At 44.6% G+C, this 72,089-nt stretch overlaps 1 protein-coding gene across 1 annotated transcript; it reads left to right on the top strand.

Annotated features, from left to right (window-relative positions):
- Nucleotides 1–34,528: 34,528 nt before the first annotated feature.
- Nucleotides 34,529–68,330, top strand: APCDD1 (APC down-regulated 1). Its single transcript, XM_024236025.3, has 5 exons — nt 34,529–34,934; nt 48,156–48,339; nt 51,210–51,741; nt 65,146–65,467; nt 67,261–68,330. Exons 1-5 carry the CDS (start codon nt 34,877–34,879, stop codon nt 67,707–67,709), a joined length of 1,545 nt encoding a protein of 514 aa, XP_024091793.1. The 5' UTR covers nt 34,529–34,876; the 3' UTR covers nt 67,710–68,330.
- Nucleotides 68,331–72,089: the final 3,759 nt, after the last annotated feature.

Raw genomic sequence — 72,089 nt, 5'->3', positions numbered from 1 at the left:
TGGTCTAAAAAGGGTTAGAAGTCGAGAGCTGCATAATTGCCCCATGGGTTCTTCTTGCCTGCTGCACAGACAAAACCAGTTCACTGAGACTATGGTATTGCAGTGAAGAAAGTTAATTGCTGCCAGGCTAGCCATCCAGAAGGCCGAGTTTTCACTCAAATCAGTCTCTCTGGAGGCTTGGAGGTTAGGGTTTTTCAAGGAAAGTTTGGCAGGCAGGGAATGGGGAATGTTGATTGGTTGGGGATGAAATCATAGGGGTGTGGAAAACAGTCCTTGTGGGCTGAGTCAATCTCTGGTAGGAGCCACAGGAACAGTTGAGTCATGAGTTGTTGGTCCGGATGGAGTCAGCCAATCATCAGAAATGCAAAAGTCTCAAAAAACATCTCAAAAGACCAATCATAGTATCTACAATAGTGACGTTATCTACAGGAGTAATTGGGGAAGTCTGTGACCTCCTCAACAATAGCTGGTTATTGTTTAACTATGCCTACTTCTTAGCAGAATTTAGGCCCCTGTCATAATCCTAAGCTTGTGGACTTTCGTTAGTTTTACAAAGGCAGTTTGGTGTTGAGAAGGGGTATTATCATCCTTTCTTGAAGTTTAAACTCTAAACTAAATTCCTCCCAAAGTTAGCTTGGCCTACACCCAGGAGTGACTAAGGACAGCTTGGAGGTTAGAAGCATGATGGAGTCAACTATGTCGAATTTATCTACTGTCATAGATGGAGTCAACTATGTTGGATTTATCTAACTGTCATAATCTTTGCAGAGGTAGTTTCAGTCCCAATCCCACAGGATTGGGAAAGCCCACAGGGTGCTTGGGAAATGAGATGCTGTATTTCTCTCCTATTGCGACTGTAATAAACCATCTGTTGGCTATTGCTAGTTTGATAGCAGATACTGTACTATTTGTTGTCTATTGCAGCTCTCACAGATTACCACCAATTTCCAGCCAATCAGAATGGCCACCACCAATTTCGTGACTTAAAACAACACAATTTTATTATCTTACAGGTCTGGAGGTCAGAAGTCCAAAAAATGGGTCTCACTGAGCTACAATCAAGGTGTCAACAGGCTGTGTCCTTTCCTGGAGGCTCTAGGAGAGAATCGGTATCCTTGCTCTTTTCCCACTTGGAGAGGCTGCCACATTACTTGGCTTGTGGCTCCTTCCTCCGTCTTCAATGGCAGCGACAGATGGTGAGTGGAGTCCTTTCACATGGCTCGCTCTGCCCTTGATCCTGCTGTCACATCCCCCCTTCTCTGTCTGACTTTTCTGTCCTCTTCCCCCACTCTTGCCATTACCTTGGGCCCATCTGAAAATCCTGGATCATCCCCCTAATTAAAGTCAGTGGACTAGCAACTTTAATTCCATCTGCAACCTTAGTTCCCTTCTGCCATGTAGCCTAACCTCATCACGAGTGTCAGGGATTTGCACGTGGACATCCTCGGGAACACTGTCATGAGTGATTGGGGGGATGTGGCCAGAAAGAAGGCAGTGGCAGAATGCCCAAGAACTCTGCAGCTGCGCTGAGGCATCTGAGAGCCAAGGAGGAAATCTTCTTTGTGGTTAAGTAAGAATGAACTAATATTCATCTGGCATTTGGCATTTTACACTACACTTTTTGTACATTTATCTCATTGGATCTTAAAAACAACTCATTGTGAGATGTGTTAATATTATTCTTATTTTAAGGTGGGGAAACCAAAATCAAACAATGTAGGTGACTTTTTTCAAGATCACCCAGTGAATGATTCAGGACTTGGCCCAGATTTTCTGGTCTACGCTCACAGCCTTTCCTTCACCCACAGAGGCAAGATCTAGCAATTAAATTAGGTTGCCTGTATACCAACCTTTGTAACTTCCTATTGCTGGCTTATTTTCCTTATGGTTTTGGAAATGAATCTTTCAAAACAAGTCAATTTTATTACCTAAAAGTTACTTTGCTTTTAAAAACTGTTCCTTGAATTAATCCACATATTGTGTCTTCCTCAGAAGATAAGCATAAAGGTAGTTACATTTCGTTCTCATCCTTACACCGAAACACGGGGAATTAACAACACCCCCTCTCTGCCCTCAGGTGTATGTGCAGGTTAGGGAGCATCTTGAGAGTTTGGTCCCACCAGCTTCCAGAGCCTGCAGTCTGGCTTCCCATGTGGCTTGAGGCTCCCAGTGCAGGCAGCCCTCAGTGTCTAGGTGCTGGGCTTCCTTCTCACAGTCCCTGGCCAGCTTCCCTCAACACATCCCTCTACTGACCCCGGGGCCTCACCCAATCTTTTCTCCTGACATATCGGGAAGTGAGGGGCAGCAAGGCCCTTTGGCCCAGAAAGGCCCCCTGCCCAGGGCTCCCCTCTTGAAGGGGCCTGTGCTTTGGCCCCATGCACTGACCCACTCCTCGCAGGTGCCCAGAGCAGCTGAGGGACCTGTGCCTGTGGAGTCATGTGGGTCGTGGGTGGGCTCTGGCTCCAGGGGGCAGCCCAGCATGGCCATCACTGCCACTCACTGCCACAGGAGATCATTTGGGATCTGGCCATCAGAGTGGTGCTGACAGCCTGGTTAAGGTGACCATGGTCCTTGAGTCTCAGCCTGTGTGCAATTCCACGCATGGGCTCCTCCCCTCTGTGTTCTGGCTGTGATGCCCTCTAGCTCATAGCACCGGATGGTGCTGTAGGTGCCAACATGTGTCCCTCATGGTGCACAGCACCCACTGACCAGCCGCCCTCCACAGGCTCTGCACATGTGTCTTGCCATCTTTTGGAGGTAGTCAAATCCATTTCCCCTGATGAAACTTCCCATCAATGTGGCCACACTGCTCTGTTGGGTCATTCTGAAGCCATGACTAGCAGGGACAGGCCATTTTGTATGGATGGGCTCCCTGTCCTTGTTCTGCTGCAGCCCTCTCACCTGGCCTCCTGCTGGTGCGGCGTGGAAGGCAGATGCTGTCCATGGGGAAAGAGATCCCATTCATTATAGGCATGCCGTGATGTCAGCCTAAAGAAGTTAAGGGATGGCTGGGTGCAGTGGCTCATGCCCGTAATCCCAGGGCCCAATGCCTGTAAGCACTTTGGGAGGCTGAGGTGGGTGGATCACGAGGTTAGGAGTTCGAGACCAGCCTGACCAACATGGTGAAACACTGTCTCTACTAAAAATAAAAATTAGCTGGGCATGGTGGCACACACCTTTAATCCCAGCTACTCATGAGGCCAAGGCAGGAGAATCGCTTGAACCCAGGAGGTGGAGGTTGCATTGAGCCAAGATCGCGCCACTGCACTCCAGCCTGGGCGACAGAGGGAGACTCCATCTCAAAGAAAAAAAAAAGGAGTCAAGGGATGATGCCGTGGATGATGGGTTATTCTACATTCATGCTACATAACTCAAAATACCACATGACCAGAAAATGAATCTTCATTTGCATGTTCCTGAATCATCTGGGTAATCCTGGCTTTGGTGGTCCATGTCAGCAAAGCACATAAACCACTTTGAGAGTCAGCAGAAGCCATGCCTGGTCGTGGTAGACACTGCAGCCTCACTGGTGATGCGACCAGTGATGCATGAACGGTCCCAGGTCTACATTGTTTCAGTACAAACAGGTCCCTGAGAGCCATGGCAGTGAGTGATGACAGCGTTGCTACCTTTTCTTCCTAGAGATATGACCTTGACCAGGAATGCTGCCCTTGACAATAAAGAAAAAGAAGAGATGGTGCCCAGACACCACGAACATCACGTGCACTGGCTGGATGATAGAAAAATACAGAGGTTCCTCTTCTCCACCCACTATCGCAAATCCCCATTGATAAATCACTATACCCCACATGGACCCATGAATTTTGTAACATATTTTACAATCAAATTGTGTAGACAGGAGCCTTACAAAAAATATTTGCCCACAGCCCTGCAAACCCTAAAACCTGCCCTGGTGAGGAGAATGGTCACCTGATATTGTTTTAAATCCTCTTTGGTGTCCTCCTTCAAATTATGCCTATTGTGCCAGCTTAGTGCCCAACATAGTCAATCTCTAATAAATATTTCCTGGGGGAGAGAGAGAGAAGAAGTTGGTGACACTAGTCATGCCCCTAGTGTTTTATTCTCGCTCTTCTAAAAAGCAGTGCATAAGAAAGTTACCATACGCAGTGAAATAAAAATGCTGAATTTACGTCTTTTGCTTCCAGAAGGAGGTGAATGTGAAGGTCAGATTTTAGGCAGACTTCAAATTGAAGCTCAGTTTTAGATAAAACATTCTCAGTGCAGAGGCTCAGAGATGACGCAGTGGGGCGGAGGGTGCCGGAGGGAGGGAGGGAGGCAGGAAAACTCAAGCCCTCTCTCTGATCTCCATGGATGACCAGATTAGGAAATGCGCGTGCAACCACAGGAAGAGCCACGGGGGCCAGAAGCGACATGCTCTTGAGTGGTAAACCCACAAATGAACATGCAAGTTCAGAATTCATAAATGTCCCAGAGAAGACAGCAAGCTTTAGAAGCAGCATGCATTTCATTACTAAGCAAATTTACTGATTTGTTTCAGTTTTATGTCTTTGGACAAATATAGATTGGCAGGATTTTCATATTCAGCTCACTTCACGCTGCTACTTTTGATTTTTTCCTTCCTTAGTTGTGACCTCTTCCAGAATTCCTGACACTGAGCTACGATGTTCTCAAGCATGTTGCAATGTCAAGTTCAGGCACTTAAGAATCATTAAATCCAAAATTTCTCTCATCTCTGTTGTTTTTGGAATTGGGATTGAAAATGGGGTTTGAGGGCAAGTATTCTTTCTAAGCAGAGACCTAGCAAGCACTGGCTTAAAATGCTGAAATGGTTGTTCTGTCTAAAAATCTACATTTATAAACATGTGTGGTAAAATAAATAAATAATTAAGAGCCACAGCCACACACCCCCTTGCAGTGCAACTGCATTCCTGATGATGCCATCTCCCCCTTCTCTCAAACCCTGGGAAGTCCTTAGTTTCTCAAAACTAAAGGATTGAATATCTCTTATTAGAGACAATTTCTTCCCCAGTTAGGAACATGGCAATGCAGGCAATTGGATTTTCCAGGTGAGGAAACTGCAACAGAAAACCCTCCTGGTACCTGCTGGCCCCACGCCTGCAGCCCCCACTGGCCCCTGTGCATTGAGACCTCAAATATTCATTGCTTCAAACCTGCTGGCAGACACCATTTGGGGCATCTTTGCTCATGGCGACCACTGTAGTCCGCAGTCATCTATCTCTGAGCATTTCCCTTTACTATGACTACAGCGGTGAGCTGATGGATATAATCATTATCCTTTGCTGCTTTCATTTGTATATTCATTCATCCAACATTTTTTGGATGAACAAAAAATGTTGGATGAATGAATAAAAAATGTTGGCTGCACAAATACACAAAGGAAGGCAGCAATGGATAAAGCTATGTCCCTCTAGGGGCAGCCTTATGAACATTTATCATTATACAACATGCTGGGTTACTCAGAAGACAATAGAAGGTGAGGTGGGAAAGAAAGCCACAGAGGAAGACCAAAATGCAGCTGCCTTCATCAGGCCCTACTTCCAGAGATGCACGGGCGGACGGAGCTTTTCCCTCTGACCCAGTCCTTCAACTGCATGTGATGCCTTTGGGACCCACGTGTTCCATCCTTTCTGCCCTGTCCTTCTCCTGGATGTCATACATTGGGATCCAGGTGTTCAGTTCTCTCTGCCTTGTTCTTGCTCTGCATGTGATGATTTAGGGACCCAGGTGTCCAGTCCTCTCTGCCCCATCCTTCTCGTGTACGTGATACCTTTGGTAATTCGGGTAACCAGTCTCCATTTCCATTTCCATTTCCACAAGTGGCAGCCAGATGCTCTTTTCAATCAGGGATGTCAGGGATGTTTCCCAAAAAATGATTCACCCCCTGGTGTAGAAACCTGGTAACTAGACAAGAGGCAATCACAGCACCACAAGTTTTCCAAATGGGTGAAAAAGGAGAGGTCCGTTTGTGGCCCAGTACCATTTCAGCTTTGCCTGGAGACTGTGGTCTTATAAAAGCAAAAGAATCACAGACTCTGAACTGGAAGAGTTTTGTGGATCATCTAGTCCAATATTCAGTTGACTCAGGAATTCTCTCTACAAGACAGCTGGCAGGATCTGCTTTTCAAGCATGAGGACTCTCCAGCTGAAGATGTGTATAGGGCAATGCCACACAGAGCTTTTGCAAATGCAGTCTGGCACACCCCTTGCTGCTCCTACTCACTTAGGACACATCATGTGCTATGCATCACGCTAAGTGCTGTGAGTTCATATTCAGTCCTCATTACAATGTTAATAGATAGGAACTATTAATACCCCCTTTTTACAGATGGGGAACCTGAGGGTTAGACATGCTAAATAACTTGTCCTTGGTAATTCAACCAATGACTGACACAGCCAGGATTCAAAGTCAGGTTCTTCTGACTTCACAGCTAATTAGACAGCAGAAACCCTACATCTACTGTGGCCTTGGAGGCCATGTAACACAAGGTCAACTTAAGAGATGCTTCCAAAGGCTTGGAGAGCAAGGATACACTTCCTTTTGAGATGTTTCAGAATGCCAAGAAACCTCCCCAAATAGGACACTCAAAATTCCCCATTCTTCCACATCTATGCCACACTGTGGAACCATTACATCTCTTCTTTAAGAAATACTTGTAACCTAACTCATTAGTAATCCGCTGTAGAGTTTTGCCATCAACTTCTCTCCCCTGTTTTGGAAGGTGAGGTCATATTTTCACATTTCCAAACTTTTGGCACTTCCCATCTGTTTTTGTGGAACATTACCAGCGATGATGTCAAAATTCTATCTTCAATTCTTAGGTCTTAAGAACAGTGTTATTAGAATCATGAAAAATGGTGGATTTTCTTCCCCCCTCAGACGTTTATGATGACATTTCTAGTAGATTTTTAACAAACTTCCCATCATGTCAATAAATAAAGGCAGGTAAATTGCATGAACCATTCCTTTTCAGTTAAATATTTTTAAACATATTTTAATAAAAATCCTACTCAGGAAATGTATCACAGACCAATTTCATTTCTGTCAACTTGGTTTTGCCAGCATCTTAGAATGCATTTGCAGTTTCAGGAGACCATGACAATGACTCACACTTTTTATCCAAGGTCAATCCCTCCATCTATGCAGGTCTGCCTACCTCTTGTCTACAGTATAGTGCAGAATGGCTGATATTTGGAGGTCATTATTAATTCTCAGGTGTCAGGACTTACTTACAATTCATGCTCCAAGTAGGCCATCAGTGAACATCCGTTATAATTAACTGAGCCACCAAAACTAGATGAAAAAAGTTTCCTCTGATGAATAGGTGAAGCACAGAACATTTTACAGCAGAGAGAGATCTATTCTGTATGACACTGTAATGGCGGACACTTGGCATACATTTCTCCAAGCCCACAGAACCTACACCACAAGAGTGAACCCTAGTGTAAAAGATGGATTTAGTTAATAATAATGTATCAATACTGGTTCATCAATGTAACAAATGTAGCATACTAATGCAAGATGTTAAAAATAGGAGATATTGGTGGAGGGGCGGATTGTGAGGGGGTGTATGAGAACTCTGTACTTTCTGCTCAATTTTTTTAATAAACTTTAAACTGCTCAAAAATGCAAAATACATTTTTCTTAATTTTTATTTTTTGAGACACAGTCTCGCTCTGTCACCCAGGCTGGAGTGCAGTGGTGTGATCTCAGCTCATTGCAACTTCCACCTCTCAGATTCAAGTAATTCTCCTGCCTCAGCCTCCCAAGTAGCTGGGACTATAGACATGTGCCACTATGCCCGGCTAATTTTTTTTTTTTTTTTGTAGTTTTAGTAGAGACAGGGTTTCACTATGTTGGCCAGGCTGGTCTCGAACTCCTGGCCTCAAGTGATCCACCTGCCTCAGCCTCCCAAAGTGCTGGGATTACAGGGCGTAAGCCACCATGCGTGGCCAGGAAAATACATTTTTTTAATTAAGAAAAAAAAACCCTTCTCTTGGCTGGTATGCAAATCTGCAACAACAAAATTATGAGAAGAAAAAAAAGAAAGAACTGAAAAGAAAAGAGAAGAAAGAGAAAGAAAGGAAGCAAGAAGCATTACATGACGACAAGGAACCCAATTAAGAAGACGTAACTTAGGACATGGAAGAAATTTGAATACAACTTGAGAAAAAGAAGATGATCCCTAAGTGTTTTAGACTATAGAATTTTGAAAACACATGTTAATAAATGACCATAATGGGGCTGAGATTTAATCAAGAGAAGTGTAAAATAATGCCAAGTCCAACAAGGCAGTCAGGAGGTTAATTGACTCTATCATGTCACAAAATAAATTGGCAGCAGCAGGAGCAGGGCACAGGATTCCATCTCTCCCAGTCGGGATTAACTCCTGCTGCAGAGCAGGACTGGAAACACAAACACTGAGCATATGATGCACTAGCCTGTGAAATGAAATCTCCCTAAAAGTGAGGGTTGGGGCTTTTCTGCTGCCCTAAAAGCCAACACTGATTATCAGAGAGGTTCAGCACATTCATCCATGGCTTGGAGTCACCATTAGCACTTGACCACTATAAGGAGTTCTTGTACAAATTAGAAACAGGCACAGCTCTAGGAGAGTATGCTGATGAATAAAAAGATGCTATTCTGGCTGTACCAGTTAGAAAAAGGCAACCCCTCTGGGCAGAGCAGCTCGTATGAGTATCCTTTTTCCAGTTGTGTCTTGGCAAAAGTGCAGGCTGGATTTTAGTTCCCACAATGCCCTCTTGCAGATATCACTGTGTAAGGCACAATCTGCACAACTGCTCCTGACATCTTCACTCGGGTGGAATAATTCTGCAAGAGTGTAGCCTCTGGTTCCTGAATCCTTGGCTCAGATCCCTGGTTGATAAGCAACTGCACTGATGCCTGGAATTTTTGGCCCAAGAAACCTTTGTCAAGTTGAGAAGGTAAAATTACTCCTCTTTGTTGGATGTGGAAATGTATAAGAACGCAGAATTTGAAAAAATGAATATGGAGGCAAAATAATTCAAACATAAGATTATTTGTATCAAATTCGTATTTGTAAAACAGTGAGAGTTGTGGGTTAAACCTGAACTCTTAAAATTAGATTTTAAGATTTGTGGCTGGGCACGATGGATCCCAGCACTTTCGGTGGCCAAAGCGGGTGGGTCACCTGAGGTCAAGAGTTTGAGACCAGCCTGGCCAACATCGTGAAACTCCGTCTCTACTAAAAAATACAAAAAAAAAAAAAAAAAAAATTAGCCGGGCAGGGTCGCGGGCGCCTGTAGTCCCAGCTACTCAGGAGGCTGAGGTGGAGAATCGCTTGAACCCAGGAGGCGGAGGTTGCAGTGAGCCAAGATTGCACCACTGCACTCCAGCCTGGGCAACAGAGTGAGACTCTGTCTAAAAAAAAAAAAAAAAAAAAGAAAAGATTTATAAGTTAATCAGGTAAACTTAAATTAAGCCAAATAAGCCATAAATAATCCTTTCTGCACATAAAATCACCGATCTAATGTTAACAAGAACTCCGTAAAACAAGAGGCAAAATAGTATCTGGGAAAAACACAGATTGAGGTGAATTGTAGAGCTGAGGAAATAAATTGAGCATTGAAATAATACCATTACAGAACCAGTAAATAGATTGGAAACAGCAAGAAACAAAATATATAGTTAAGGTTAGAAATCAATTATTGGCTGGGCATGGTGGCTCATGCCTGTAATCCCAGCACTTTGGGAGGCCTAGGCGGGCAGATCACTTGAGGTCAGCAGTTCGAGACCAGCCTGGCCAACATGGTGAAACTCATCTCTACTAAACATACAAAAATTAGCTAGGTGCGGTGGCACATGCCTATAATCCTAGCTACTCGAGAGGCTGACAGAAGAATCGCTTAAACCAAGGAGGCAGAGGTTACAGTGAACCGAAATCATGCCACTGCACTCCAGCCTGGGCAACAGTGAGACTCCGTCACAAAAAAAAAAAAAAAAAAAAAAGAAAAAGAAAGTCAAGTACTAACACAAAAGAATAACAAAATAATCAGAGTAAATACAAAGGAAAAAGATTAATTCCTTATAACAAAGAGAACATAATAGATATAAAGCTAGTGTCCTTAAAAAAAAAAAAAAAAAAAAAAAAAAAAAAAAAAAAAAGCCAGCAAATGAAAACCTGAAAGTATACAAAGACATATCAGGAAAGACATTTTTCTGAAATTAAGGAAGAAGGAGACTTCCAGATCATAGAGGTGCATTTTCCAGAAAACAGATTTTAAAGTGATGGCTCCAAAGACTTATCCTGGTTGTTATTAACCTTCAGGGGAAAAATCAAGAATTCTTCAGTCGTCCAAATAGAGAAACTCCTGGGGCCTAGTTGGCTGGCCTTAGACTTGTCCATAACAATCTTCACAGCCAAAATACATTGGAGCAACGTTATAAGGGAAAGAAACTCTGATCTAAGCATGTCACATCCAACCAAGATGTCATTCAAGTACAAAGACAAAAGGTCAAAGGTCCTGAACATGAAAGAACTCAGGAAATATAGCACCCTTGAGTCCTTTCTGCAAAACTACATATTGATGACATGATGCTCACCAGGGGCTACATGGAGAAACTGAGGACTAACATTTCATGCCAGAAGATAGGCCAGCAAAGTTTACAAGGTTCTAAGGGAAAGTGATCCGGGAATTTGAGATCCAGCCAAGTTTTCCTTTCAAGCATTTAAGAATGAAATCCAGCCAACCAAGTGATAAATCAAAAGAAAGAAATAAAGAATAGAACAGCCACAGTGAAAGAATAAATGGTAGGGCATCACTTACAAGTAGAGCTAAGGCTAAACAACCTGTGGTTATAAACGAAATAAATGTGTTGTGAAACTTATTAGGAAAAATCATAATAAAGCATAAGAGAAGTGTCAGGAAGAATAGAAGTACTCAAATGTCCCACTGTTCATGATAGGAGTGAATCTAGCCTATCTAATACTGAAACGTATTGTGAAACAGCCAATGATTTCTGCCACTTATTGTTTTCCCAGTCATTTTTATTAACCATAGAAGGATATCTAGGCCGGGCACAGTGGCTCATGCCTGTAATCCTAGCACTTTGGGGGGCTGAGGTGGGCAGATCACCTGAGGTCAAGAATTGTATTTTCCTTTCTTCTTTTGATTTTCTGCATTGCTTAAATTTTCATAATAATTATGAATTGTTTCTTCAAAAATAATGAAGTAGTTATTAATAAAGGAAAATAAGCTTGGTCCCAGGTAGTGAACAGTTGGATGGGGTGGGAGAAAGCTGTACACCCCAATAGTCAGTTTAAACAGCTCTCCTACAGACACAGAGCTAATCTGAACGGCAGAGAAGCCACTTCCTGACTTTGTGTGATTTGAAGGCACAAGAATGTATCAGTTCATCCAAAATGATCATTCCTTTAAATGATTAACTATGAGCACATCAAGGTGAACTCATTGATCAAATCCCCTTCCAACCTGTTAGTGGCTGAAAGACTGCAAAGAATGCAAACAGGGGCCAGGCAAACTGTTTACCTTTTGGCTAGGGCAGACCAGTTTACAACTGAGAAGCAGGTGAGGGTCTTTGCTGGGTGTGCAGAGTGACCAGCGTGGATAGATCCCCTCACCCTGATCTGTAGAACCCTCACTTTTGATCTATAGGAGGCTGGCCTCTTGCCACTTGAACATACCTTTCGCATCGGTTCTTCCACACCTTTGCCTTGGCTTATTACAAAGGGTGTGTCCTACAGTTTCAACAGGGGCAAGACCAGCTGGATATGGAGGAAAGTGTGAAGATGTCAGGTTGACTTTGGGGGCTCACCTATCACCCATCTCTTCACACACACTTTTCAAGGCTATGCTTTGCCCTCTCCCAGTGAAGACTCAGATATTGCCTGCTACTCCCAGGCTACAACTGGGACTCCATCGGAGTTAGCCCACTTAGATCATGCCTGATATTTAATGTTGTCATTGCACCCTTCAGGCACCAAAATTGGAGAGTTGAGCCTATAATGTGAGCCAGGGTCCTCCCAAAGAAGAAGCTGGCAAACAACTCTTGCCCAGGAAACTCTCTTAAAGGAGCCCATCTGAACCTTTATTCTTCCACCTTATCTTCCCTTGGCTCTTAATTGACTTTGGTTCTCAGACTGACCTCTGTGCTGTATGCAGTCTTTGGCTCTCTGAGTTGCTGTTTCTTGGCCATTTTTTCTTCTGCCTACTATCTTGGCTTGCTTCCATCCCCATCCTCCCTGTGCCACAGGCCTCTGGCCATCTGCTGACCCTGGGATTGCTTTTCCTAACTCAGTCAGTGTACCGATCACAGCTGTCATGGATCAGGATGAGGAAATCTATCCATGCTGGTCACTCTGCACACCCAGCAAAGACCCTCACCTGCTTCTCAATTGTAAACTGGTCTGCCCTAGCCAAAAGGCAAACAGTTTGCCTAGCCCCTGTTTGCACAGCAGTAGAATGGAAATTGCACTGAGTCCTGTGAAGCTGGCTGACTCACGCTGAAACTCAAGATTTATTTCCAATTAGTGCGATGTGTAGTAGAAGGTGCTCCTCAAGCAGCCTTGAAACACTCCCACTGTGTCAACAGAGTTCTCAAAGATTGTGTTTGGCAGCACCATGACACAGTGGGCCAAAAAGGGAGAAGGGATTAATATCAAGCAATAGAAATTCATTTAAAAACTAATATTAGTCACTCAAGTGTACATCCAAAGACTACAAAAGCCAAGTATGCATACTGCTTCACTACAGTGAAACTTGGAACAAAGATGAGAAAAACCAGGCATGCACAGGGTCAGACTAGGAATAAAGAGCCACCTGTGAAATGTAATAAGTGGTGGTCTCCTTCTGAAAAAGAGGCACGATGCTTCCATTAAAGGAAGTCAAGGATTAAAGAGATGCTCTGAGCACAGCTTCTCATCACCACTTATAAAGACCACCGGACAAACACTGTGCCAACCTACCTGACAGGTGTATGTAGAAAGCACCATGGAGATATGATTAGCACATGGAAGAGAGCAAGTAGTGTGGCAGGAGTGTTCTGAGCATGGATGTGCAGTCACACACAGCTCCTCCACTCACAGATGCTGTGGCCTTGGCCAATCACACAAACTCTCAGGGTCTCAGTGTTTGTCTGTAAAACGCGTGTTTGGTCAGCACCATTCACTTGGCCCCAGGCCACAGGCCTTGGAGTCCTCCTACATTCTTCCATGGGTCACTAAGTCCAGTGCACTCAGGCTTCCAGCATAGTTTGCCTCTTTTCCTCCTCATCCATGTGCTGCCCCCAAACACCTGCCTCAGGTCATAGCGTCTCCCACCCAGGTCACCTCAGGAGCTTCCTCCTCCCTGCCTGAGTCTCACCCACTTCTAATCAGTCATCCACACGACTTTCAAAGTGATTTTTTAAAAACAAAAACTTTGTGCGGGGTGCAGTGGCTCACGCCTGTAATCCCAGCACTTCGTGAGGCTAAGGCTGGCGGATTGCCTGAGCTCAGGAGTACGAGACCAGCCTGGGCAACAGGGTGAAATCCCGTCTCTACTAAAATATAAAAAATTAGCTGAGCGTGGTGGTGGGTGCCTGTAATCTCAGCTACTCGGGAGGCTGAGGCAGGAGAATTGCTTGAATCCAAGAGGCGGAGGTTGCAGTGAGCCGAGATCATGCCACTGCTCTCCAACCTGGGTGACAGAGCAAGACTCTGTCTCCTCACCGCCACCACCCCCAACCACAGCAAAAAAAAAAAAAAAAAAAAAAAAACCTTGTGGTTCTCCCCTGTTTACCGCCCTTTTTATGGCTCCCAGTGGCTTTCCAGTTAAAGCCCCTTGACCTGGCCCAGGACAATCAGGGTGTGAATTATGCCCACCTGTCTGGTCTCATCCTCTTGCTGTTCCCAGGTGGCCAACTGTCCAAGTTTGCCCAGGACTGTCCTGGTTTTTGTCCTGCATCCTGGGGAACCTCTCAGCCCCTGGCAAGCCAGGAAAATTGGTCTCCTCACCTGGGCCCTTCCCTACAGCCCTAACACTTCCCCAAAGGCTTCCTACCTGGGGCTTCCCCCTTGGCATTTATAAAAGTATGACTAGGATGGTCCTCTCCTTTTATTCCTCTTGCAAAACCTACCCAGCATCTCCTCCTCTAGGACAGTGATTCTCGAAGGGTAGGCTCCCAACCACCAACAGCAGCAGCCCCTGGGGGACTTTCTAGGAATACAAATCCTTGGGCCTCACCCCAGATCTATTGAATCAAACTGTAAGAGTGGGGCCCAGCAATCCTCCAGGGGGTTCTAGGGCACGCTGAAGTATGAGAACCACTGCTCCCTAACACCTTCCCCAAGCAGTGACCTACTTCCCAAAGCAGACTTGCCTAGTCCCCTCCAAACATTACCATGGGCCTGGTTCCTATTTTTATTATTGTACCCATCCCACTAAATTGCAATTATCTGCTAACATGTCTATCTCCCCAATCCAACTACAATTTCTTTGCAGTGTTGCCACTTTCTGTTGCTTTCCAGGTAATATCAGTCTATGTTTATATACCCTTGGCAGTTTTATTAGCTCTTTTTTTAAGAGAACATGCTTCTTAAGTTATATTTAGTCTCCTAAGTCAAACCATGTCGGAGAGAAATATGTAATCCTAGTGAGAGGATTGTCAGAAAATGAAGAGGAGCAGGTGCTTATATGCTTCCTTGAAGTATCTGTATGGGTAAATGTTGCCCTAATTCTCAATAAAAGTCACAGATCTTGGATACTGTCATTTAATACCAGAACAATAGACAGCTTTTCTCCTGCTCTAAGGATTGCCACCACTTTTCAAACTATCTTACCCCTTGAACTCTAAGGCTGAACTTATCATCTGCTTTAAGCTAGATTTCTTTATTTTGAAGCCAGGCAACACATTTATTTAGGTGGTTATGCTAAAGCTATATGTTATTTTTCTTCCTTCCCTTGCCTGTTTGACCTGATGTTGACTCTGATTTTTGTCCCTCTAAGGAGTGAAAGCGATGGCCCATTTTTGTATTTCAATTACAGAAACTATTTTTCTTCCTACTGAAAAGAGAACAGAATGAATATTCAATAAAATAAGCACTCTTGTGAAGTTAACTAAAAAAATAAAAAAATAAATAAATAAAATAAATAAATAAATAAATAAATAAATAAATAAATAAATAAATAAAAAACAAAACAAAGCCTCTGACTTCTCCCAATCACTCCTGAGCATTTCACAGTCTGAGTTTGCACTGTCTTTGTACTAGGAAGAACCCTCACTTTTGATCTCAATTAAAAACACTACCACATGTCTGCTATTAATAATGACAGCAATTTACTTCTGTTGAAATTGAAAGGCTTCAATTCACTTTGAAAATCCTAAATGCATTTCACATGGTTTACAATCATATTTCAAAGCTTTCTTCTCCTTTATAGGTTTTTCTTTCCTTTGTGTTTTTTAAATAGGCTTAACCTTCAAAGTTTATGGTGGCCATTTGGTGTCTGAAGATGTAGATCTAGACATACACATATGTATGCATATGTGTGTATGTTTATATTGATTTTATATTGATGTTGATATTTATATGTTGTGGTCAAACAAACAGTTCTGCCTTCTGGGGCAGCTTGTTATTGTTCATGTGAATATAATTTAACTGGTTTTGTTTCCAGAATTTTTACTTGACATGTTGAAAGTCAGTGAATCTAATGAAAAAGAAAAAGAAGGAAAAAAACCTTGCGATGAGGAAACATAATTGTTTTCAGCAAACCACATGTGACATTTCAGATGTATGTTTTATATGGTATTGTCTTGAAGGAGCATACAATTGGCATGATTTTTAAAAGTAAATCATTAGGAGAAAACCTAAAACAACTAATTAACATTCATCAAATACACAAGAAGAAATGTGATTTCGACCACATCAAATGGCCAATCTTCATGCGCTGAACATTCAAAAAACAGATCCTGATTCAAAAGGATTTTTCCTCCCCCAAACAAGTGCTAATGTTCTGGAAGGGCTAGATGGGTCCGGAAAGGACACCTGGAAGCAGTTAGGGCAAGACTTCCCAATATTCAGTAGGAAGCAAATCCTATGCCAGGGCCTTGGCTTTCCGAAGGACTCAGAAAACAGGGTCAAAACTAGGTAAATTGTTTGTAAGGTCATAACTTGGAAGATTCACTTTTAAAGTTATCTTAAAGCCATTAACAACAAAGTTTGGGTTTTTGACTGGAATTCATTCAATCGAGTAGCTTAGCTGTCCCATTTTTGCTGAATGGACACAAAATAAGCCCACATGCAATCATGCAATTAACTACAATATAGTTAATCCAGGAAATGTTCTATCTTTATGATGGAACAGCTGAGCATTTTAATTTATTCATTAATTTATGTGTTCATTACTGAAACAGTGATTGGGTCCATTAGATGCTCCACAGATTAAATCTTTTTGTAACTGTTCAACTATTGTGAATTCCTAACAGATAGTATATTTTATTATATCGCCTTTTTAACTTAAGTTTGTGCCCAAGAGTTGAACAGACCAAATATTTTAGGATTATATATTCACGGAGCCATAAAGTGAAAGGCGTAGATAGATGTTGGGGTGGTGATTAATGAGAAACTAGATGGAAGTGACAACATATTGGTGAATCAAAAGTAGGCAGGTAAACAAACTGAAAATTCAAATGCTGCTGTATTATTATCGCCACAGGAGTATGCAATTAAAATCAACTAAATATTAATCATAAAGAGCTCAGTTAAAATAACCAGATTTCAGTGAACATACAGAATATGCAAATCTTTGCAATGAAGTTAACATGGCATACACTATCCTGAACAGACTAATGCAGGAAAAGAAAACCAAACACTGCATGTTCTCACTAATAAGTGGGAACTAAACATTGAGTACACAGGGACACAAAGAGGGGAACAGCAGACAGTGAGGCCTACTTAAGAGTGGAGGGTGGGAGGATCAAAAAACTACCTGTTGGGAACTATGCGTATTACCTGGGTGTTGAAATAATCTGTACACCAAACCCCCAAGACATGCAATTTACCTATATAACAAACCTGCACATGTATTCCTAAACTTAAAATCAAAGGTTTTTTGTTTAAAGTTACTGTGGCATAAACATTCACCAAAATTCCACTTTAGAGCATATCATTTATATGAGCCCTTTAAAAAAAAACTGGTATTATTTAGTAAACCAATTATTTAAAATGTATCAAAATTAGAGGCTGGAAATAAGCCTTTTAAGACAAATGCAATTAAATTAAACAGGTTACTATATTCAAGTGGTCAACAATTTCTGTATGATTTTTCATGTACTGCTATCAGCTATTTTTGACCCTTGCTTATTAATGTAATGTTAAAAATCTCATAGTCAATATGTTTATAAATAGTTAAACATTTAAAATTATACATACTTTCTCAGGTTAATACTCTTTGTCCTTCACTTCTTATTTGAGACATGAAATTAGCAAATTTCAGTAATCTCCTTGAAGTTTTAAATTTAGCTTTAAATTTTATATGGTGCAATTAAAGCACCTTCTAACTTTAGAAGAAAGTTCAGTGGAGAAGAGATCATCTTCCATTTGCCTCGCCTGAAGGAAAGAAATCAAATTTCTCCAAATTTATAAAACAGTTAGAGCTGAAGTCTCTCATCACTATTTTTTTTTACCACATTAGTCCTATTGATTAAAGAAAAAAAAAGTGTCACACTGCTATTTCCTTAAGGAGACATATAGGAAGACTAAGATTTTTTAAATGATGAGATGAAGGTAAACCAAGCAATATTTTAAAGGTTATCAATGATACATAAATCTTGTTCCTTCATGGTTGACTATGCTTCTTTGAAAATCTTGCCTTAGCACTTTGTGATAAAGTGATTTAAATATCTGGCTCTCAGCTCATTTATCTGATTCTTTGCTATAGTGGCGGCAAGACTCACATTACATAGCTACAAATGGAAGAAACTCTATTGGCTGGGCATCCTAAATCACAACACTTATTTTTCAATCCCATTCACCAATTTTATCAGTGTTTAAGAAATTTACATAAAAAGTTTTCATTTCCTTATCTCAATCAAGATTTTGCAGTGTTCTGTTTCTTTGCAAACTAATCAGAAAGTTTTGCACTTTAATTGTTGGGCATTAAATTGGACATTTTAGAGAATTTTCTTTCCAACTGTTTGAAAAGAGTTTGGAAGAGTAGAGATATGAAGGTTTTTGTATTATTTTAGTAACAAAATCATATAATGATTGAAATAATCACAAACATCTATTTTCATCTTTTTCTACAGCAAGTGTTTCTTTTGAAACCTTTCCTTCCTTCCTCCCCGCCTCTCTCCCTCCCTTCCCTCCTTCCTTCTTTCTTTAAGTCGCTTTTAAGTCACTTTTACTGTTATTTATTTTTGAGGCTTGCTTCTCTAGGAGATAGCTTCCCACTGACCACCCAACAAAAACCCTGCTAGGTAGCTCTCCACTGACATGGAATGAATTTTTGTTATAGAAAAGGTCAGAATTTCTAAAACATGTTGCCTTTTATTAATAAGAAATAATGCACTACTTATTTGTATATTAGACAACTTTTCTAAGAACTTTACCATAAAATAGCAGTAAACTTCAGTGTGGTACAAAAGATTTTCATGTTAACTCAGAATCTCGTTACAAAATATTGTAAGTATTTCCACTTAAAATTCTTAGTGAGGCCAGGCATGGTAGCTCATGCCTATAATCCCAGCACTTTTGGAGGCTAAGGCAGGTGGATCACTTGAGGTCGGGAGATCGAGACAAGCCAGGCCAACACGGTGAAACCCCGTCTCTACTAAAAATACAAAAATTAGCTGGGCATGATGGTGTATGCCTGTAGTCCCAGCTACTTGGGAGGCTGAGGCAGGAGAATCGCTTGAACCTGAGAGGCAGAAGTTGCAATGAGCCGAGATCACACCATTGCACTCCAGCTTGGCCAACAGACAGAGACTCCATCTAAAAAAAAAAAAAAAAAAAAAAGATTATTAGTGAATATTAGTGAAAGAGTCAGTGGCTGACACCCTAGGCAGATGACACGCCACCTGTCATGGACTGGAAGGGAACAGGGAGAAAAGAAAGGTGCCTCCTTCTGTGTGGGGGTCCCCATGGGCACACAACATTTGATGTGTGATTCGAGACTTCCTGACATACAGACCAACTGAGGATCATGGGCCAGCCTATGAATTAAAAATTAGGGAATCTTCAGTATTTTTTATTTTTAACATAAGAATAATAATAAGGCGAAGTACTACTATTTCCTTCCTGTCCTGACTAAGGCAGGAGGCACACGCCCACCACTTTGGAAACCTCCTCCCTGGCTTTCCCAGTCATGCCCTGTGGTTCTATCCTCCAGTCTCCAACCTACTTTCCGCCCGGGAAGAGGCAAAGCTATAGATGCATTGAATGATGTAACATCAACACATGCCAGTGATACCCTAAAAAGCTCTAGCTAAGTCTATGTTCTCCCTAGAAAACCTCTACCTACTTGGGGTTAGGGAAAGCTTTGATGATGTTCCATGAACTTTGCTGGCAGGGCTTACCTGGGAGAAAAAGCTCTCTGAGCACAGGGAGGGGCATGGGGAGTTTCTTCAACCTCTCTCAGTACACAGGGTTGGGACTCCAATAGCCCAGGCCTGAGCCTGTGACAATGAATATGACACGCTGAGCTCACCTCCCGGCAACCCAGGCATCCCCGACTTCTCAGAACCACAGTCCCAGGTGCCGGAGATTTGAGTCAGCTCTCCTTTCTGACCTCTCGTCTCAATGTCCAGCGTTGTCTTCCATCTTCACATCTCAACACGTTACTTTCTATTCCCAATTTGTTTTCCCTGGCTTCATCTCCTAGATACCTTCTATAAGGAGGCCTGCCAGTTTCCTCCTTCTGAGCTTTAGAGAAGATAGAGGGCGTTTCAGGTGGGTTGAGTCAAAGGAAAACACGTGGGCCTGCAGAGCCCAGGATCAGCCAGTCCTCAAACCTGGCTTCCTCTTGACACAGTCGCGGGGGCTGGAATCCACTCGGGAGCTCCAGTGCAGAATCAGGCAGCCCCATGGGGCAGCCACGCAGAAAGCCTGAGTAACTTCAAGGGGCCCCAAGGCAGAAAGCCCCCAGGAACACAAAGGGAGTCCTCCTATGCCTAATGCAGTTAGTAAGAAAGGAACTCTCATTTCTGTGTCTTGTGAGGTGGTTGCACAGACCCAGCCCCTGCCTAAGCCCCATTGCCTCTCGGTTCGTGTCCCCATGCCTGGACTCTATGCCTTCTCTGTCTTTTCCTCCTATCTTTGACCTCTTTCCTGGTTCAGGACACAGCTTTTCTCATGATCAAAGAACACTTGGATTCTGTTGGAGACAGGAAGCCCAAACCCAGAGCATGAGGCTCCCATAAAGGATTTATTCTTCAAGCGTGCTAAGAAGTACAAGAAGATGCCATGGGAGAGGAATCTTAAGGACCCTCCAACAACACAGGCATGATTCTAACCATCATCTCTGCAGGTAATCAAAGCTCAAGGACCAAACCATCTGAGGGCACTGAATGCCAACTATGTCCCAGGGACTGTCGTAAACATCATGTAATTTATTCTTACAGTTCCCTTAGATAGTTATGATGATGATGCTCATTTTTCAGATACAGCAACTAGCATCCAGAGATCTGCTGTAACGACCCCATAAAGCTAGTAATCTCACAAAGCTAGTAAGTGATAGCCTGGGTTGCACCAGGCCTCCTGACTCTGTCCAGTCCTCTTTCCGCCATCCACGCTCTGTCTCAACTGTCAGATATGTAGAAGGTCTTTAAACATGCGAGCTCACTTCCCACTTCTGAGGCTGTGAGGAAATGGTACTCCCTTCACATTGGGCATAAAAGCAATGAACATAATCCAGGATATGAGAGAAAATTTTCTGCCTTGTCAAATACTCCAAATATCAGTCTATCATTGGCCTCTAGGGAATCAGTTCATTATTACGAGCTGAGTGTGCAGACAGTAAGTAGACAATTACAGGAAACTCTAGGGACATCTGCCAGGGTCCTTGTAGTAGTCATTTGTCATTTTTTCTGGCCTCCCATCTCATGAACTCCATGGACGTGATTAGTGGAGGAGCCCACCTCCCACAGAAAAGCTAAAAATGCCTGCCCCTTCACAGGTAGGGGGTTCAGGCATGAGATCTAGGTATTGCCGAACAGCCCATCCACCCTAAGTTTGGATCATAAGCTTGTGGTGATAAGACAGGTTCTCTAGGAATCCTTTCTGCTATGGGTGGGGGCAGCAGGGGCAGCCAGCCACCATGTCAGAGGGGACAAGGCCATAGTTCTAGTGGCTATTCCCAGAGCCCAATGTCAGTGGTGTCTGTGAGACAATCTGCACTGTCTGGTCTGACGGTGCAGTGACTATGTCTTTACAAGGCCAGCTCTATGCTTTGTGATTAAATTAACCAAACTTAGCCTCTGCTGCTCTACAACTGAGGGCCCTCCTAGCTTGTGCAATCTGATAAGTGGATCCAAGGCTGTCTGGAGTACTGCAGTCTGCTCTCATAATTGGCTGTGGACATGGGCCCAGGCAAAGGCCAGCACTGGGAGGAGCTCACCTGCTCAGCTTCTCTCTGGGCTGCTCACCCATCACCACGATTGAACTTTCTATGGTCATCTCATCGAATCTTCACAGCAGCCCTCAGAGATCAGCTCTGCTGCTGCTACCACTTTACAAAGGAGAAAGTGGGTGTTCAAGAGATCCAGCGACAGTGCTGGGCGCGGTGGCTCATGCTTGTAATTTCAGCACTTTGGGAGGCTGAGGTGGGCAGATCTCTTGGGATCAGGAGTTCGAGACCAGACTGGCCAACATGGTGAAACCCTGTCTCCACTAAAAATATGAAAACTAGCCAGGCGTGGTGGCGCGCACCTGTAGTCTCGGCTGCTCAGGAGGCTAAAGCAGAAGAATCGCTTGAACCCAGGAGGTGGAGGTTGTAATCACCTGAGATTGTACCACTGCACTCCAGCCTGGGAGACAGAGGGAAAGTCCATCTCAAAAAATAAAATAAAATAAAAAAATAGAGAGAGAGATCCAGCGATGCATCAGAGTCACACCGATACAGTGAAAACTTCATTGCAGCGCATCAGACGCTAACATCCGCACTTCTACCTGCATCAGCATTCCAGTCTCACCAGCCATTCCTCCCAGACTCAGAGCTATTTATTACTACACAGATCAGCAACTAGTTGCTAACCCTGACAGAGGTCTCACCTTTGATCCAGCATGAACTGATTTTAAAATGGGGAACAGGTTTCAACCTAGACATTCAGACCTCTGCTGCCAACAGCAGAAGTTTGAGACACACCTCAAACAGCCAGTTCAAGTCATGTCAAATGCAGCTGTGACCTTCAATGTGACTGAAAAAAAGTTTGCCTAAAAAACTGTTGAGTACTTAGCCTTAAGGAACAGAATAGAAAGTGCTCTTCCACCATTAGGCAGTCTGTGGCACTCTCTCCTGGGAGCCTGCTGCAATGTCCTGCCTTAGAGGCCAAACACCCTATCACTGATAACGCAGTCTAGTGGTTTTACATTGCCAGACCGTGAAACACTATCAGAATCCTCCCTGTGCCTCTGATCAGCTGCCTCTCTGCCTTGGCCCTGTGGGTCCTAACTACCGTGGTGCTACATCATTAAAAATCTCTTTTGTCATCTGTGTTGAGGCTGGGCAAGGCCATCATGGAGTTGGGACAATAGAAAATCAGTGCTCTGAATGCTCATTCAATGCAGATACAAGGCCTAATAATGCCTCCCTGTGCATGGGTCTTTTTGAACAGATGGTTTGTTTTAGTGTTACAAAGCCATGTTGTCTAATCTAGTGACACGTCTCCACTTTATGTAAAGGAGTGGGTTCTGGGCTTTATGGTTTTAATATTGTCCTTTTTTGTATGAATGTTCATGTTAAAATGCTCAAAGAAGATTGTAAACTGGCTGGCAGTATTAACTTTGTCCAATTCTGCTTTGTTTTTCTCCAACTTATTCAGTTTATTCATATTACCATGTGTATTTTGTAAATGTATGAAGCGGGCACCACACACACGTGCACACACACACAAAGCTTGATTGTTTAACAGCTGCCTGAAGATGGCTTCATTCGGGTAATAATATACAATGTCATTTAATACCATTTTTTCTGTGTAAATTCAGGCTGTATTTTAGTCATTCTGCATATTTTACGAACTTTAAATTAAATTGCACCCCAAAAAGAAAATGAAAGCTAAACCATCCCATTTCTGCTTTTGTAACAGAAGTTTTGTAAAAACTTCGTAAGAACTTGTATCTCCACTTGAAATGAAATTAATTTAATGGGTTGAAGACACCACATCTTCATAGTGCTAGAAAAAGTTGTTCTACTTCGAAAGAAGAAAATAAACAAAGGGGAAATTTCAAATAAACATGCACAATACATCTCTCAGTAGGACTAAAAGAAACTTCTCTTTGCATTTCCCATGTCTTTTAAAGAGTCATGAGGCTTACTGCAGTCCAGAGAAATGTTTTTAGGTTTTTTGTTTGTTTTTGTCTTTTTGTTTCTATCTATTTTAACTTCAAAGAGTTTTGTATCTAAATGGAATAGAAAGTGCAAAAAATTGCATGGGAAGTCTGGTAAAAACATATCTTTGCTTTCATCTGCAAGACTGGCAAACCTCTAGCAATCCTCCGGTGTCTGTCAAGGTCTGTACCACTTATTTATTTAAGCCAGGTACACTAATTTTCATAATGAGCTATAAATAAGCTTGTTATGGCAGACATTTATGAGATCAAGGTCCCAAATGTAAAGATAGACTATTTATCTTTTCCTTAGATAATAGTGAAATTCCAGAGTAATTTGTTTGGGTATTGGGCCAGCCATCACTCACTCCACCCAGCCCCAGGCCACTATCACCAATTTTGGGGCCCTTGACACATCTTGAGATCCATCTAGAGCCTGCAAAATCCATCCTGACACAGCCTGCTACTTGCAAGTATCCTCAGCCTTTTCCATCTCACAGTGTTCTTGGACAACAAGGAGGATCATCACCGTATTCAATGCCAGCTCTTGCCAGGTGTGGAATGCATCAACTGCTCATCTATTGGAGAGGACCTCAGGAGTGGGGCCACAGGCCAGCAGGGACAAGCACTAGAAATCACAGATCCCCAGCTTGCTAGTGATGGAGAAATCACCACTAGGAAATGGAAGAGGGTGATCAAGGCAAAGCGTGGAATAAAAAGTTGGTAGTCTTTGGTTACTGCCCTGCATGTGAAGTCTTTCTCAGTAACACTTTATATCCCCTCTCTCCCAGGGGAGAGTGAGGAGAAGGAGGGAAAGGAAGGGGAAAGAAAGGGAGAGTGAGGGAGGGAACTGTATGTGAGAAGCAGACAATCCTAAAAATCCAACTAACAGGTGTGGTGGCAATCTGTAGACAAGTCCCACTCTTCCTTTTTGCTTTCACGTGGGAAAGAGAAAGGTTTTGCAACCTGATTAATGGCTCAGATAATTGAGATCCTGGATCTATATTACATAAAGTGGAAAACAGAATAGAACTAGATAACATTTACAAGTTAGAACAGAACCAAAAGACAACACTCAGTGACGTTACCAAATTCCCCACCCCCGGCTAAAATCAATAAATAAAACGACCACAGCTATAATGTAAATGAAAGAGAAATCTGGCTGGCCCAGGGCTCAAGATAAACACAGCAAAGCCAAGTCTCCACCACTCCCTCCAAACTCACACCCCAAGAGGGGGAGGGCGGTCTCTGAAACACAGGTCAGTGGTTCACCGGTGGTAAAGGTGACAGTGACACATCGTGAGTGCCATGGAATTCCACCTTTCCAGGTCTCTTCTGGCTCAGGGCTTCATTTGCAGTTTAAATGCAAAAATCTAGATAAAGGCTAATGCTTTTGGACTTACAAATTATTTATATTTTAGCATGAATGCATTTATAAGATCAATTCTTATTCTGTTAAGAAAGAAAGACAGAGGACGTAAGAATACTCTGGTATCTTTTGGGAGGATGAGGGCAGAAAAAAGAAGCCCAAAGAGATGAATGTTGAGCCCTGCAAAGCAGAGCACAGCGCAGGGGACCTGGGAGTGAGAGAAGCTGGGAAGTATTTCTCACTGAGAGTCTTTCATCTAGTCTGGATGCTCTTATGTGCCTTCCTAATAAAAGTAGTGGTGCACTTAAGTACATGGTGTCTGAAATACAGTGGATGCTAAGTAAATATTCATTGAATGTATGAGTGACTCAAAGTAGACATGGAAAGCACATGTCCACGTCCCAAGCAATAGTCATAATAGGTGGCATAGAATGTGGGAGGACTTAAACGGAGGCAATCAGAGCTGCAGCCCCTTGGGCCACCCCACTTGACCATGGATGAAGAACATTCAGGAATCAGGCAGTGCATTAAGTACTTTCCATCATCCGCTTCCCTAACCCACCATCGACTCTAAGCAGCAACTCACATCGCTCTTAGGACCACTGGCTTGCACAAGGAGTCACAGGTGGCAAGTGATAGAATCAGAATTTTCATCCTGTTCTGACAAACCCCAAAGCCTATACTCTTAACCACAGGTGATGCTGCCTCCCTTCTTGTGGAAAAAGTGAAAATATATTATGATTCTTTCAACTCTTATCACCAGTGTTTGGCAAGACCTTAGATATAACTCAGTAGATTCTCTTGGGAAATTCTGGAAAACCACTGGTTTTCAAATGAAGAGTGTATCTGCCAGCAGTAGTTCCCACGCACATGTGACTAGACTCGTCACTGTAGAGATCTTAATTTTCAAAAACATACATGTGTAAGAGGAAGAAGAAGATTTGGTTCTCAGTAAAGCTTTGTGGAACAAAAAAAGGTCTGACATGCTTCTCTCTTTACTGCTTGGCTCTCTGTATACAGCATTCTTCAAGGATTGTGCTGCAATATTTCTTTTCCTCATTCTTCTTTATTCTCAGATCTACCTATTCTCTGGTTGGTTGGAGAGAGATAATTTTGTTTTCAAATTATTTTGGTAATAGATGGTTTCAGTTTTTGCTTGTCTGGAAGTCTCTGGCCACAGCCGTGCTTAACCAGCCACCTATCTCTTGGAGCTAACCTGGCCAGCAGCAGATAGAATAGAGCATATTTGTCAGCATCACTTATTATCCAAGGTGAGGATTTAGGTCTTGGAGCTGGACAACACATACGTGGATGTGTCCTCTGGTGGTAGTTGTAGTAACTCCTGACTGGAAGCACTTTATAGTTCTTCCATTCCAGCATCTTCTACACCCCAGGGGTCAGACTTGCATGAATGAATGCTTGGGTTCCATGGCAGGGATTTCTTTCTGGCAGAGTGGGAGGTGAATGTGTGGGAGGGGATAGGGGAGGGTCTTTAAAGCAAAGTTTTGTGCAGGTGATTGGTCAAGATTTAAAACCCAAGCTATTGAATTCAGTACAATAGGCTGGGTCAGCCGTCTTCAGATGGCTTTATAACAAGACGACCCACCTTGAAGAGTGTTTGCTTTCATGAGGTCTGTCTGCCACAGTGGCTTCCATGGAATTGGTGACAATGTGCACCAAGTTAATTTCAGCTTGGGGTGGGAATGGCTTCGTCTCTTTTCCATAAAGCATGAACAACTGCTGCCCTTATCATCCCCTCCCTGTATTCTTGGAGGGCCACTAGTCTTAGCATACTCTGCACATCCAGCTATGCAGTGGCAAAGAACGTTTTCTGTACTTTATTCTGCATTAAAATACAGGAAAGACAGTTTGAGGACCTACAAAGTATGGCAGATTGCACACGGGAATGTGGTTTCTGATGTCTCTGCTTGTCTATCACTCTCCCAGACAATCCAGGCCTGCTCTGCAACAAGAATAGATTCTTCTGGAATGTTTTCCCCATGGCTCACCCTCATGGAAGCACATCCCACAGAGGGGCACAAAGGAAACAGCTACCACGAGCAAGGCCAACACAACACAAAACAACACCCAGAAGTACCGCAGGTAAGACTGACATTGCTTAGTTTACTGTGTTAAAAGACTGTATAATGGTTAGAAACCAGGGGCTTGTGGTGAAGTAGAAAATACTTGAATACCAGAACAGGAAAGCCTAATGTATCTTTAGAAGCAGCAAAGGTGGAATTGATGCAATGAAGAAAGGAATTTGTGATGTGGTATACACATTTAACAGGAATCTGGCATTCAATTAATTGAATACACATAATGTTTCATAAGGCCCTTGCTTTCCAAGTTTTTAACCATTATGAGAGATAAAATATGACCCTGAAGCACAGGAAGTGGAAGTGGAGGTGGAAGAGGCCCTAAAATGAGATGAGGAGACCTGGAATCTAAATAAGAGCTCATACTCAGGAGAAGGTCTGACTTCAAGGGGTCTCAGTTTCCTTGTAGCCCTAAACCCTCCGCTGAGACTCAAGGCTCCCTTCCACCCATCACGGGTGGACATCACCTCCGCAAGATGAAGAGTTCCACCTAAGTGCTGCTTGCATCTACTTCTACTGATGATTTTGGAGTTGCTCAACCCTTCTTGAGTTCCAAGAGAAAAGCACAAAAGTCTGGTCTAAATGCCAGCAGTGCAGCTTTACAGTTTACCACCTGCTGCATCTCTGGGGCACCCTGTGGACACCACATCTGATGGAGACTGTGCTCATCCAGCTATCTCACAGGGGGAGATGTTTTGTGCCCACCGCTGTATGGCCATCCCCACTGACATAAGATCAGCCAACTGATTGACCTCTTATGCCCAGAGACTCCTGCCTAAACCTGCTGTCTGTAGCTCATTCTGGATGAGCTCATAGCCATGTTGATCTTTTGTTCTATAAATTCTCCAGAGTTTGGTTGGTGTCCTTGACCCTGCTTCAAGAAATTTTCCTTGCCACTGCAGAGCAACGTGTGCTGAGTATGCAGACTTAGAGGCTCTCCAAGAACACAGGGATTGGGAGTAGAAGCAGCAGATAGTTCATGCTTTGCACAAGTAAGGCTAAGCCATTCCCAGACCTAGCTGAACTTAACATGGTGCACATTATGATGCTAGTCTCTTCTCCAGTATGATTTGCCACCATATTTGCTGCTGTTCATCTAACTCAAATGGGTCTGCTGGAGTAAAACATTTGGTTTCATCTAATCAATCAAGAGTCTATGAAGAGTTACTAATTTAGGCACTGGGCTAAAGCCTATGAAAAATCTAGAGACACATTGTAAGACAATATGTAAGACAAGCATGTAAGGTTTTCTTAGGTTTATAGGGTTAATTTATTTTTGACTCTGCGGCATTTTTTTTTTTTTTTTTTTAGAGACAAGATCTCTGTCTGTCGCCCAGGCTGGAGTGCAGTGGTGCAATCGTAGCTCACTGCAGCCTTGACCTCCTGGGCTCAAGCGATCCTCCCACCTCAGCCTCTCAAGTTGCTGGGACTAGAGGCATGTGCCACCATGCCTGGCTGATTAAAAAAAAAATTGTAGAAACAGGGTCTTGCAGTGTTTCCCACGGTGGTCTCGAACTCCTGATCTCAAGCAATCCTCCAGCCTTGGGTTTGTGTCTGTTTATAGAAGTTTTCTCTTTTTCTGAGGACAGAAGCATCAAAGTCACCAAGTTCTGTATGTGAAAATAAAACACATTCTAAGTTAGTGCCTGGTATGTTCTCGCAGAACAGAAGGTACATACTCTCAGCACCTGTAGAGGCATCTCAAAACTCTCTGAACTTCAAGTTTGCATCTCCACATTAAACAGCCTTGGCTGTCCTCTGACCCTCAAAAAAATGGCATGGTGATCAAAAGACACCATGTATTTGAAAAATCTTTTGAGCATTTCAAAGTGTTACACAACTATGGAGATTAGGCATCATGTGAACTTTGTGATGTTGAATTTGGTGGTCCAGAGGACTGTTCTGTTTTTGCTTAGCTCTGCTTTAGAGACCTAAGCTTCAGCTAGATGAAATGTGATTTTATATGGCTCCTCTCCCTGAATATGCACAATCCAAAACACACACACACAAATGTGTACATTCTAAAAGGACTAGTTAAGTCCTAATACTGAAAATTTCAGAGATTCATGACAGTGGACAGCATTTTAGTAGTTAGCTGGTCCACTTGCCTATCTTACAGAGTGCAATAATCTGTTTTAAACACTAAAACATTTGAATATTTTATGCATGAAATAATGAACTATAGTACCAGATACCAACTGTAATAAATGTCCAAATAGCCTATGTAACATTCCTACCTTTCCCCTTTAGCTTGAATGTCTCAAAATACATCTAAATCAATTTTTCTACTTTCTACTTTTTTTTTTGGTCTAGTCTTAGAGCTGCAAATAGCACCTTACTGAGAGCCAGAAAACCCAGTGACTCTAGACCTTTAAAGCTGTGACTTTTAGGCAAACCACTCTTTGGCCTCAGTTTTCCTATCTGCAAAGAGAGACTAGTAATAGCTGAATTATCTCAATGAAAGATAAACAACACTGAATGTAATGTTACAATGATGTAATCAGATGGTAGATTGCCACCCCAGATGGTCAGTTGAAGTAAAACATATTTGATTTCATATAATCAAAACATAGTGAATTAAAGGAACAAAGTTATTAAAATGTTTGATACATGATTAATTGTAATTCGACTAATCTTATAATTTTTCATCTTGTACAATGTTTCTCGAACTTCCTTTTTATTATTGCCCCTGAAGGAAGCTTTTTAAACATTTTTTTCTATTCATCCCATTAGATTGTAAGTACCATGGATACACTTTACATCTGTTTAAGTACTGTCTTTTTGGAGGGCTATAAATCATTGTAATATCTAAGTTTTTTCACCTCCCCCTCTAAGAACCAATTTTTGCTCCCTTGGGGGCAATTTTGCTATTGGTGAGAATGTAAGGTCTAGTCTAAACTCATTATTGTCAGTGAATTGTTATTTAGGGTACACTTATGTAACGCTTAACTATGTGCAGGTATACGCTGCTATTATCCCCATGTTATAGATGGGGAAACTGGGGCACAGCCAGATTAAGTAACTTGCCCAGGGTCATAGAGCTGAGAGATTGTGCCCAGGGAATCTGGCTCCTTAGCAATTGTGCCAGGCTGCCTCTTATTTGTTGCATTTGTTTGAGTGTTGCTATGTGTGCCATAACAACCTCGGGTATGCTCGGAGTGAATACCAGAGTTTTTCTGTCTTCCTGTTTCTGTAGCTGGGTGCCAAAGTGGCTTAGGGTGGTGTTGGCTCATAAAGACCCTTTTTTGATGGTCTGATCTTATCCTGCCTCATTTACGAGTCCAACAAATGCCCATTATGGAAGGACTTGTGAAGGGGCTGGGGGAGGAGACACACACATAATACCCGATTTTCTTCCTGCCTTCAAAGGGCCAAATAATTTAGTTGCGCAGATAAAGCAGTTGCACATAGAAGGTAATCAGCACTAGAAGGAAGAGTCGTCTCTAAGTCACATGAAGATACAGACAAAAATGCTATTGGGGTCCTTGAGTGTCTCCTGTCCCTGAGGTCGTCTCATATTTTCTTCCAGTGGGAAGGGTCCCTAGTCTTCTCATCAGTCCCCCAAACAGACTCGTGACAGAGGGTAAATGAACAGTTACGCCGAATCCCCTTCATACGTACCTGTTCCTAATTTCAGGTGGTTGTACGTATGTATCTGATACTCACCAGTTGGTCAAAACATGAATGAATGTTTGCTAAGCTCACAAACATTTTATTTGTTTTCTCTGATAAACGCCAGGAGTATAAAATGGAAGGTAACATTTAATTTCTTAACCTCAGAGGTTGTGTTGCTCAGGGATATATCTAAACTGCATTTTATTTTCAAAATAGAGCTTGTTCTAGTTAGCGTGTTTAAAAAATATAACTCCAAAATATGCCCCCTTCTAAGGGCCCCTCAGGATAATTTCATTGTCTTTGCCTCTCAGGGAGCCATGTAGGATTTTCGAAATTTTATATCTACCATTTCTCAAAGTCCTGCTGTGGGCAAAAGACTGGAAATACTGGCTTAGGTGCTAAAAGGGGAATGGTGATGACTCAACCACTCCTGGCCTTTGGATGCTTCCAGTCTGTGGGAATTTAATGTAACCTCACAAGTTTGGAACGGATATCTGACAAGTTTCAAGAAAAGTCTATTCCTGGTGACATTTTGCAGGCTCTGAGGACTCAGAGGTTAGTCAAATGCTTTCGACCATACTCATAGTTGACCGTGTTCTAGAATCCATGTTTTAAATACCCTGGCCCTTCTTAGAACCAAAAGGCCTAGAATCTCAGAAATTCCAAATGACTAAATGACTTGCACGATGGCCCAACTTTATACCAATTTTCACAATGACTGCATTAGAAAACCAAACTGTGGCCCAGGTTTTAAGGGGCATTGGTCCTTGTGCCTCCCAGGACAACAATGGAATAGAGTGTTCTACTACTCTGTACTCACCCTCCTAAGGGTGAGTACAGACACCCTCCTAAGGGTGAGTACAGACACCCTCCTAAGAAAATCAAGCCAAGGCGATCACCCAAGCTCTACATCCCAGGAAATTTACTCATGATTGAGCGTTCCTAGGGAAAAGCAAAGGACTGGTTCTGACTCAAAGACAGGCGATTATAGAGGCTCATAGGGAAACTGCATTTGTGGAAAAAGACCGTTTGGTAGACATGTGACAGGCCTCGTGAGTTGGTGACTGAACAAATCACAGGCGTTCCAAGAGCACTGGTGATGTGTTGTGTGGCTGGGAACTTAGCTCCTTTGAGTTTCCTCTTCTCCATCAGTATGGCCAAGGTTATTTATGAACAGCTCTGGATATTCTAACACACTTGTTGATGCTCTTAAGGGGATCCTGTTCAGCTGTCCCTGCCAAAGACACTCCCATTATCACCAGGACCTGGGCTCCACATGTTCCTGCTTGAGGCTTGGGTTCTCATAAATGGTTTGGGGAATTCCCTGTGCTTATTTCAGGGGTCCCGATTCTGTGCTGGATTTAACAGCCACTTCATTACCTCCCTAGCAATGCCTTCTTCCCAGTTCTATTACTCTAAACATATATCCACAAATAACCTCTCTAAGACAAGTTTACATGTCTTCCTTTTTCATTATTCTTCTCCAGAAGGAGGTACATTAACAGCAGAAGTAAAAAGTAATGCAGAAAATGAACCCTATCCTCGGACAAATCTAGATCTTCTCGACTGTTGGACGTTGCGGGGACATTTTCAGGAAGTAGTAACTCTGGCAGGATGTTATGCTAAGGGTCGAGTATTTAAATCTATGACACTACATGGGGAAAATAAACTGGCAAAACAAATTTCAAACTGCTGACTTCATTCTGGCTACATTTATACCACACCAGTAAAATCAGTTGGAAAAACAAAACTTGAAGCAACTTGACTGTCAAAATGACACCAAATTACAGCTGACCTGTTGATTTTATCCTTTTTTTAATAACAAAATCAAAAAATTAAGCACATACATGACCTAACTGTTCTTCTAATATGTGATGAATAACCCAAACATTTTTCCATTACTGTCAACCAATTTGCTTATACAAAAATGCACCATCCCTAACACTCTCTTAGCCATTTGCTTGTTTCAAATATTCTTTGATGGACTAAAAGGCATCAAATGACTAAAAGACATTGAAAAACTAAACACCGCTTCATATGTGTTCTTGGTGACAAGGCTTTTGTTCTGCATAACCAACCAAGTATGCTGTTTACATCGTTTCCAACTGCCCAACATTCGTGAAGAAGTCAAGTTCTTGGTTTAAAATGAAAATTTGATTGGCCCTTGGCAAACATTCAAATCTTACAAATCATAGTCTGCTACCCAAGCCTAGCAACCAGGATGAGCGAATGATCAGGTATAAAGTCAGGCTCAGAAAGATGTGGCAGAGCAAGACTAATGCAAAATAATGTCTGCGCTCATAGGCATCGTTTTCATGATCTTCTTTTTGCCCACACAGGTATTCTTTCATCTTCAAGATTTGCAAACAGTAGCACATTAATCTTCACAACATCCTTGTGAGCTGAGCAGTTGGTACATTTTATGATCCTCTGTATTAATGATGGAAACATGATAATGATGGTGATAAAAATTAAGACACATCAAACAGCGTCAGCACTATCACATCAAAACACCCATGGATTTCTCAGGTTAAAAAAAAAAAAGAAAAGTGGAAACTGTCAAATGTATTCTCATCTATTTTACTATTATACAGTTGCTAAGATCCAACTAGTTTTGAAAGTCTAACACATAAGGAGTTGAATTATTGCATCGTTCAAAGGGGCAGAGAATTCTCTTGGGAAATCAGGCATTTATTTTAATTTTTTTTAATGAAAAACACTAACAGAGTTGCGTCAAGAAGTGTTCTCTAGACTCCACTGGGTCTCCTGGCTGCTCTTTATCCTAGTGTGGAGAAGAGGTGACATTTACCTTAGGAGAGGGAAAACTGCTGGGAGAGGGGAAGGGCTCAAGCAGGCCCTTGGCAGAGGAGGGACCTTCCAGGTAAATCAGATGGCCACTGCCTTGTACCCGCATTGGAGAACGAAGGACCCCACGGGAAACTCTTCTCCTGCCTTTGGGTCTTAAACGCCCATGTAGTCCCCCCTCCCCCACAAGACCGCGAACACAAATAAAATCAGCGTTGATTGTGGTGATTCAATTTGCTCTGGGAGAGAAGAGGACTCGGCAAAGGGGCCTAAGTGCACGTTCTTAGACTGACAGGGAGCGTTTCTCGGAGATTTCTCCCGTTTCAACAAGTCATTTGCCTCGTGGAAGGGGGAGGAAAAAGTGAACGGGCTCCTGCCTCCTACACCGTGCCCTTCGCAGGTTGGGGCCTGTGACAAGGTTCTCTCTGCTCCCCAGAGGAGCCAGGCCGGGGTAGGCGATTTGTAGTGAAGACCTGCACCGCACCCACGAGGGGGCCCAGCACTGAGGCATCCTCACCCCCAGCAACTCTCCAGGACTCTCTCTTTGGTCTCCCCTCTCTCCCACGGCTGCGCGCTGGCACACACCCCGGCTCAGCAGGCCGCTTTGCTTGGATCCCACGCGAGGCCTCCAGCCTCGCCGCCCGCACCCCCTTTGAACACCTTTCCCCAGTGGCGTGGGCGGAGGCCGGAGGGTGACCCGCGCATTCTCTTTCCTTGCGGGCGGGGTGCGGGGCCAAAGGCTCCCATCCCCTCCAAGGAGGAAGCGCGCCCGGAATGGGGGGCGGGGAGGAGTGAAAGGGGTGCGCAGAGCCAGAGGGAGGCAGAGGGGCCTGGAGGGAGGAGAGGAGGAGGGGAGGATGGAAGGGGTAGGAAGCTGGAAGAGGAGGGGTAGGCGAGAGAGGGGAAGGAGGGAAGCCGGAGGAGAGCGGGGGGAGGAGGGGCGGCCGGAGTGGGAGGAGGGGAGGCGTTGCCCGACGCGCCCTTTCAAGTCTCCGCGCTCCCCCCAGGCGGCGGCTGCCCGGGGGCGGTGGCTCGGCGTCGCCTCCCCCGACCGCCCCCTCCCGAGCCCCTCCTCCGTGCCGCGGCCAGGCTGCCCCGCCGGCGGCGCGCTGGAAATATGAAGAGACGCTGCAGCTGCGGTGGCGGTGGCAGCCACTGCAGCTCGGAGCGGCGCACGCGGCGGCCGGGGCGGGACGCGGGGCCGGGCGCGGAGAAGTCGGGGCGGGCGGCAGAGAGGCCGGGACGCGGACCGGGCCGGGGCGCCCACAGCCGCCCGACGGCGCCCAGAGAGCGCGCGCCCCGCAGCCCCGCGCCTCGCCCGCCGGGCATGGGGCGCGCCGCAGCCGCCTGAAGCCCCGGCCTGGCCCGGCCGCACCCGGCCGGAGGCGGAGGGCAGAGCGCGCGACCAGTTGCCCGGGCACCAAATCGGAGCGCGGCGTGCGGGAGGGCCCAGAGCAGGACTGGAAATGTCCTGGCCGCGCCACCTCCTGCTCAGATACCTGTTCCCGGCCCTCCTGCTTCACGGTGAGTTCCCGAGGGCCACTCGAGCGCTCCTAGCCGGAGGGGGCAGCCCGGGCGCCGCGGAGCCCGCGGAGGCGTCGGGTCTGGATCGCGGCACGGTCTAGACTGTCCCCTTGGCGGGGCGGGTCCGAGGGGAGCCCCGCGCCTGCCGTCTCAGCCCTGGGAGAGGGGGCTCTGCCCACTTTCCTAGGCTTGGGACCCCTCTCCCCCAGGGCACCCGGAGCTCTTTGCTGCGGGACTGTTCTTTTTGGAAGGGTGGAAGTTCTCCCACGCAGACACCTTTTATGTCCAGAATCCGTTGCATCCAGTCCGAGGGAAACTTTCGTCCACTCTGCTGGATTTTCCAACTGTACACTGCCATGAAATCGCCGGCTCTGCGAGCCTTTTTCCAAAATGTCAGAATGCAGCAGGCTCTTGATGTGTTCCAAGCTTTTAGGAGAGTGGAAAGAGAAACTGATCATTTGGGAAAGACACATCTGTCTGCCTTCTGAAAACTAGTGTTTGTTGTCTGCCTGCACTTTGCCTAGCGATTGAGGCGGGGTTGTGGGGTTTTCTCCCAAGTGGACTGTTGTGTTCTCTGGGTGTAATTTTAAGAAACAGGGGACTCCTGTTAGCCAAGATTTCATCATTATTACCAGTCTCCTAAGGTGCACCCCAACTTGACGTCCCATTTCCTGGGCTTCCTGTGCCACTTTTCCCCAGGGGTTCTAGCAAACTTTTAGCTAGAGAACATCAGCCCTTTCAACGAGTTCCAGAAATTGCACTGAAAACACCAAGACAGAATTTCTTTGGGGCGGACAAGGCAGGTTTTATGGCGCGTCGGGTTCATAATCCTGACAGGCCGTTGCAGATCACGTCGTGTTGATGCGGATGTCCTGAGCAAACTGTCCCTAATGGTCAGACACCTGACGTTTCAACAGCATGACTTCACGGCTCTCCTTCCTCAACACCCACCACAGCCACCCCAGACCTGTAGCGGCTCTGGCTTCAGAATGCATGGTAGCCAGGACTGAAAGTCAGGCTGAGGACCTTCCCTCCGGAGAATCAAGGAAAGGGAAGAGTTGTTAACCCACAAGCCACCCGGATACTGTTTTCTTTGTAGTCCTGCCCCAGGTGGATGGCTCGCATAGCTCCACAGGCTTTGTGAACTTGTCTGGCTGGGCCAGACCTGTCCAGTTGCCAAGGTGTACTCAGAACCCCAGTGATCCCAGAATTTTAACAGTCGGGATGGAAGGCTTGCAGTTCGAGGGCAAAAAGAGAGAAGGTATAATTATAGGGTTGGACTCCTAGGCCCATCTGCTTAGAATTACAGAGCAGTTTTAATCTTTGGCTGAAACATGAAACAAATCAGAGCCAATGAACAGATCAAACAGCAGCTGCCACACACACAAGAAAAAAGAGAGAGATGAAACAGGAAAAATTGTCCCCCTTAAAAAAATTGTTGTAGTATCTGTGAAGAAAAAAGATAGTATGGTCAAATGATTTTAAAATTTAAAAAAATTACTTAAAAACTTGGCATGAACAGCATTTTTGGGGTAAAATCATTGCCTTTTAAACTACAAAAGTGATCCTCAGAGATGCAACCTAGTGTAACTCTGAACATGTATGTTCTCCCTCTTTTGAGAGGTAGGGGTTGTAATTATACTTCCTATTTAGCAGTCCAAGCTGGGGTAGTAATGGCTGACAGGTAGCAAGAGCGCAAGTGTATCCTCAATGAGGACAGGAGCCCCAAATCTCCTGAGTTTGAGAATTTGAGTCTGGAATCTTCCATAACTCCGAGGATCTGGGGGAGGAGGGCTCCCTAGACCCCATGGTGTTGGGAGGGGGATTGGGGAGCAAGGAAATAACTGGGAAGGGCAGTCTGAGCCATAAATGGGAGCACAGTGGAGCCAGACCGTGTGCGTGCTGGTATGTGTGTGTGCATGTGTGTGTACACATATGTGCATATGTATATATGAAGATAAGATAAAAAGGGAGGTTTGCAAAGTTGAGTTGGATGACATGGATAAACCTGTAAAAAATTATCCAATTTCAGAATGAATCTGCAATGGCACAATTATTAAAACTAATGTTGCTCAAAGATCTGCTTAGATCCAGCAGAGAGTATCAGACTCTAGTACAGAAAATAAACAGAGGAAATCATTGTTCAAGTTATAAATCCTCAGGATTTAAGAAAGGTTTGCCATAATTAGCAAGGATAATGTAAAGCACCAGAAAAGAATGGGATATTCTTCCTTTCCCCTTTCCCCCTTGAGATCTACTTGATTGAAGTAGTTTTAACAGCAAATGGGTATTACTCAACCTAACCAAGGGAATGGTTTGCTGAATATGTCCTACTCAACTGATAGGTGCTTTGCAGGCATTTAAGAATTCTGTAGTAACAGATGGAGTGTGATCATATATTTAAATAGAAGTTATAAATCTGAAGGCAATTCTTGAAATCTTCTAATGAATTAATGATTTTTTTTTCCTGATAAATAGGCATTTTATTTTGCTAACCATAGGATACCATTTGTCTATTTATGGGTCAACTTAGTAGATAAAAGCATTTGTTCTATGGTGTTGAATGTTCCTGTGACAAACTTTAATAAATTTAGTTTCACACATCATTTAGAGATTGTTACACCACCAAGTCAGGTTAAGAAGTGCAAGAAGTGCACCATTATGTTTGGCATCCAGTCTTTGTTCAGTTTTGTGGCTACTTCTATTTCAATTCATTGCAACTTATAAATCACCCCTAAATCCTATCAGTGAGTAAATGAGGCTCTGGCAAGACTTGAGCCTGTTGTTTATTTAAGACTGCAAATGTGGTGCGAGGCCCAAGTTCAAAATTTGATGGCATAAAAGTATACATGTCAGTTTTACTTTCCTCCTCTTCAAATTCTGAAAACAATTGCAGTACTTAATCCACATAAAGCCTATTTAATGTCATGAAGGTATGCAGCTGGAAGATGTCCATTATCACTGTTTTCTTTGCTTAGATAAAAGCCACAAAAGTTTCAGATGTCAAATTCTAGAAATCATTCAGCTCCAAAACACAGATTAGCATGAGGTATCCAGAATAAGTGTGGCTGTAATGCCTCAGTGGAGTGCCTCATTCTCTTTGCTAATGGAAACATTTGATTTTGAGTTTTGGAGCTGATGTTGGGAGAGATGTTCTATTCTCACACCCTGTTTACTTTTGTAGCATTCGTTGACTTTTCTGAGAGGTGAAGCCTCTTTCAGCTCTCTCCTTTCATTAAAGCTTATTCTGTCAAGACTTTTAAAAACTTTGCAGATTACCAAATGAGAGTTTAACCGACATAATGTGAGGAAACGTTTATACAGGGTAAAATAGAAATCTTTGAAAAACTATTTTACTAAGGACAGTTTTTGTGACCAAGAAAACATTCTTTCCTGCACTTTTTTCCCTCCTCTTAGTCATAAAAAGAAAATGAAATCTTGAAAAGAAGCATGACTCATCTGTACCCAGCAGGGGCAAGGGTCTTAGACAGATGTTAAATATCCTCTGTTAAATAGATTGACAAGCCAATTTCATTCTTTTATACTAGCTAAGTTCATTCTTTTTCCCCTTAAATGAGAAAAGAACTAAATATAGGTGGGTGATATGTCTGTGTAATTACATACTACTATTTAGGGACAGACTGATGACAATATAATCAATCAAAGGGAGGCATAAAACATTTCAGACCAGAAATAGAAGATGATGTGTTAGTGATTGTCTACATCAGTTGAAAGATACACAGCAGGGCATGTCTTCAGTAGACTCTTCCCATGGAGTTGAAGTGATCGCAGGGAAAACCAGGAAAAAATCCACTACCATCCTCCACATATGAGTTCTTAATGGGTTGGTTTTGTGTACACAGGCCATTGCTTAGTCCTCTCCAATTTGGGAATAAAATTATTCTGGAAAGTCATGTGATAGGTATGTACATCTCAAGGTTGGAGAAAGGGTATGGTATTACCCTAAAATTATTAAGGATATTCTGTTCTGTAAGGGTTTTCCGGTTTCATTCATTCAGCTAACCATTTATTCAGTAAGTTCATCTATGAGGGCCTACTATGTGCCAAGTGCCACCACTTGCCAGGTCCACTGGCCGAAAGGGAGCATTCCCCCTTCCTTGAGGATTCTTGAAGAATATCTAGGTGAGGGAAGGGAAGACATACTGATTGTAGAGCCCTAGAGCTGAGTGGATGGCACACTGCAGTTGATTGCACTATTTTCCCTTCTGGGAATCCCACAAGTGTGCACACACACACACACACAGACACACACAGAGACCACAACTGTGCTGATGAGGGTGGATGTGGCTAGTCAGCTGCAGATCCAACATGCAAACTTTGCAACCTCTGGTTCAGCCCCAGTGTCCACCCTGAGGACTATGGCACTACAAAATGGCACAGAAAAGTAACTTGTTTTTAACTAAAGTCAAATGGAGCCAGGAATCTGAAAACTTGACCTTATTATATTTCTCATAAAGAGAGACGACTTTTAAATATGAAGATTTCAAGATGGGCAAAAGCAGCAAGCTTACTGCAAAAAAAATGGAAATTAAAACAAGAACTTGATAAGCAGAAGTACCACAATGGTGGTAAAATTCAGTACAGTCTGCAATACGTACATGCTTTTATTTCAAAAAAATAGAAACCTGTGCTGGAGTTTATCTACCAGCACCCACTTCAAAGCACACATTTACAGTAATGACTGCTTATTTAATTGGGCAGGCAATTTCATTGCTAAGTAATTACCTGCATTTAATCTAATCAGTCACATTTTATGTATCACAACAATTCTAACTTGAGAACACTTTTCTCAGTCTGATTATTAAAGTATACAGGGCACATTATATAAAGTACAGAAACTTGCAAAATGAACAGAAAAGAATCATTTTAAGCTCTCCATCATGGTTGATATTTTGACGTTATACTTAGTCTTTTTCAAGTTCAGGTTTTTTCCCTTAAGCCTCAGAGTACATGTATAGAGATTAACCTGATCAAAGATTAGTTTAGCCCCAAGTGTGCTTGAAAATTATTGTTTCCTTCCCAAATAATTTTACATTTTATTATGTGTAAAATAGATCGGAACTTTTGATTTCTCAGTCAATATAGATAGGCAGGTGAAAAACCATGGAATATATTCATCTAGATAATTCAGATTGTTAAAACTTTATTGAGGACGGGCACGGTGGCTCACGCCTGTAATCCCAGGCCAAGGGCCTCCTTTGGGAGGCCAAGGCGGGCAGATCACCTGAGGTCAGGAGTTGGAGACCAGCCTGGCCAACATGGTGAAACCCCGTCTCTACTAAAAAAAATGCAAAAAAATTAGCTGGGTGTGGTGGCGCATGCCTGTAATCCCAGCTTCTTGGGAGGGTAAGGCAGGAAAATCACTTGAACCCAGGAGGCGGAGGTTGCAGTGAGCCGAGATCACGCCACTGCACTCCAGCCTGGGTGACAGAGCAAGACTCTGTCTCAAAAAAAACAAAAAACAAAGAAGCAAAAAAAAACTTTTTTGAAAAATCAGGGACTTGGACATGGAATATACTGTCCTATTTCACTTTTTCCTGTATATGTCGCAATGATTCAAGCCTAAGAGATACCTGAGCACATAGTAGGCACTCAACCATTTGTTGAATGAATGAATGTTGACTTGCAAAAGTCCAGCAGGCACCCCACCCTTTTTCTTCTCTCACTGTCTACAAAGGCTCTGTTTGGTTTCCGGGTACACTGGCATGCTTGCTTAGTGCATCATGGGTTTAGGAATGAGATCTGCTGTGGATGGCTCTAGCAGAAGTACTGTGTGTGTTCCCTTTGGAAACTATGCCAAGGACTGCTTTCTATGTGCATGATCTGGTGAATTCAGGGGATGTGAACAGTTAACCTGACACACAGGCCTTTTATTTAGGGCATAAACCTCCGTGTAAATGGTCAACCCTGTGCTTCCTTTCATTTAGATGACTCTATTTTTAAAATGTGATATCTTTGGGAATTTTCACTCTCTGGTAGACTATTGTGATTATGATTGTAGTTACAATCATTGTGCAGTCATTTAGGATTACTGTCATGGGGTAATGTATTCCTTGGGAGTAAATCACTAGTGCACACATGCAGGTGCACACACTTACATACCACCAAGCCCTCCAGGGCTCCAGGATCTCATTTAGTGCTCTGGACATGGTTGTCTATAAAATTATGTCCTAAAGCACACAGGGCTTAATTTGTTTCTAACAGATGAACCATTCCTTCCAGAATCTACTTTATTCTCTGACATTCATTTGGAAGAAACTACTCCCTTTGCCATAATAATTTTATCAGGGCCCAGACCATTGGACCCCCAATGTTTGAGACCATTTTATGGTGGAATCATTTGGATAACCTTACTCAGAATTCCTCTGGACTGGGAACAGTCCCTGGAGAGCTTCAACTTTAGATAGTACCGTGGACTGACTTTATGCATTCTCAATCAAGAGTGCCTCTGTACCTGTATAGTAGCTAGCATTTGATCAAATGAGATGATATATACTTAAAGTGAATTGTCAAGTGTAATGCAAACTTTAGTCATTATCATCATGATCATTATGTTTACAGAGGAAAAAGAAAGGCATATATTAGATGACTTATCCAAAACCACTTTGAAGACCAAAAACTCACAGCCATTTTCTTAATATTTGTTTAATCCTTTCAGATAACTCTTTTTTGTAGATTCACTCGCAACAAAATCTTAGTGAATGGGAACTCCATTCCCTAGTCCCCTTAATTAACATCTAGAATCTTCAACTAATCAAAATGTTGACATTATTTGTGTGTGTACTCTCACATATAGTATATGGTTTCTAACTCTTGTTTTATATGTAAAATAAGAGGGAAAAAACTCCATAGTCTACACAGCGTTGTTACGTGTTCATTCCAATACCTTTTTATCCACAGCCCCATTCTACAGGCACGGTAGTGCCTGGTCATAAGGTCAAACTGCATTTGACACACAATGGCAGAAGTTTCAACAACTGAATATTGTGATTAACCAACACTTCCAATTACACAAGTAATCCAATTAAGTGGAGGGGCTTAAAAACGTAGCATTATATATAATAAGCACATTTATTATTATAAATAATAGGTGTACTCACACAGGAACGGTTATTATTAGTGCGGTCCTTGAACTTTGCATTGCTAAACACTGGGATGATTGATTTATGCAATTTAAAATGTGTTAAAGGAGGCTGTATATATATTTTACAAAAGTTCCTTTCCAGATGCAGATGTACTGCTAATTACTTGCTTCCTTCCTTCCTGTCTTCCTTCCTTCCTTTCCCCCTTGCTCCCTCCCTCCTTCCCTCCCTCCCTCCCTCCTTCCTTCCTTCCTTCCTTCCTGTGACCCTCCCTTCCTTCCTCCCTCCCTCCCACCTTCCTTCCTTCCTTCCTTCCTTCCTTTTTTAATATAACTTTTTGGTAATTCTTTCCCCCACAAGATGCAAAAGATGGTCAATGCCTGTCCAACACTACAAAAAAGATTTACCGTAGTTTGTTGGGAGCTGTTCCCTTCTTTTATCTTTCTCATTTATCCAGTCAATAAATCATACAAGATTGAACCATTGCAGTAGCCTTATCATTGATCTTCCTGCTTCCAATCTGTCCCCCATGTCCCTCCAAAAAACCAGAAAAGCAATTTTTCCAAAATAAAATTCTTACCACACCAGGACATTGCAGAAAATCTTTTGGTGGCCCCCCCCTTCACCTTTCCAGTGAAGTCCCCACTCTGCGTAACAGATGTGTGGTGCTGTCTACTGTGGCCCTGCCTCCCTCTGCCCTTTGTCCTAGGTCGCCCCGTGCCCCCTTCTCTTAGAGCCTCCTATGCGAATCTCTCACTCCTGCCCCCCATGCTTGAGTGTGCTCAAGCACACTCCACCTAGACCACTTCTGTTCCATATTCAAGACAGAGATGCCTCTCCATGAACCCTCAAGGAAGAATTCAGACCCTGCCCCCTCTGTGTAGAGTCCTCTACAACCCTACAGTTTCTTGCCCAACTGAGACTCCCTGGGGCGAAATGTTTGTAGGTGCTATGTCCAGAACAGTGCCTGGCCCTTCAGAGCCTTGCTGTTTGGATGAATGAATGATTCACTAGTTCTAGTCCCAAATTTGGAATTGACTTACTTCAGGCGATGCAATAAACACAGGAGCTCCTTAGTTGACCAGAAATCTAAGACGAGTGTCCTTGGAGGGCACACCATGACTGATTCTTGAGAAGGAAGCTTTGGGGTTTACCGGTCTAACTTTGATGCTTGGCCTCTGCTGCAGCTGAAATTGGTGCTTCAAATGACTTTTTAATTCCCAGCCATTTAACAGAAGTAGTACTCACAGGAAAGTCATCCACATTTGCCACATCAGATGAGCCAAGTAAATACTGGATACCACTTGCAGTGGTGAACTGAAGCCCTAAGAGTCAGTTTCTCCTGCCTTACTGCAGCTTCTTTCACTTGACCCATTTAATTTTGCTCCTTAGGAGTAAAATTAATTTTGCTCCTTAGGAGTAATGAAGATGTTGGGTACTTTGAAGGGAAAAGATAAAAATGGAATAAATACCAACCCCATTTTTCCATCTTAGAAATAGAATATCACCCTAGAGTGTGAGCCTGAAGTCACTGTGTCCTTGGGGAGCTGTGCCAGCCTTGGGGTTCTCCATCTGGCCGCTCACATGGGTGTCCTGGCTGCACTGCCAGCCTCGCTGGGTTCCTGAGCTGTGGTCATTGTCAAATGTGAGCAATAGCAAAATGGATATTGATCTTTAGGAACCCTGGGCTATTTAATATCTTTTTCTTCCTGCTTTCCAGTGATTTGCGTATTGGAGGTTCTTAGATTTTATTTCTTCCATCACTGGTTAAAAACGTAACTATAGGCCTCCTTTCCCGTGTGACTCTAGTCTTATGAATGATCCATACAAATGCTAACCACCACTCCCTCTCTCTCCACCTTTGAACTCCCTAACTTCCTTCCCAGAACCTCCTTCATCATTTTGACCCTTGTTCTTTGACATCCAGGCCAGTGAGACCTTAAAAGTTTCAAAGTTAAAACACACACACACACACACACACACACACACACACACACACACAAAACATCTTTGTTAGTCTTTATGCTTCTGGCTCCTAAAGTATAGCAAATAAAGGTTAATAGGTATGTTTTATTTGTTTATTTTAGAGACAGGGTCTCACTCTGTCACCCAGGCTGGAGTGCAGTGGCGCGATCATAGCTCACTGCAGCCTTGAACTTCTGGGCTCATGTGATCCTCCCGCCTCAGCCTCCTGACTTGCAGCTGGGACTACAAGCATGTGCCACTATGCCTGGCTATTTTTATTTTCTTGTAGAGATGGGTCTTGTTATGTTGCCCATGCTGGTCTCAAACTCCTAGCATCAAGTCATCCTTCCACCTCAGCCTCCCAGAGTGTTGGGATTACAGGCATGAGCCACTGTGCCCAGCCTCCTTGATAGGTATTTGTTAAACTGAGTAGAACTTAGCAGCAACTGCAGAGCTTGGCACTTTGGGCCTCACTCTCTTCTACATTGAGGGTCATTGTTTAACTTTGCCTGGAGGCCCTATGTCCTTACACTTTGTCCTCCTCAGAGCTCAGAGTGAGCCTGGCCCCTCTGTGTGACTTTACCATGATTTTAACTGTTCTGTTAGTTAGAGGGGACTTTTGAGGGTGGTCTAAGAGCCTTATCATTATTTGAAATAATACCAACCAACATGGAATGAAAGGGAGGTTGCTAAACTGAAACCAACCTTAAGAAGTGGGTGATGTTTTTATCCCTTCATCTCTGATGAGTAGACAGAGGCTTGGAGAGTTAAGTGATTTGTTTAAGGTCACTGCGCTAATACTGTGTTTTATTGACTGCAAGATACCCATCTTTTTCGTACTTTAAGATCTCTGCAGGTGGTGTGCATCTCACAGTCAGTGGGGGCCCCAGTCTCCGTTGGCCTCCAGGCAGTAGCCGTGAGGGGTGACATTCCCTTTGCCTGTGTGAACCAAAACACAGATGGTCATGCTGTCCCCACATCACTTCCTTTATGTCCATCCTTGGGACTCATCTGGAGATTCATTGCAAATAGGCTGGTTTTGAACATCAAGAGAGTACACATCTGAGTCAGCATGCTTGGGTTTTTTCCTCCCTCACTCATAAATTACACTCTCAGCACTGAAAAGAAAAATCACAGTGAAAATCAGACAGATCTTCTAATAGAGCAGTGGAGTGTTAATGTGACATTAGTGAAGCAAATATTTATTGCTGGAAGAATAACTGCAACTCCATATTTTCTCACACAGCATCAATCAACTACTTGGAAAGGAGAATGCCCAAAAAATATATAAGGCATTGTTTTTGTTTTGTTACTGAAGTACGTACAGAGCAAACAGATTATCTGTCACACGTGCAGCAGTGCCACCAAATGCAACAGAAATTGCCAAATGTCTTTGACTAGATACAGAAATGTCAGTGCCATCGGAGGCTGCTGCAAGTGATGCACGGGTATCTCATGACTGTTGTTAAGGCATCATGTCATTGTTTAAATGTGCGTGTTTTGTCACTGATAATAAAATAATGATACGTCTTAACACTCCTTGATGTCTTGGATCAATGCAATCCTTCAAGTGGCAGATCTAGTTTCAAACTCGAGCAGCTGAGCTATAGAGATTTTAATCCACATCCACTACACTCCTGGCTTTTATTATCTTCATGGGAAAACACTTGCAGGGTGTAGAGGTTTACAAATCAAGTTTTAGAAGACAGCTTGGTTGATAGTGAGAGATGGCTTCTTTACTGAATGCTTAGTAGCATATTTAAAGCAGAATCTTCCCCAACTCCCAATACCTTATAACTTTAGCTAAAATCTATTTTAAGTTAGTCACATCAAAATCGATCATACTGTTGACCCACCAGACAGCAAGTTATACTCAGTTTCATTCCTTGACTGCCTAGCAGGGACACTGAGGAAATGTTGACAGTTATCAAGATAACTACAACTGTTGAGGCTGGCAGAGGTCCAGTAAGCAGTCCCCTCTCCCCTACTCTGGTTCAGAGCTAAGGAAGCGTTCAACAGGAGGGCGAGGCACTTGGGGATTAAAACGTTAGCGCAGTGATAAATACTTAATCAAAAGACACAGTGTAGATGGGTGCCCATGATAGGAGTGCTCATAGTTCCCCCCGAATGTTTCAGACTTCCCATCTGGCCCAGTGCCACAGCTGAACAACTAAAGGGGCATGGTCCTCATCCCCTGGGGGAGCTGATCAAAATGCATGTGCTTTGTAAATAGGCTGGTTTTGAAAAGAGAAAAATGACTGAATCAAGCACGCTTGCTTCCACTTCCATAACTCATGTGGCTTCACCAGGGGAGGGCAGAATGAGGGATGGGGAGGGAATGCCCAGGAGTACCACTCTAGTGGAGACGACTTCCCTTGATGGAACTCGAGGCCTCAGGAAAGGAAGCCCTGGCTTAATAAGCATGACCATGAATAATAACAACACTAGGCAGAGTTCTCATGTTTAGAGTTTGCCCCATTCTAGCTCAGGCCAGAATCAGGGGACTTGGCTAAACAGGGCTGAGTGAGGTTGCCTTTAATTTGAACATGGCACTGTCCTCTTTTGTCTAGAATCTCTTTTCACAATTTTCATTTAGTTGAGTAATACCCTTAGGTATATTTGTCTCACTGACATTCATTGCATGTAAAATCTGTAAGAACGATCAGAAGCTGTCTTTCCATCTCAAAGTCAGAATTCTACTTAGAGGGAAAATCTGGGAGTTCAGATATGGAAAATTCTGTCTTCTCAACACCAAGACTTTCCATCAAAAACTAGTTCAGTCTTTTGAATGTTTTGTCCACATGATGGTAAATATCTGAATATTTAACAGATATCTGAAGTTATCATCCTGCAGGTCTCAGTTTATCCAGGCAGATTTTCATCATGTTGCTCTAAGTGACTATATTCTGAATCTAACTTCTCATTTTCAAATCATCTCTCAGAAACCGTGCCTTCTCTATGAACCTAGTTATGTGTTGATTAAAAAATATAATTGCTTCCTCACCAGTAGCATTCTAACAGGTACATTTTACTTATTTTGTATTTTAAAAAAAGTTTGTACAGTTGTCTAACTAGTGTCTTTTCTGCTAACACAGGGCTAAATACGTAGTAGGTCCGCCATAAATGCCTGTTGATTTGTTAATCACTTCAGGAGTGAATATCAGAGGAGACTGTGGCTTTCAGATAATAATTCCACCAGTTTTAATTGCTTTATTCTGAACATTAGGCTAGTGGTAATTTTGCATGGATAGATTGTGGCCAACCTGCATGACTCGTTCTGAAGATAAGTTTACTGCTAGTATGTCTTCACCCCTGGGAAATTAACATATGTAATCTTCTTGCCATTATTCTTAATTTAAAGCCCTGTATTGCATGTTTAGCTTGTTTCTGGCCTTGTGAGGGTGAGGGGCTGGACTTGGAAGATAACTGGGGGGGAAATGTCACACCACATCCCTATTGTAGGAGGGTGCAAGGCTCACACCACGTGGTGAGCAGCCCTGTAGAGGGCATCCACTTGAAGACAGAGAACCAGAAGATGCATGGCTTGGTGTAAGCAGATAGAGCCAAGCCAGCAAGCACATCCCAGCTGGGAATCTTCCTAGTCCCCTGGGCCTTCTCCTTCCATCACTGCCCAGGCTGCAGTTTCATTGAGGCTGGTCTCCTTGCTCTTTCCTTTCCTCACCTAAATCTGTCGTTGTGTAAATTCACCCTTATTGATGACACCTCTTTCACCTCTCCCCACCTCCTCCACTTTGGTGACTCCAGAACATGTTCATTTCTCTCTCCTACAGTGCCAATCACATTCCCTTGGCCGCCCTGCACAAACACTCCTTAGATGCACAACCTTCATTGTTGCTTCATAGATGCATGGATTTGATCTCTGGCTTTGCCGGGAACTAGCTAAGTGACCTCAAGCAAGTTATGTTGGTGATCTCCAAGGACCTCAGTTTTCTCACCAGGGAATTGATCTACAATGACATTTGCCACTTTGGAATGTGCATCCTACACGAGAGCGTGCACTGTGATGACACCTTGTAGAATAAACAATCATTTCCCACCTTCAGCCACTGTCTGCTGCAGAGGTGATTGTTTGGCCTGATTCATGTCTGCTGCTACTTCTTCTTTTGGCTAACTTTCCACTTTTATTTTTCAGGGCTGGGAGAGGGTTCTGCCCTCCTTCATCCAGACAGCAGGTCTCATCCTAGGTCCTTAGAGAAAAGTGCCTGGAGGGCTTTTAAGGAGTCACAGTGCCATCACATGCTCAAACATCTCCACAATGGTGCAAGGATCACAGTGCAGATGCCACCTACAATTGAGGGCCACTGGGTCTCTACAGGGTAAGAGGACAGGTGGGGTCTGGGAGAGGCCAGAGAACACACCACTATGGAAAACCCTTCTTATGGGTTCTCAGATGCAGAGACTTTATATCGTTTACAATGATTTAGGTGTTGTCTAAGTTCTAATGAAGAACCAAACCACTCTGAAATTATGGTTGGTTAAGAAAAAGAGCTAAGTACTGTAGAAATCTTATGCTAAAGCAGAGATTATATTGTACTCCCGTTAACCACACAGTGTGAGTGAATAGATCCTTGTTTACTGAACTCTATGGGACCACTTGTGTATAAAAAGAAACCATTAGCAAGTGAAATTAAGAGTCTGTGTTTCACCAACCCTGAAACATGACTTGCAAGCTTCGGATGGTCTAAATATTCTAGCCATATTCTGGTAATTTAATATATGGCTTCAGGGTTCTAAGAGTAAGTTAAAAGCTACCTCTACTAGCCAGGGTGCAGTTCTTGGATTGTTTTCCATGCTATGAAGCTGAGATTTATCCCAGTTTGAGCTCTGGCTTATCTTCCATTAGAGCTTTTAAAAATAGCCTACAGGCAGATCTGTGATTTTTTTTTCTACCCATTAAATTGCTGAGAATTAACAAGACTAACTCTGGGATCTGATCACTTCTCCCTGTGCGCTGTTCCCGGGATATGGATAGCACCCTCCAAGTTCCTTGGGGAGGGATCAGATGAATATGGAGAAGAGAAAAAAAGAAATTGTATAAGATGATGAAGACCCAGAATTTTATTTCAAAAAATGAGGTCTCTCAAAATAACCACGATAAACAATTTGTATAAACAACCTTCATGTTACATACTTTTAAAATATTTATCATTTTATTCAACAAATATTTATTGAGTGCCTACCATATGCCAAACACTATTTTAAGTTTTGTTTATATAGCAGTGAACAAAACAGACCTGGTCCCTGTCTTCAAGGGTTTTATAAGTAAATACACAAGAAGTACTATGAAAGTGGAGGGGTGGGGGCAGCAACAGGTGCTAAAAGAGAATACCAGGGGGCCCCGTTTTAAGATCAGGGCGGAGTTCAGAAAGCCTACCAAGGAAGGGGACCCTTGAGCTGAGACATTGTTGGCTGTGCAAAGACTGTGGGAAGAGCTTTGTATTTAAAGAACCAGAAGCCAGGCTAGATGCAGAGTGAGCAAGAGGCTGGCTAGATTGGAGGACCGGCTGGCTGAGAGCCCTGTGGCTGGGATGCAGTAAACCAGGGCAGACAGCCTCAGATGAGGCTGCTGGGGAGGGTAGGCCAGCTCTAAGGCATCTTGCAGACCAGATCTTCTAACTTAAGAGAACTGAAAAATCATTGAAGAGCTTTCAGCAGGGGCCATGCTTAAAACATGATTCAGCTTTTTGAAAGAGCATTCTGGCTGCTGTTTGGCAAATGGACGGGAGAAAAAGTGATTTGGGGGTGACCAGTTAAAAGACCTTTGCAACCGTTCTGGTTAGAGAGCACAGAGGCTTAGGTAAGAGGAGCTGCAGGAACAATTGAGAAGTGAGTGGGCCTGAGATCCACTGTACGTGGCAGGCAGAATCAACAGACTGTTGATGCTTAGATTAAAAAATTAAACAAAAGGGATCTTCTTTTCTAAACCTCATCTAACATGAATCACTATTTACACTAAACTTCTCTTTCCTTGTGGGAGAAATCTGGGGTGTTTGCTCTCTGTTTTTTCTAAGATTACAGATACCCCAGGTACTGTTGAGTGCTTTATGTCCATAGGATGTTACTCGACATCAGTTGTCAAACATTACATAGCAACGGTACCCCCGTCTAAATAATGCTTATCTTTCAGCAATCCATCAATGAACAAATTAAAATGTTAGCAATTTTGAAAACCACTTGTGTTTGGCATTTTAGCCTGACTGCTTGATTTAGCAACGCTTCGTCAGTTCAAACCAGAATCTGTGTTAGTATCATAGATGAGAGCAGACTGGGAAGGCCAGAATTGATGAGCTGAAAGTCATGGCGTAACTGAGACTAGGAGCTAACAAAAGGCTAAGGCCAGGTTATTTGGCCAGGGCTTTGAGTACCTCCCCGTACCCCCATTGCAGCCTCAGCTAGTATATACGAATGGCTGACAGAACCGTTTGTGAGATCCCTCAATTCCATCCTGCTGCTGTTACGCTCTGTAGATTCTTAGTGCTTCTGGCTCAGGAACCTAGCATTCATCTAAGGCCACACTGGCAACCATCATAAATAAAAGGAACCCTTATTTCTGTTGTGCCAGCTTTGCTTTTAGTTAATTGCCCCTTTACTTTTCTACTAGAGAGAAAATTAATTTTGAATGGACAAGAAGATGCTAGGTGTCTAGATTCTGTCTCAGGATGACAGATATTTTGCACCTGCCTACTGTAGACAAGGTCCATAAAATAAAAGTGTTCAGGAAGTCGAACATTTTTGCACTAGCGTAAGGGAACTTCTTTTATAGGCCAGCACAGCACTCATCCTCCTTATCCAGAAAGAAATGCCTGCATAGGGCAGCAGGTGTTTGCCCTCCTGGCCTGCTCGTGAAGCGAGTGGAAGGCTGGCTGAGGCAGAGTGATTAGGAGTACAGCATCAGAGCCAGGCTGCCTGGATTCATGGACTGGCTCTGATACTTGCTGGTCGTGTGCTCTTGGGCATGTTCCCTAACCTCAGTTTCCCCACCTGTAAAACCTGGGTGATGATAATACCTAACTCCTAGGTTTTTGTGAGGAGTCAATGAGTTGGTATCTATAAAGGGCTGACAACAGTGTCTGGCCCATCGTCAGCACTTTATTATTATTTCTGTATAATTTCTTAATACTATAATGAATCTCTTTCCCATACCTTCAGGCTTATGAAGGTCTCTTCTTCCCCTTTTCTTTCCCAGCTGTGAAGTAAGGTCAGGTCCAGAGTTCATCACAAGGTCCTACAGATTCTACCACAATAACACCTTCAAGGCCTACCAGTTTTATTATGGCAGCAACCGGTGCACAAATCCCACTTATACTCTCATCATCCGGGGCAAGATCCGCCTCCGCCAGGCCTCCTGGATCATCCGAGGGGGCACGGAAGCCGACTACCAGCTGCACAACGTCCAGGTGATCTGCCACACAGAGGCGGTGGCCGAGAAGCTCGGCCAGCAGGTGAACCGCACATGCCCGGGCTTCCTCGCAGACGGGGGTCCCTGGGTGCAGGACGTGGCCTATGACCTCTGGCGAGAGGAGAATGGCTGTGAGTGCACCAAGGCCGTGAACTTTGCCATGCATGAGCTTCAGCTCATCCGGGTGGAGAAGCAGTACCTTCACCACAACCTCGACCACCTGGTCGAGGAGCTCTTCCTTGGTGACATTCACACTGATGCCACCCAGAGGATGTTCTACCGGCCGTCCAGTTACCAGCCCCCTCTGCAGAATGCCAAGGTACCTCAGAGCTCTGTGTTCTCCTCTTTATTGAGTAAAGTGGGTGATCCTTCTTAAAGGCTTGCCATGGGGGCTCTAGGGCACCCTTGAAAGGGGGAATTCTGCATCATGGCAGGGCAGGCCAAGGTGGGGCTGCTGCAAGGTGGGAGGAGATGGGGAAGGCTGGGGCTGGGGGGGCTGTAGCCAGTCAGGAGACCAGGGTCGGCCACCAACTTGCTCTGTGACTTGGAACCTTGGTTATCCTACTGAAGTGGGTGGTGGCATGGGATGATGGTTCTAGAAAATTCCTAAGGCTCCTTTCAGCTCTCCCATCCCAGGAACCTCTTCAGTGATTCCAAGAGGACAGTGTGAAGGCGATGTCATAACCACACCTGGAAAAGATACTAAACAATAGCAGCTACCCGGGCCCTGGAGGAGGTGGGGAGGGACAGAAAGGGGAGGTGACAGTGGGATTTGTGTGGGGTGTTAGACTCCACGGAGACTGTCCACCAGAGTCACCCTGGTGAGTCCCGACACTCTTAGGCAGAACAGCCTGCTGAGGTCCCAGGGGTTATGGCTCCTACCCAGGCCACGCAGCTGAGTTTTCCTGCTGGACCATGAGTCCAAAGGTCCTTCTTCCATACCCCACGTTCTTTTCATTTCACTAAGGAAAATATAAAGTCACCATAATCAGAAGAGGGGACTAAGGAGGGCAGGAAACAATTAAACCTTATAATGTCTTTTCCTTGAATGATATCCTAGTAATTATATTTGGAATTCACAAGGCATTTCCTTCCCGCAATCTTAGAGTACATGCGCATGTGTAACTCGATCGCCTCCACCATCTCCCCGCAGAGCCTGTGAAGTCCCAGGCAGGAGGGGAGTGGGCTTCTGCCCAGTGCGCAGTGTGAACGTGCAGACCCGGGCCTGCTGCAGGTGGGCGGTGGGCAGGTCTCTGTGGAGTATCTCCCCAGCCATCCCCATTGACTTCGTGGAACCCTCTCAAGCACAGTGGCTCTGTAACTGTGGAGCCCTGCTTAACTTTTGTTTGGTGATTTCTTCATTTTTTAAAAATCTTTTTTCTTATTAGTCCTCCAAGACTACTCATAACCAATAGAGGTATCACAGGGCACTTCCTCTGCCAAAGACTGCTCCGTGTTATCTTTTTTAAATCTATGTTATTGTGAGCTTGTGCAATGCAAGTGGCTCTTATTATAAGTATGAAATAGCTGCTGAGAAAGCCCACTTGGTAGAGGCTGCTTCCTCTGGATGAATCTTTTCATGGCTGTGTCCCCGCATGTGAGATGAAGCCCTGTGCTCAGCCCATGTGCCCAGGCCCAGCATTCCTGCTGGCTCAGGATGCCCTTGGGGGTTTGTTCCAACACAGATCAGGAGCCGGGCTCATTTCATTCTGCCTTGTAAGTTTCAAATGCACTGAAGAGGCCAACATGAGTTAGGGCAGAGAGGGAGGGCAGCCTCTGATGCTGCTGTCAGGGGGTCTCAGAGGTTTTCCTAGAATGGGACACAGGGAAAGGAGACCAAAACTCTGCCCTTCAACATGTTGATTCCCCAGGGCAGGTATCAGAAGGAGAATCGGCTCATAGGGTGATACCTGGACTGAGGTGTGCTTTCTGGGTCAGGCTTGAGTGGGTGTCTTGGGAAAATGGGTAGGAATAACGGGCTTCGAATTATACTTTGGGACCTTTCTGGTTGGCAGCACTGCCCAAAGGCGGCACTGGACACCATAGCTGCATAGCATTTCTCTTGTTTTATACTGGCCAGGTCCACTTGGTTGGAGATAGTAGCAGAAGGGGCTTCATACCTACCTTTGGCTCACTCTGAGTATAGTCTAGCCACGTTTCTGGGATTTTTTTTTTTTTTTTTTTTTTGACGGAGTTTTGCTCTTGTCGCCCAGGCTGGAGTGCAGTGGCACCATCTTGGCTCACTGCAAGCTCCGCCTCCTGGGTTCAAGCGATTCTCCTGCCTCAGCCTCCAAGTAGCTGGAACTACAGGCGCCCACCACCATGCCCGGCTAATTTTTGTATTTTTAGTGGAGACAGGGTTTCACCATGTTGGCCAGGATGGTCTCCAACTCCTGACCTCAAGTGATCTGCCTTCCTTGGCCTCCCAAAGTGCTGGGATTACAGACATAAGCCACCGTCCCCCCGGCCTCCATCTTTCAAATGATCTCAGGTAACGGGAGGAAAGTGTGAATGTCATGAATAAAAATGGCCCACAGATAATCCAGAAACCTGGGGTTAGCCAGGAGCATCCCCACAACCCGCCATTCCCTCGGGGCCTTTGTGAAGGTCTGCTGAATAGGAAGAGCCTGCCCACCCTCTAGCAGAGACACCAAGGAGCTTCAAAACACCAAAAAGCACGGGAGCCTTGAGTGCGAGGTCTGAGTGAGGAGGCAGGTGCGGCCAGGGAACTTGCTGGGCCGGCGTGGGCCGGGCTGTGGGCTCCGAACCTGACCTTGGACTAGTCCTTTGCACCCACTCAAGTTCTGGTTCCTTTTCCTCACCTTCGTGCGCCTGCATGGGCTCTGATCTCTTTTGCTCTTTTTAGTACTGGGGGAAAAATTAACCATCACCACGTTTATTTTCTTACCTGCCTCTCTACCCCGTTGCACTCCTGGGTATGGCTCCACAGATGGAGTCTGAAAGCCCAGTCAGCATTGTTAAGGCTGGCGCCCAGGGGTACTCCAGGAGCAGACACTTCATTCCCGTCAGTGTCCCTCAGCAGACCTGTCTGTGGCTCCTGGAGGGAAAATGCCCTGCAAGTGAAAATGATTAAATATTGGCATGGCAATTAAAGACAGCAATTGTAAAGCTGACCTTTTTAGAATTTAACACCTTTTGGACAAATTGGCAAGTATGTGGACTTCAGAAACAGTAACCAATCCTGGAAGCCAGTTCTGCTGTCATCAGCCGTGTGGCATTGGTAGTTATCTGACCTACTGGAGACTTCGTTTTCCTTTTCTGTAAAATGGCAAAAATATAAGAATCAATAGGGTTGATGTGCAGAATCCTGTGGGCATCAGGATAGGGCCTGAATGCAAAGCTCCATCTCTCTTAACCTAGAGTAAGTCGCCCTTCTGGGCCAATGGCTCAGAGAGGAATGAAAATGACAATGTCGACTGACCAGGGAACATCAAAGTGTTTCATGATGCCTAGCCATAAAACACTTCCTCCCATTTTCTCCTCCCTGCTCTGCTAAGGCAGTTGTGGGAACATTTACCCAGATTCTTAAGAAGTAGACTCTTTAAATCCCAGGCCTGATTCCTTGATGACAGAAAATTAAGGTGGAAAGAGCTTTAGGACCTTAGATACTACACGAGACATATTGTTAAGTAGGAAAAAAGGAAGTTACAAAATAGCATGAATAATATGATACCATGTGCATAAAACTAATAATGAAAGGAGAAGAAGAGGGACTCTTTGCAAAGGAATCAGATATTTATGGAGGAAGTTAATGACTGCCTCAGAGGAAGTGACAGAGCTGTCTATCTGGGATGGTCGGACAGAGACTTCACTTTTGGTACCTGTTGCATTTTGTGCTGTGATCTTCTATTACCTAAGCACAGTCATCACAGAAAATTTAGATTAAAAAAAAAAAAAAAGCCAGCAAACACTCCCAGACCCAGAGGAATGCTGTGGCCACAGATGCAGGTGGCAGCCCAGCTGGGAGGAGGACCCAGGCTTCCTGAGCCAGCCCGGCTGCCTCGCAAGATGGCTGGCGGGGGGGGTCAGTGGAAGGCCGAGTGGCTCTGGGAGCTGAAAGGGTCCATTATTCTCTTGTCTCTCTCCTTGTACCTCTTGGCCTGCAGTGTGCAGCGGAGTCTTCAGGAAGTTTTCAGATCCTTCCCCAGGACAGCTCTGAGAAGGAACAAAATGGACTCAGCCATTGGTGTCTTTCCAGACCCAGGCACCAGAAAGACTGGGCACTGTGTGCCCACGCGGGCCCAGCCACAGCAGGTTGTCCGAGCTGTCTGTGGCCGCCAGCGGAGACAGGAAGAAAGGCTGGGAGAAGGTCTTCAAAGACCGTACACGCCTGCCCAGGAGAGGCTGGAACCTCCTCCTTTGAACTCTTCTCCTTCCCTAATTGCTGGTCCATAGAGACCAAGCTGAAAATTAGTTTAAATGCTAAATTGAGTTTCAAACCACGAGCCTCAGCCCCTCTAGAAACAGGACACCGTGTAAAAATAGAAACTTTAAGTCAACTTGTTTTTCTAAGCTTTATACAGCTTTGCTGTGAGGTCCGGAGTCCTTTAGCAAATAAGTGATGTTTGAAGAGATTCAGGTGTGCTGGGAGGGTTCATTCAGGATGGAATTGGTACTCTTCATTATAAAAAAGTCAAGACAGCCTAAAGTAACCCTGAAAGAAGACGCTTTGCCTGAATCAAGTTTAGCATCAGAGCAGCCATAATCCTCTGCCGAGATTCTTCAGAACTATGCAGTTGGAGGGGTAGAAGCCAGGCTCATTCTTTCAGGGATGGAATCAAATGGTAATTAAAAGCAAATGATTGCCAAGGTCGTTAGAGATGCCAGAGCCTCAGGATCAGACTCGTAAGCAAATGGAATTGGTCTTTCTCCAAAATCCTGCACTGATTTAACCACAGGATCGTAAATCAAAGGGGCTGTCTGAAAACCAGACAGCCTTTCCCAGGCTGCGCATCTGAAATACTCGATCCCAGCACACGTACAGCAGGGGAGCTACACACGGGAGGGAGAAAAGCACCGGGCTTTGGGAGTACCTGAGCACTGCAGGAAAAGAGCATGCTGCGCTTTCTCTCTCAAATTCTTTAGGAGCCGCTAGGCTGTGAGCCAGCATATGTTTTTGAGGTAGCTTACCTCTCAGAGGCTTTTTAGAGGATGTGTGACCTGTGCAGCTTCCTGATATCAGTGACACCATGGGGGTGTTGAGTCAGGTGGCCTTGGGGCCTGGACTTTTCAGCCCAGCTGCAGGAGCCAGCATGGAGGGACGTCTCCTGAGCATGTGCTTGGTGTGGCTCCTGGATGGGTGGGCGACCGCGTCTCTGGGGTATAGAAAGAGCCAGGTGCTTGTGGAAGAATTCCGTGCCACTTTTCTTTCTGCTAGTGTGGATTTGCAGAGGTGATGGGAGATGGAGGAGGTGGTAGACGACCAGAAGTTCAAGAAGTCATGACCTAAGACAGTTTCAAGAACTAGTCTTACAGGAAGGAGAACCCTAGAAGAAAACTGTGACTGCTCCCTGGAGCCAGGTGTTTCCTATAAGGCAGCAAATGTTGCACAATTCTATGAAAAAACAGAGCTGGCAATTGGGATAGGTTGAGGGGGTCTTGACCCTGAAGGGGTTGCTTTTGTGGACATTTTATCTGGGCCGAGGTGTGCAGTGTCACAATTGCTGGGCTACAAGGCTGCTGATACACACTTTTATTGCAGAAACAGCTCATTATATTTCTTGACTCCAGAGTATTTCAGCGGATAAACAGGCATGCAAGGTTGCTTTATTTAAGGAGTTAGGGGACCAGGAAATATTTGTTGTCAGGGACAATGTAAGTGGTAAACATTTTATCCCTTAAAAGGCAAGAAAGCTCAGAGGACATGAGGAAAGCCTGCAAAAGCAGGAAATTGGCCATTTAAAAAGTACTCATGAGGTCCCTACTCCAGGGAGTGTTCGCTGAGCCCCAGGGGAGAAAGGAAGAGGATGGGCCAGCCAGGAGTGCCCAGTGGATTTACAGCAGATTTAATAAGTCTACTTTAATTATTTAAATGAATCAAAATGCATAGGAGTGGAAGAAAGAAACAAGTAAAAATAAATAAAAATTCTTTTCTGAAACCATTCTTAAAGTCTTTTTCTCTTAAAGAACCATCTTCTTAGGGTCCTTTTTCTCCAGCTTTTTCTCCAGCTTTTTCCTATACATTCACAGTGATCATGTGAATGTATAGGAAAGGTAGAGGCAAAATGGTCTTTCTTATTATTCTAATGTTAACTAAAACAGAAAAGACCTTTGTGAGCTCACTTCTCAGATTCTAAGCTGCCTCGGAAGCCCATTTCCAGAAGGCTAATGTTGCTCTTAAGGACCTATCAGCTGCCCCTGCTGAACTCCAGGGCGCAGAAGTGTTTGGCTGAGTTTCGCTCCCCTCTGCTTCGTAGCCAACTACAGACTCAGGAATTAGCAGCCTGGTTTCTCCTTTTCTCCCTCGTCCCCCTGGCCCAGGCCTCTTCCTGGACAGTGGTAACAGGCCCGGGGTGGCTGTGCAGCCTCCCTGAGGCTCTCTGAGTCCCCCTGGCACCACAGAGGTGCCTGCATCCTGGCAGGGATGACGCAGCTGCACGGGGTCTGTACACTGAGGGGCTGCCCTCACCTGCGGAGAGCGGGTGCTGGGCAGCAGGTGCCTCAGTCCATCCAGGCTGCCATAGCAAAGCAGCATGCACTGGGGATAGCCACTCACTTCTCACAGTTCTGGATGTTGGAGGGCCAAGATCAAGGCACCAGCATGGTGGGAGGCTGGAATCCTGGTCAGGGCTCTCTCCCAGGTTGCAGACTGCTGACCTCCCTCTGTATCCTCATGTGGCAGCAAGACAGCTGGAGAACTCTCAGGCCTCTTTTATGAGGGCACTAATCCCCTTCTTAAGGGCTGCACCGTCATGACCTAGTCACCCCCCACAGGCCCCACCTCCTAATTTCCTCACATTCGTGGTAAGGATTTTAACATGGATTTTGAGGGGACACAAACATTCAGTGTGTTGGATAGACAGCAAGCCTGCCTGGGCAATCTGTACCTAAAGCTACAGCTCTTCACCCACTTCCTTCTGAAAGTGGCATCATCATGCTCCCTTCAGGTGATCAAAATGAGCCCAAATTCACAAGCTCCTAGAATCCCAGATACGAAAAGCACCCCGAGTTGGAGGGTGCCCATCATTTGTGATGAATGCTAGCTACTCCATTTAACTCTTTACATGTCCAGTGCCAGCTTTCTCTCCATTTTCCTGTTAGCCGAGAACCCTGTGCAACTCTCTCCTGGATGTCATGGGAAATATGACAAAGAGAGAATACTTGGTCTTGGCCTCAAAGGACTCGTAATACAGAAGACCTGAGAAGGATGTACCTGCAGGGTTATCTACAGCAGAAATTTAATCAAATACTCGGCACATCGCAGTTACAAAGAAAGCTTTCAATGTGGGCCATTGGCCACTGCAGTTTTCTTTGTGAGAAACATTTGTGTGTTTTTTATCCTAGGGAACAAAACCCTAGGAAAGGAAGTTTCCATCATCTACTCCCATTTTTCCCCCTTCTTGAACAAAACTTTTAGCTCAAGGAACACTGCTTTTGAAGACTTGTGTTTCATGCAGCCTACCTCCTTAGTTGATCTGTTCACAAGATCACATCAAGTAATTTCTTCCATTCCGGGAAGATGGTGAAAACAAGCAGATACTGTCAGCAAATGTTGTTGACGAACCACCTTTCCAGAAATAAATATTGGCAGGGAACAGAGAAAGCCTGGAGAATCCCCATCAGTCATCAGCCGGACAAGACCTTTTCCTGGGCTGGAGTCCTTGCTGGGGAAACGTCTGTTCTCTGCAGCCTGTGAGGCAGCTCTGGCCGGGAGGCAGCACTCAGCAAGTACTAAGACCAAATTACCATCCTGGCCCCACTTTGGGTTTGTAAAGTCATCTGACTTTTTCTCTCCAGATGCCTTAGTTGCCTCGTCTGTAAAATGTACCCATGGTCTCCTGGGAGGTTGTAAAGTCTAAGGAGATGCTGTACTTGAGCCTCCGAGACTCGAATATCCTGTAAATGCAAGCTGTAGTTATTTAACTTGTTACCCAGAGCTAAGCAGGAATCAGAGAGCAGAGTAGGCAGAACGCCACTCTTTGCCTAAAACATTGCTCATTTATAAAGTATAAGTTTCTTTCTCATTTTTAGAATAAGTTTAATTTTTTTTCCAGAGATTATTTGCATAGGATCTTTTTTCTCCCTTCCCCTTTCTGATGAAAGCTTTTTATAGTGTGTGTAAAGAATAGCAACAAGGAAACACTTTCTGGTTCCTCTGCTTTAACCTTCAAATCTTCTGGGTACAGAAGCTCTGGCTTTAAATAGCCCTTTCTAAGATTCGGGGAAAGGGGATGCCGTGGAAGCCAAGTTGGTGAGCCTGGGAGAGGACACTTCTCAAATGAGAGTCATGTCTTGGAACATGGATCCCCAAAAAAGAGGGAATAATTTTACAGAGCAAATGATACTCCACAATACCAATCACTCATCATGTTTAAAAACTGCATATGTAATTCTCTTTCCATGTATCCATCTTGGAAGAATACTGTTTCCGAAAAACATCTTAGAAAAGAGAAACTTTAGAACGAATACAATATACAGGCTTTAATTTCTGCTTCTCTGTAGTTGTGCCTGTAGGTCTCTAATTTTTATTCAGGCCAAAGATTATGAGAATTAGCATAAATGATATTTTTAAAATTTGTTACAATACAGAGGTGTCTCCTTATTCAATGGTAGCTAAAATTGTCCCCTCGTTGACAGTATCCACAGAGGCCAGAAACAACTCTGCTTGTTATGATAACTTTGGCGTCTTCATGACTGCTAAAGAGTTGTCCCAGCACTTGGGGAGCCTGAGGCAGGCAGATTGCCCTGAGCTCAGAAGTTTGAGACCAGCCTGGGCAACTTGGTGAAACCCCGTCTCTGCAAAAAATACAAAAAAAAAATTATCCAGTCATGGTGGTGCACACCTGTAGTCCCAGCTACTTGGGAAGCTGAGGTGGGAGGATTGCTTGAGCCTGGGAGGTGGAGGTTGCAGTGATCTGAGATCACATCACTGCACTCCAGCGTGGGCAACCCCCAGACTTTCTCTTTCCCACCTCTAACAGTGAGACCCTGTTTCAAAAAAAGAAAAAAAAAAGGTAACTAGTCAACAACCAAAAAAAATAAAAAATAAAAAAAATTGGCAAAGAAAAATGTAAATTAAAACCACAATGAGATATCAACTCACCCATTAGGATGGCTATTACAAAATACAAAACAATCAAAACTAGAAAATATCCAGTGTTGGGAAGGATGTGGAGAAATTGGAACTTTATACATTGCTGATGGAAATGTAAAATGATTGAGCCACTCCAGAAAATGGTACAGTGGTTCCCCCAAAAAATTAAACATAGAATTACCAAATTGATCCACCTATTCTCCTTCTGGGTACATACCCAAAAGAATTAAAAGCAAGGACTTGAACAAACATGGTCCTAGCAGCATCAATCACAGTAGCCAAGAGGTGGAAGCAACCTAAATGTCCATCGACAGATGAATAAATCAACAAAATGTGGAATATTCATACAATGAATATCAGCCTTAAAAGGATGGAAATTCTGACACATTTTACAACATCGATAAAACTTGAGGAGCTTATACTAAGTGAAACAGGCCAGATACAAAAAGACAAATAGTGATAGTTCCCCTCAGATGAGGCACCTAGAATAGTCAAATCCACAGACACAGAAAGGAGAATGGAGGTTTCCAGGGGTGGGAGAGAGAATGAGGCATTAGTGTTTAGTGGGTGCAGATTTTCAGCTGGGGAAGATGAAGAGGTTCCAGGGGTAGCTGCACAACAGTGTGAATATACTTTAAAATGGCTAAGATAGCAAATTCTATGTTAGGTTTTTTTTTTAACACAATAATTTTTAAAAAAGCATCTAGTTTAGGGATTTGGCAAGACCAATACCCAAGAGCCAGGTTTCTCCCACTCCCTGCACCCTCCCTAAATTCTCAGGCCCGCCTGATGGAAAACAAGCCTCCCTGCACCTGTGCCCCCCACAAAACAAACAAACAAACAAAAACACAAAAACCGTGCCTGGCCTGCTTTTCTCTGCTACGGAACAGCAACACTTCAGCCAGAACCATCATTCTCCTGAAGTGACCAAGTCCCACTGGGTCCTCATCTCGGAGCTCAGGACCCCGGCCTCATTATTCCTAAAGGAAAGCACCTCCGAAAACACTCATTCTGGAACAGCCCGGGTGACAACAGTGCCCTCTCCCCTCCCCCGAGCCTTTTCCTTGTCTGAGCCAAACAGCAGTTGCTCCTCAACGTCGTCCCAGAAGCATCTCTTGCAAGAACTAACATCCCTTATTTCCTTTCTCTCTCCCACCCCCAACTTAGAAGCTCTCTGAGCTCTTCCTGAATTGATCCTGGTATTTGAGGAATTAAATCTTCAGGAATTGAGACTCTCACCTCCTTAGGATGACCAGAAATGAAGGAGTCGCAACTGATGTTTTTAAATTCCCAAATTACAGGTGGCAAACCAAGTTGTGGGGAATGGCGCAGAGGGGAGGTGAAGGTTGGGGTTGGGGAAGCGGGGCTGCCAGCTAGGCTTTGGGGACCTGCCCAGGCGGAGAGGGTAGCCACTACCAGCGATGAGCTGCAAATGGTAGGAGTGCGCAGCTCCTCCTGGCTGACTGGGGAAGATCTGACTCCACGCTTCTTCTTACCCTGATGGTACGAGTGCTCCATGTGGCGTCTCTTATTTCAGCATGTGCTGAGCTCACCTGTAGGTGGAGCTGAGCCAGGGGCCGGCTCCTGCACAGCCTGTGTCTGATAACATCCATCACAGGAGAACACCACCTTCCTGGCTGTGAAGTTTTCGTGATTTGAATCCAGGTTCCCAGCCAGTGTCAGAGGGGGTGTCACTGGTCCCCACACCAGGACCACAGGCCTGATTTCAATGGCGACTGTTCCAGCACTTATGCAGGAGCCCTGGGCTGGGCACACTATGTCGTATTAACTTTCCACCCTGTGTTTTGAATATCAGAACTCTTGTTGAGGTGAAAACTCTGGAACCTTTACCCCATAGTAGTTGACCAAGGAGACATAAAGGCAAAGCTACTGTACTCAGTGATGCTTTCTTTTAACTCAGTTTGTATTTTCTTCACCTTAAGGTGCATTTGAAAGATAGTGGCACATAGGGTGGCAGATAGGCCTTTATTTAATGTTCACACCAAGTGGGTGCACTGAGTGGGAACCACCTTAATCTGCTGTTCATTTCTTGCAGCAGTTATGCAAGTAAGTATAATGATCACCATTGTATAAATGAGGAAGTTGAAATGGAGAGAAATGAATAACTTGCCCAAAATCACCAGCTGTGAAGCGGCCAGGGCTGGCCTCGGCCCCCAGGAACTGGCCGGAGACATCTTTCCGTGACGTAATTAAGCACTGGCCTAATGGGCCTCATGCAGGAGCTCGTCTCCATTTCTCCTGTAGCATGCAGAGGGCAGCTCACTGCTGAGCACAGGTTGCAGGCAATTTCTCCGTGTGCCCCTAAGCCCTCTGTAGGAAACCGCAGGCCAAAAAATGCACGTAGAGCCTGGGGACGCCCAGGACTTGGCCTTCATCTCAGTGCTGGAGCTATTTGATCCAATTGTCTACAAGCCACAGACCACGTTAGCAAAGGAAACATTCTCTCGCATGAAGTGCAACTCTATGCCCATCTAATGCACACAGCAGCAGCGCAAGTTAGCGAGCAGCAGCTGGGAAGCCCATGGCTCCTCCTCCCCTCTCTGGGAAACCAAACAGCGACCACAACGAAATCACATGTTGAGTGAGGGCTGTAAACCCAAAGACCCTGGTGATTGAGATCTCCAACTTTAGAGAACTGCTAGAGGACAAGTGTGTGCCTGCCCAGTCAGTGGGCGCCCCTCAGCCTTGGCCGCAGGACAGATGTGAGGCCATGAACTGAGGGCATGGGAGCGCAGGGCTGGGGTGGCCCAGCTGTCCCCAGAACACTGAGCTACCAACTTCTACCTCCCCACCACAGCCTGATCCAATCGGCACGTGCTGCTAGTGGTCAGTGTTCTGCTAGCCTACCAGCTTTTCACCCCCTGGGTGGGAGGAGAATAGCGGAGGGATGACCCAGGTGCAGGAGGAGGCAGCCCGGACTCAGAGGTGTCTGAAGACCTTGGTCAGACAGCGAGGCACTGGCACTGTGTTCAAGCACCCTGTGCCCTGACTTCCAGCATCTCTGACGTGTGCATCCCTCACCAGAGAGGACTTTCTGTGCCACAAACCTAGACAGCCCTTGTTCCCTGCTGTGTTCGTGTTATAAAATAGACTAGGCAAGAGAGGGTCTTCTGGAAGGTCAGAGCTGTGGCTGTCTTGCTTAAAGCTGAGAAAGCAGGAAGCAGATGAGGAACGCAGAAACCTTCTGAACCTGGAGGCGGGCAGACCGGGACAGAGGGCAGTGTGCATGTGTGCTTGCTGCTCTGCGGCCTCCAGCTCTCCCTGCAGGCTGCCTCCTCCATTCCCTCTTTTAAACGACCTTGCCTTTCCTACACAACTCCATTTCATCCACAGCCAGTGGAGTGCTGGCCTTTTTTTTTTCCTTTGTGTCTCCTAACTTTTTTTATTAAAATAAATTTTAATTGTGGTAAAATACACATAATGTAAAATGTATCGTTTAACCAGTTTTAAGTGTACAGTTCTGTGGCACTGAGCGCATTCATGTTATTATACAACCATCACCACCATCCACTTTTTCATCTTCCCAGACTGAACCTCTAGTCCCATTAAACCACTCCTTGTCCCCCGACTTCCAGCCCCTGCAACCACCATTCCACTTTCTGTCTCTATGTATTTGATCACTCTAGGAACCTCATATAAGTGACATCATACAGTGTCCTTTTGTGTCTGGCTTATTTCACTTACCGCGATGTCCCCAAGGTTCATCCCTATTGTAGTGGGTGTCAGAACTTCCTGCCTTTCTAAGGCTGAAGAGTATTTCGTTGTATGGATAGACTGCATTTTGTTGATCCATTCATCTGTCAGTGGACACTTGGGTTGCTTCTTCCTTTTGGTTATTGTAAATAACCCATGAGAACATGGGTCTGCTTTCAACTCTTTTGGGTACATACCCAGAAGTGAGATTGCTGGATCATATGGTAATTCTGTTTTGTTGTGTTTTGTTTTGTTTTGTTTTTTGAGGAACCATGTTACTGTTTTCCATAGTGGCTGGACCATTCTGTATTCTCATCAGCTGTGTTTAAGGGTTCCAATTTCTTCACATCCTTGCCAACTTGTGATTTTTTGATAGCATTTTTTGATAGTAGCCATCCTAATGGGTGTGAGGTGCTGCCATCATTTCTTTTTGAAATCAAGTGTCCAGTGCGTGTGGTCTGAAAACTTCATAGGATTCTAAAGAGTCCACATCACATCTGAAATGTTTGCATAGGTCTGTACTGTCAGGCAAACACTTGTGCACTTGTGAGTACACAGGCACACATCACTCTCACCTCTGTCTGTGCCCGGAGCATGAATCCAGTTGGTTCTTGGTGTCGAGTTTGTCAGTGATGGTGACCTGGTACCTGGTGAGACCCCATTTGCTGGAAGCATGTGTGCACTGCTCCCTTGGGAAGATAGAGGCCTCTGAATGTGTTTGTTTCTTGGCTTCAGAACCATGACCACGCCTGCATCGCCTGTCGGATCATCTATCGGTCAGACGAGCACCACCCTCCCATCCTGCCCCCGAAGGCGGACCTGACCATCGGCCTGCACGGGGAGTGGGTGAGTCAGCGCTGTGAGGTGCGCCCCGAAGTCCTCTTCCTCACCCGCCACTTCATCTTCCATGACAACAACAACACCTGGGAGGGCCACTACCACCACTACTCAGACCCAGTGTGCAAGCACCCCACCTTCTCCATCTACGCCCGGGGCCGCTACAGCCGCGGCGTACTCTCCTCCAGGGTCATGGGAGGCACCGAGTTCGTGTTCAAAGGTAGGATTCCCATCTCGAGTCGCAGTATCACAGCCGATAAACAGCCCCGTGACATTTTTGTGGAGGCAGAGCTGAGGGAAAGGACCTCTTTTCTGCCTGAGTTCCTAGGAAAGAAATTGGGGAGTCATTTCTGCCTCGGTCCTTCCCAACACCCTCTGAGTTTCTCTCTGCTCAAAATGGATCAGGCGGACGGCCTCCGCCTGCAGGCCTGAATGCGGGAGGAGTCCACGCCACTGCGTGTGGGAAGTTGCCAGCCAGGGAGGATGTTGCTGGGAATGAAATCTCTGGCCAGGTGCAGAGGCTCATGCCTGTAATCCCAACACTTTGGGAAACCAAGGCAGGAGGATCTCATGAGGCCAGAAGTTTGAAACCAGCCTGGGCAACATAGTGAGGCCCTAACTCTATAAAAAAATAAAATAAATTAGCTGGATGTGGTGGCATGTGCCTGTAGTCCCAGCTGTTCTGGAGGCCGAGCTAGGAGGATCGCTTGAGCCCAGGAAGTTGAGGCTACAGTGAGATATGATCGTGCCACTGTACTCCAGCCTGGGCAACAGAGCAAGACCCTGTCTCTAAAACACAAAAAAAGAAATCTCAAGTCTGCACTTTGTGTTCTTTATACACGACTCTGACGGATTCCATGCTGCCCCTCTAATAACACCGCGTTTGCTTGCGTGCCACAGTGCTTTCTTGAGTGAGCAGTAAAGAGGTGTTAGTGACACCTCGTGCTCAGAGCTGTCCTTTCCAACCCTGAGCTTGTCATGTAATTGAGAGGTTGTCACCTGCTTGGAGGTGGGAGCATCTGTGGGAAGGTTCAGGCTGTGTCTTTATCACTAAACGAGGAGAGGAGGAAGGAGCTGCACCAGGCTGCTAGCAACAAAGCAGGGCTTGTGGTTGCTATTTTTTAAAGGTTGCTTTTTTTTTTTAAGTTTGAGCATCTTTGTAAAATGTTGTCAGCCCTATCATGCCAAATAAAGAGGGATAGCCTCAATCCCAGGTGACTCCTCCAGGATGGCATTCTAGGGTTCAGTCCCATTACTATAAAATGTTTCTGTTAACCCAGAAAGTCCTGGAAGACTTTAACCCTCCTTTTGGGTAGCAAGGTTTGCTTCAGGAATACAGGCCCTTTGAGAAACTTAATTGAAAGCAAGCAATCTTTACTTGACTCCACCCCGAAGCTCATCGTGTTATACACGGAAGTGGCCCCCTAGAGGGACCTTCAAAAGCAATTCTCCACAAAAGCTGGGATTTGTATTTATTCACTCACATTTTTCTTGCTTGCAGCCTAACTTATTTTAGATGCCTGATGTATGGGCCCATAGGAATGTGTGAGAATGCCAACTAGAATACGTGTTTGACACCAAAACTTTTAGAAACCCGAAAACCTTTTGATAAAAGCAAAATTCCAGCCTTTGTTGAATATTTTTTTTCAATCCCAAGGAGTCAGCATCACCAAATAAAACTCCTTAGGAGCACTCCGAGCTGTAGTTTTATTTCTTGCCTGCAGGCACTCCCAGCTGTATTCTGGGCTCAGTGTTTCTACACCAGATGGTCTGTGTTGCGTGGCCACACCTGCAGCATATCGGTGTGACTGCCACTCAAATCAACAGGTTAAACTCTTCTCTGCCTGACAGCGCTTTGATGACTACTGCGGTCAGATGGGTGGGTCTGTAGGTGGGATTGTTTTTGGAAAAGAAAGCCTTGTCTAGTTAGTGTGTGGCCAGTGTTTTTTGGGTGGGTTTCTGGATCCCACGCCTACTCCCTGGAGTCATGGAACTCTCCTCTCTCCTTTGCAGTGAATCACATGAAGGTCACCCCCATGGATGCGGCCACAGCCTCACTGCTCAACGTCTTCAACGGGAATGAGTGCGGGGCCGAGGGCTCCTGGCAGGTGGGCATCCAGCAGGATGTGACCCACACCAATGGCTGCGTGGCCCTGGGCATCAAACTACCTCACACGGAGTACGAGATCTTCAAAATGGAACAGGATGCCCGGGGGCGCTATCTGCTATTCAACGGCCAGAGACCCAGCGACGGGTCCAGCCCGGACAGGCCAGAGAAGAGAGCCACGTCCTACCAGATGCCCTTGGTCCAGTGTGCCTCCTCTTCGCCGAGGGCAGAGGACCTCGCAGAAGACAGTGGAAGCAGCCTGTATGGCCGGGCCCCTGGGAGGCACACCTGGCCCCTGCTGCTGGCTGCACTTGCCTGCCTTGTCACTCTGCTGCATTGGAACATCCGCAGATAGAAGTTTTAGAAAGTTATATTTTTCCAAACCAGGATTCCTTACTTTTGACAGATTTTCTTTACCAAAAGAAAAGACATTTATTCTTTTGATGCACTTGAATGCCAGAGAACTGTCCTCCTTTTTCTCCTCTCCCTCCCTCCCAGCCCCTGAGTCATGAACAGCAAGGAGTGTCTGAAGTTTCTGCTTTGAACTCTGTCCAGCCTGATCCCTGGCCTGAGCGACTTCACAACAGTAATTGCACTTTAAGACAGCCTAGAGTTCTGGATGAGCGTGTTTGGTAGCAGGGATGAAAGCTAGGGCCTCTTATTTTTTTTTTCTCTTAATTATTATTATATTTCTGAGTTAAACTTAGAAGAAACAACTATCAAGCTGCAACTTTTCCTGTCATTTTCCTGTGGTTGCAGCCTGTCTTCCTTTGAAATTGTTTTACTCTCTGAGTTTTATGTGCTGGAATCCAATGCAGAGTTGGTTTCGGACTGTGATCAAGACACCTTTTATTAATAAAGAAGAGACACAGGTGTAGATATGTATATACAAAAAGATGTACGGTCTGGCTAAACCACCTTCCCAGCCTTTATGCAAAAAAAAAGGGGAGAATCAAAGCTTTCGTTTCAGAAATGTTGCGTGGAAAAGTATCTGTAATTAAAGTTTCGAAGTAATTTAACCTATTTTTACATCATTTGTCTTACCTTGTTGAGAGAGGAGACTCGCTTGTTGGCTTCTGGTTGTTACAGGAGGCATGTGGCTTCCTAGCCTTCTCAGTAGACAGGATGATTGGGAAAATAGCAACATCAATCCTGTTACACAGGAGCAGTGACAGAGGGGTGGCTGCAGTGTGGTACATGCCACACAAATGATAAAGTACCCGTTCATTGCAGTTTCCTCTTCCTGGGGGACCTGAGCCCTGACTCACACTGTCTTATTAGGGGCAGGCGGAAGAAGCTGCACTCTGGCATCCATGCCACCTTCTAAGATGAACACGCAGAGACAGAACTTCAGCTGCTCAGAGAGAGTGCAGTGAGCATGGTCTGCCCCGGGGGCTTGCTCCATTACACCCTGACTTGGCGTGCAACAAAATCTTTGTGTAAAGCCGTCCTGTCATTGCACATACTGGCTCACTCAGTGTCTTTCCTGCTGCTGATGTGGCTCTGTGCTGGCAGTTTCGGGGTCAGTGTGCTTCTTTCCCAAGGACATTAGAAGGGCGCAGGAGTCCATGTCTGCCCATTCCTTTGCAGTATCGCGGATGACGCTATCCAGTACCAAGTGTTACTGCTCACAAAGACTGGGAAAGGGAAACGGGAGTAACTGAAAGCCAGATGGAACGAAAGCAAACATGGAAACCATGATCACGGCGAAGAGCCATCCTTGTATTTAAGAAGTAACTTTGGCTGGGCGCAGTGGCTCACGCCTGTAATCCCAGCACTTTGGGAGGCCGAGGCGGGTGGATCACTAGGTCAGGAGATCAAGACCATCCTGGCTAACACTGTGAAACCCCGTCTCTACTAAAAATACAAAAAATTAGCCAGGCGTGGTGGCGGACACCTGTAGTCCCAGCTACTCAGGAGGCTGAGGCAGGAGAATGGCATGAACCTGGGAGGTGGAGCTTGCAGTGAGCTGAGATTGTGCCACTGCACTCCAGCCTGGGCAACAGAGCGAGACTCCATCTCAAAAAAAAAAAAGGAAGTAACTTTATGAAATGCCACAGCATTCAGTGTGGCATTAAGTTATAATGACCACATAGAGTACCAAAGTGCTTTAGATTATATTTTAAGTTGTGATGCAGACTGAGGGGGCTTATTCAAAATGAAAATACTAACAATGTCTACCAAGTTCAATAAACAAAGATGTTAAAAATACTCTCAGAAATACAACTGATACTATCTTTAAAAGACATTATAAAATCATGTGAAAAACTGTATTCACTGCTGAAGAATACCTCAGTGATTTACCACAATGCAGTTCACAAGCACTCCCCTAGACTCAGCTATTTGTGCTTCTTAAAAATATGCTACATATACACACATACACATATACCCAAATATATAGATATTAACATGTATACAATGTACGTATATATTTATTAGGGATGATATGAAATTCCTGTGGCCTTACCACTTTCTGATACAATATAAATCCTTACCAACGAGAAACAATAGAATTTACTCACGGATCACTGGCACCTTAGCTTTCTGCCTGTTGCCATCTCACCCACATACACTCCATCTTATCTTGGTTGTGTCATGTTAGCACAAATAAGACTCTAAATTCCCCAGTGTCCCACAATGATCTCCATGTTACGGGATTTCCCATCACCTCCAAGAAACAGCGATTGATCTCTAAGAGCCATTCAGGTTTGAGTGTCAGAAATTTTAACTCAAGACCACGGCGCTCCATCTGAGGAAGGCATGTCTGGCCCTTAAATATTCCATCACGAGCTTAAAGTACACAGCATGCAATCAGTGCTGGCCAGCCTCCCCCTCAGTTAGAAGCAGGTCGTTCTATGTGGGAATACCAGATTCAGGGAAGGTGGTGAAGAGCGAAGAAGACCTGCTGGGACCAGGCTTCCTCCCCTGGGGAGCAGGCTGATGAGGGCCAGGTCAGAAAGCTGTTCTTTGGTCAATAGCAAAATCTGGGTGTCACTTAGACTTCTACTTCATACAATCCAAGTTGACCTGGGGCTCAAAAGGAAATTCCTGGCCTCCTGACTCTAGCTGGTACAGAACTAAAGGTCAGTTTGCTCAGACATGACAAGTTCCTGTGTCAGAGAGCAGGATCACACTTCACGCTCAGTCCTGCCACCTCCGGGTGACGTCATCGTAACAGTCTGCAGCAGTAGTCTGATCCCATGGTGGCATGCTAGGGTAACTGAGCAGCGCCACCACAAAGGGCCTGTCAGGGAGGCTGGCAGCCCAGCACATCCCTGATAGGGAACACACGCACCTGTGGGAATGACTTGACTGTCAGGCTCTTGTGGTTTCTGGGTGAAGGAAGAGCTTTACTGATAACAAACCAGCCATTTTCTGCTCCACTAGCTCTTAAAATACATTCTGAAAACAAAGATGATCTTCACAACAATGTTGTGTTTTAACATTGCAATGTTTTGTCTTAACATGGTACACCCAATCCTTGTAAGACAAACTAGGAACACAGCGATGGGATACCAAAGCCAACAGACAGCATCTAATTAGGCGTTGCGGGACACTGTCCTCAAAGGAAAATGCCCAAGAGCCTGGGGATAGGGAGAGAGTGGGTCCACTCACAAGCAGAGACCTTCCCTAACCCACACAGCCTTCTCTGGCTTTCTTGAGACATCTGAGCTTTCATGAGTCCAAACATCTTTCATGGAAATATCTGCATCAAGAACAAATGCAGTTTGGATCAATGTTTTCCACCAATTTCTAGATTTATGAGAAAATGCCAAGTATTCTTTTCTTACCAGTAAAAGAATCACATGTCCTAAATAAAAGAATTAAATTCTTCAAATCCCCAAGTCTAAGACTGTTCCTGAGTGTTCCTGGCTTGGGTCAACAATCTCTAAATATAAAATTGGGCTCCTGTTTGGTCACAATCCCATTTTCCTGGTGTTTGACTAGGCAGAAGTAACACTGTCTTGGAAAAAAGCTAGAGAAGTATGACCTCCAACTTCTCCATTGGCTGAGATGTGATCAGATTGACACATTGCACTTTATGTAGTCATACCTAGTCAAGAGAGACCGACCTGAGGCCCAGTGGCCCACCACCCAAGCTGTGAAACTGCACGCACATGCGCCTCGTTTACTCCAATGCACAGTTGCTCTTGAAAGCAGGTTGCAGTGTCTGACTCCTAGCCTCCCATTCCAAGAATAAGGCCATGGTTTCCATAGGTTCAGCTTGGTCGCTTTGTTTCTGATGTCTATTGAACAACCACCTCCACGGCCTACGGCCTCTGAAACACTCCATGAGCATTTCTACCCCCTCTTCATTTAATGAATCTCATGCAGCTGTTACACTGGAATTCAGAAACACAAGAGAGTTTGTGGGCACAAATTGCTATGCTTTGCAGCCTCAGCCTCTGAAACAAAGTCTTGTCTTGATCAAAATCTTGTTTTCCTGAGCTGGAGGAAGGATTGACACTCTTGCCAGCCCCTAAGGAGTTGCTCCAGCCTTTTTCTCAGTAAGTTGCTTCTTCTCGAGTGAAATGAAAGGCAGAGGAGAAACTTCCAGAAGGTTGGAAATTGTATTTTCCAAGGGCTTTAGGCATTTGAGGCCTAGTCTTCTTTCTGCAGCTGATGAGGCTACATATGCAAGACAATTGAGAGATTTTGACCTTCAGAAAATCAAGATGATAGCAAACTAGTGAGGACCACTATCTACTAAGAGAGCTCACGTACAGAACATCTT

The sequence above is a fragment of the Pongo abelii genome, chromosome 17, assembly GCF_028885655.2.
Source record: "Pongo abelii isolate AG06213 chromosome 17, NHGRI_mPonAbe1-v2.0_pri, whole genome shotgun sequence".
NCBI lineage: Eukaryota > Metazoa > Chordata > Mammalia > Primates > Hominidae > Pongo > Pongo abelii.
This window is presented reverse-complemented; position numbering and strand designations above follow the sequence as displayed.

Excerpts from the sequence above, each read along its gene's own strand:
- APCDD1 (XM_024236025.3), top strand. The coding sequence starts at position 34,877 with ATGTCCTGGCCGCGCCACCTCCTGCTCAGATACCTGTTCCCGGCCCTC. Across the intron at positions 48,340-51,209 it reads GGCCACTGGGTCTCTACAGG|CTGTGAAGTAAGGTCAGGTC; the intron begins GTAAGAGGACAG and ends TTTCTTTCCCAG. Across the intron at positions 51,742-65,145 it reads CCCCTCTGCAGAATGCCAAG|AACCATGACCACGCCTGCAT; the intron begins GTACCTCAGAGC and ends TCTTGGCTTCAG.